The 72,089-nt window shown below is 36.5% G+C and overlaps 2 protein-coding genes across 2 annotated transcripts; both read right to left on the bottom strand.

Annotated features, from left to right (window-relative positions):
- Nucleotides 1-32,411: 32,411 nt before the first annotated feature.
- LOC115239053 (fatty acyl-CoA reductase 1-like) lies at nt 32,412-40,471 on the bottom strand. Its single transcript, XM_029813381.1, has 5 exons — nt 40,194-40,471; nt 39,042-39,316; nt 37,883-38,081; nt 34,803-35,030; nt 32,412-32,773 (listed from the first exon to the last, which is right to left on the bottom strand). Exons 1-5 carry the CDS (start codon nt 40,376-40,378, stop codon nt 32,455-32,457), a joined length of 1,206 nt encoding a protein of 401 aa, XP_029669241.1. The 5' UTR covers nt 40,379-40,471; the 3' UTR covers nt 32,412-32,454.
- Nucleotides 40,472-45,883: 5,412 nt separating this feature from the next.
- Nucleotides 45,884-48,356, bottom strand: LOC115239128. Its single transcript, XM_029813488.1, has 3 exons — nt 47,708-48,356; nt 46,838-47,119; nt 45,884-46,369 (listed from the first exon to the last, which is right to left on the bottom strand). Exons 1-3 carry the CDS (start codon nt 48,354-48,356, stop codon nt 45,924-45,926), a joined length of 1,377 nt encoding a protein of 458 aa, XP_029669348.1. The 3' UTR covers nt 45,884-45,923.
- Nucleotides 48,357-72,089: the final 23,733 nt, after the last annotated feature.

Raw genomic sequence — 72,089 nt, 5'->3', positions numbered from 1 at the left:
ATTGCCGCAGGAGATATTATGATTGTATTTCTGTTTTCGCTTTATGACAATTGTTAATTTACTCGTTGACTTTAAAAATCCTTCAATTAACATGCGATTTTTTACATATAAAAATTATAATTAGGATCAAAATGTAGTTTGCATTAGACAATCATCAAACAATTTTATAACTTTATGACAGACATCAATTTCTTGTAATATTACTACCATCGTTGAAAATCCGCTTGTTTGCCATTGTAATTTTGATTCTTGGATTTTTAAATAAGGTATCATTATACATATAGTAAAGTTCTTTCTGTAGCTACAACAATTATGGTGAACATATTTTACCTCATTCTGAATTACAAAGTGAATTATTCTTTTTCTTCTACTGTATTTACAATTTATATCTTTAGAAAATCGTGAATTTTCGCAAAGCCAGCGACTTAAAAGTTTATCCAGCAATTTTCTGAATACCAAATTCTCTTTCCCATTGATTATCCGTTTTATTTAGTTTTATTTTCTTGTTATTTCTGCAAGTTTTTTCTACTGTTGGTATTCGAAGATATTTTAATGTAAAGCGCATAACGGTATCCTCTTACTGAAATACTCCGCGAGAAAGATGTCTCTCCTTCAAAACATCGTATCAATCATTGATGTCTTAGAGAGGCCTCGGTTCAGCCGTCTTCGATCTCCGTTCACGGCACAAGTCGTAAGCTCGTAAATACCGAGATGCGCGAGAAGATGCTCGAGCGAGAGCACGGAGCAATTTTCGTCGTATCTTGCAATTTTCATGCAGCTGCAAATGGTTGTGTATGGCTCGCCCAGACGGCAAGGCACGCTTCGCAGCTGTTTGCCACTTGGGTGTGCCGCCTGACACGATGACCTCGTTAAAACGCCTTTTAATCTCGTATCTAGATCATCGGCGAGCATAGCTTGTGCGCAAAACTAAATTTTCCGATATATTTTCCTCTCCATAATAGATACATCGATACCGAACGTAGAAATTTTCAACTTTTAAGCAAAATAAACAAGTAAAAAAGAAAATTCGAGATAACGACAGAAACGAATATGTTTTTCCTCTTGCATAGAAATAAATTCAGATAAAATCATCTATTTAGTTTTAATGGCTGCGAAGGAATCTTGAATCCCTTATATTGTTCGTGACTATGATTTACACGTTTTTCTTCGCGTACGGCGCGAATATACATGGCTATTCACTTCAAGACAATTACCGCAGTTCCAATATGAAAACACGATACTCCACTAGCTCTGCCAAGAAATCTGATACCCATTTCTACCTATATGCAGTATAACAATTAAGCACATTAGTGTGACCACTGCAAATGCCATGGCGAAACTTCGCGGAAGGTATGCCGTCGTCAGAGTGGCCATCGTCGTCGCGGCATTAGTTGGCAGTCTTTGTGGCAGTAACTGTTTCTGGTTTACGCGAACATTCCACTCACGGCTCTAATCTGGGAGAGCGAGGATCATGAGGCCGACAGCGCGTTAATGCCCGCAGCTGAAAGGGATACGGATCACAGATTGCACCTCCCACGGCACTACACTATCGATAAACTGATATCGCGTAATGCAAATTTGGCATCGCATTCCGTTCTACCGCTATCTACAATTGTGACCTTCAGTATCATTTGTCTGTAATTTTAGAGTGCGATTATCTGGATCCGCGCTTTCTCTGGCTTGTGCTCTCGACAATTGCGTGACGTAAATTTTGTGTTTGATCGTTCGATTTTGAAAAATTCATCCGAGTAAAGATATTTTATTTTAATTAATAATAATTTAATTCAATTTAATTAATTTAATTATTAAACATAATTTATTTCAATTACTTTTTTTTTGTCTCGTGATATGTATTCTAGGATTTAAAATTTTATTTTATTTAAATTTTTATGATTGTTTATTATGAAAAAATTCAATATTAAATATAAAAGAAATTTTTTCTATAATATTTCCTGCAAAATGCGCAAAAGCACGTTGATACATTAAAAAATTAATTAATACATATTTTCACCAATATATAGCAGCAAATTGGATCTAATCATCGAGTAGTCACGTACTCGCGGATTTATCGAGATCACGGAGAATTATGCGGATAGTGAATAGCTTGTAATCTCGCAAGATTATGCCGATATCTCTATATAGAGAAACTGCGAGAACGACGATTCACACGGAGCGCAAGCTCAAGATCCAATTTTGACAAGCCGATGATTTGCTCCGAACATAATAAGCTTAACGTTGTTATGCAAATGTTACGCTACACAAGTTTGCAAACAATTAAGTATTCTCGCGCGGCGCGCACGAATCGCTTATGTATCTGCCGATTATGGCGTGATGTAATAAGTTTTATGTAACTTCGCTGCGTGTTTTTTTGACAAACAAATTACGGCTATTAAATATATTACAAATTACACTATTGCGAGGCTTGAATCGATGTTATACAATATATGTTCGATGCGATGATTACATGTTCTCGCTGTGCCTTAAAATAAATCAGGCAAGATATACAGAGCATTCTCACATGAAATTTCAATCGATTTTTATGTTATATTATTATGGTAAAATGCTTTTGATAATATCAACGCAAATTTAATTTTAAGTTTAATTATCAAACAAGTAATCCATATATTTCCATAATTTACACGTGAATAATTCATTTTACCATAATTAGTATAGATTATTATTATCATAATATTAATATATATAGATTACGAAAAGTAACCTGTGACGACTGCAAATTATGATAACTTTATATGAACAAGGAATGAGCTTCATCTTCGAATTTCCCTTTTCATAACATCGTTTGAGCTGCCTGTACTTTAAAATTTTAGAGAGAGGATAATAGAGGTTCTCGCTGAAAATGTATTTGCAAATTACTTATTCTTGCTTAATGTTCCAGCATGTTTTATATAATAATAATAAAGTGTGTGTGCAGTTGCTATCTCATTTCATCGGTTTATCTCAAAACGATGTAAAAGTATCGCTCACGCAAGGCTCATTAGCATTTAGAGTGGAGAGAGAGATTTATTCTCTAGCTGTGACTGCTGGATCACGACACGGCATGCATAGGATTATCTTCGAGAACCTGGACAATAGTGACCTAATCCATTTATAAAGGAAACGAGGTACTTTCGTGGGGGCGATCTCTCGAGCAGTCTCGTTTCTCTTGCGTCGCGCTTGTCTCGGAATTTTACGTTTCAGCGTTCGTTTTTGTGCCTTCGAGTCACGTAAGGGTAATGAGATATAACGACAAATCTTTTATCTCCGTGATCAGAGCTCGATATAATACCAGCGCGTTTATTTTCCGCGCCCAGACACGCGGTAAATCCGTTCCGCGCAATTGAATCATATGTTGTTAAAAAAATTGATAACCAAAAACGTATACAAATTACTGTCGTTAAACTTTACGATACATTAAGCAATTCGAGGTAACTTAGCCGATTTATAGTCGCGCGTATAAAATTGCAGGACCTTCTTTGACATTTCAATTCCGAATGTATTATCGCCATTCACTGGCAATTTAAAATTTCCACATGTAATTCGATTTCCACTAATTACTTGATACAGCGAAAATGCTCGCGTGAATAACCGTGAGCGAGCGTTTATTGCGGTTTCCAAAGTCAATATTAGCCGTAAGGCCATATAATTTTGCTAGCGAGATGATTGGCAATATCGTATAACGCTACGATACAATGTCTACACTACATATGCACTATCATATAATTCATATCTTGTTCTGATCATGAGAACAAAATATATTTGATTAATACTAAAAAGTGAAAGTACAACATGTATCTATTAGCGAAACAAACACAAATTTTGAGATAGGTATTCCGCAACATTTAAAAGTGTAAAAGCTTAATTATAATATTGTAATGCACATCTAGATTTTCGATAAAACTTATACAATAAAACTCAAAAACTATATAAGAATTTTGGCAATTGTTTGCATTTATTTTAGAGCTTTCTATGGCGATTCTTGTAGCAATGGATGTTACGATGGACGCGCATAACACGTCGAAATTATGCGCGCAAACGCAGCTGCTTTGTATTTGCGGCGCGCAACCGAGAGCCAGCGGCGATTATAACACAGGTCATGGAAATCCAAGCATTCTTGGTAAACGCCATATGTCGCCAGACTACCGACCGGTGGAGAGCACACGAGAAGTTACGACACCAGTTCAAAGCAGATTACCGTTAGTAGTCGATTTATATATGTGCTACTTGGCACCAAGCATCAATCTGCAAAGTTCTTCCTCTCTATCCCTGATTGCGCCCAAGCCGCCTAATTAAAGATTCATTAACCATGAATCCGAATATGTAAAAAAGAGGCTTCTCCTTTTTGATGAAAATTTAATTACCGTCTTGTCGATCCTTTCTAGGTCTGGCTAAGTGCCAATAGTCTACTTCATTTCTTATGTATTCTTGCGCAAGTAAACACAATAAAGATCTCGTTACTGCATATACAGCGTCGTAAAGTTATGAAAAATTTATATATACACAATGCTTGTGATAAAATTTTAAATTCTTGTTAATAAAAATATGAATATTAAATTATCTAGTTTTGATTAATCTTAAAATGGTCTTTCACGAAACAAAGTATAAAAATACTAAAGCAGGATACTTAATATAAAAAATTCAAAAATTTTGAAGAAAAAATTTTTTGAAAAAGCGTAAAAAATTATCGTTAAATTTTTTCGATATTCTAAAATATTTGTGTACAACTTGTAAAACATAACTGACGTAACTGAAAAATTATTCTCTTGAATTACTAATTATCGTGTCAAAAACCACAAATTCACCTAACTTATTTCATTATTTCGCGATTTCTTCAAGTTTATGTAAAAATATTTACATTTTCATGTTTTGCTTCGATCAATTTGATGGAGTTAAAAAAATCAACTTTTATGTGATATAACTGAACGAACGCTAGACATTTCTCATTATGTTTGATAATAATGTCATCATAAACCGCGGGCAAAAATCGCTCTCGAATACTGAAAAAAAAAATCCATCGATTCGAGATACAGACAAGCCAGACGGCGCGACACATTATACAGTCGCATTTTCTATAGAAAACCCTTACAGAGATTGTATTCGATGGAACGGCTCGTTAATCGTCGTTCACCGGGTGAGCCTTCTCTTTTTTTCACATTTCTTTGAAACGCAGTGCCATTCACGTTCCCGATATCGACATACGCCTGCTGGCTAAAAAAAAAAAAAGAAAAAGAAGATGTGGAACGTACATCCTGTACGGTCGACAATCGTAAAAAGAAAAGAGAGAAACGAGAGGACAGTCAAATGGGAGGTTTTTGCGTGGAGCGCGAAGGGCGTTTGATTTCGAAGAAGAAATCAATCGTGCCTGAAAGCGCGATAGTTTTCGGCGTGAAATCCAAGCTTCACCATATTGCGATTGCTGACAGCAATCTTTTTTTTAACCAGAATTGTATCTTTTATTTTATCTTTTATTTTACCCGAGTTCGATTGGTTGCATTGCGATATTGACGTTACAATAGAAACAGGGCTGTAGGTTACAAAAATTATTGTTTATCTTTACGGTTTAAATAGTAATTCAATTACAGCTATAATTCATTTCTATATTTTTCAAACTTTGTTTCAACTTTAGTTTTTAATTTTAAAAATCAATATTACACGGTTTGTCATCACTCTTTTATTTATTGAGATTGTAGTTCTGTCTATCACTGGCACAAATTTCTGTGTGTATAAAATTCATCGACTGGATGAACGCTTCTTCCGTCGTTGAAATAATTGGCGGCTTAGAGAATTGCTTCCGCGGCGAAGCGTGGTCTCGATAAGCTGGCACGTAGCTTCATAACTGCTTCCTGATGCTTCGAATGCATCGCGAGCCAGGAAATTGGTGGAGGTGGGTTTGGCGACACGGACAGGAAGCGAGAGAATCGAAAATATTGCCGCGCGTAACGAGCTGTACGTGCTCCGTGCTATCGCGTTCGACCGAAAATAAATTTGCGAAATCGAATCAAACGCCGAAAGAGACGCGTAATGGAATCTATTAGAGCGAATTTCGCCATCCGATTTCGTCCTGCGCTCACGGACATACTATAAACGTAACACGCATCCTCGTAAAACTTTAATGGTCCGATGGCGACGTTTATTGAAATAGATTTGCATGACATAAATCCCTTCGACTCGTCCATTGTCATGGAAATATCATTGTTTACTTAATAAAACGAAAACCTCTTTCGAGTATATTCAATATATATCTTCGTTAAATCTTTTACTGCCTTTTATATACTCTGAGATCCCACATGGTGATTACACGTCTACAATAACATGAGTGATAAGTCAATAATAATGTGATTTTTTGTTACACGATAAAACACGGTTGAAATTATAGATTTTATCATAATATATTTTACGTATATTGGTCGACATTTTGCACTATATACAACATTAAAAATTCTAATTTTACTTTATTCGTATACTCATAAATCTTTAACCGTATAAAAAAAAAAAAATCGTACTTTATAGAAATTGCCAAAAGCCGAAGGAGTCGGACGCTGAAAATACTGAGTTTTCCTATGGAAAACGGCGGAAACGACTCACGGTACAATACGTAAGAAGTCAAGAAAGAGAGACGAAAGAAGCCAAAGCGGAGAAAGACAAAGAGAAGTGACGAGATACGAGGACATGTTCGTCCGACGTCTTCCTTTAGTTTCCGGCCGCGAGAGAGAACAGAGAAAGAAAGACAGAGAGAGAGATAGAGAGAAAAGATGAAACTATTGTATAGCTTTGATGCAATTCGAAAGACTTATAACTGACGTTCAAAAGGGCAGTTCTAACATCCGTGTGATACCTGCTTGGCTGTCATCCAGCGCCCAGTCTTGTTAAACGAAGCGAATCTTTTGTCATGTCTGTTTCCCTCTCTGTCGCGTACCATATGGTCGTCCACATGACTGACCGTCCACCGTTTCGTAGCATTGACACCGGTTTGTTTTCCTACTGTCATCTTTCGTCCACGAACCGGAAACATCGTGGACGTGTGTGCACACACGTATACATATATACACACATAAACGCACGCTCTTGGTAGCCCTACTTCTCTCAGGAATCCCTACGCGCTCCGGAGCTGATCCGAAAGCAAATACTTCGAAGTACACGCTGAGAAGGCTCGGGAGACGGTCGCCGTTTGTCGAGATCGTCGATCTCTCGGAGACCATTCTCCCCTGTTTAGGAGAGGAACGCCGAGTAATTCTGTGTCGTCCATCCGTTTGTACCGGAAGCCCCGGGAATCTCCGACCGTCGGGGTCGGGACGCCGATAGAACCACCTTCCTCCACGTTCTATCGGCGTTTCCGTCCGGCGCTATTATAGATAAAAGCGGCTGCCGGTAAATTGTTGTTTCGATTGGACCGCGAGCACCTTCTGTTCCATTATTTTCGACGCTCCTCTACCGTCAGACCCGGCGGACTTCGAAGCACTTTATCTCGAATTTTTCCATTCCGCCCGTTTCTTTATCGTCGCGTTGGCACGATTGCGAGAAACGCGCCGTCGACTTTTCTCCCTGGGCATTCTTGTCTCACGTTACTCGTCGTTACTCGTTCTTACGAACAAACGGAGACGCCGCAAAGCGTGATAAATTGCGCAAAGAATTGCGATGAATATTACATGAATTAACCCGTTGCGCGCGTCGCGTCGAAAAATGTATTCCCCGCGTCGAAAAATCGTTAATAGTGTTTTCAAACGCTCCATGATTCAATGTTTTAGCATTTTGAAATAATTTTTCAGACGATTAAGTCTCCTTTCAAGATTCGTTAACGTCGATTTTACGACTTGTTGAAATAACTCGAGATTACTGCCGCTCGCAAATCGCTCGCGCGATTCCAGTCATCCTTGACAGAGAAGATATCACGGCCAATAAATCATCACGTCGTACTGTCGACGTTGCAAGCTGGCGAAATCGATGCTCGATCATTAACAAGATTTATACAGAAATCGACGCATTTTTTTTCTGCGTCCTGTCGAGCCCCACTCGGCCGCTGTATTCAGCGCAATCCTCGGTCCTTCCTCGTGAAAAATTAAAGATCCCGGCGCGCCGCCCTTTTTTCCCGAGCATTTATCAAGCCCACGGAGCCGTAGAAACTGCACGAGCTGCAGAACGTAATCTTGAACAATTCGAAGAATACCGGACGATTTCCTCGTCTCATTTTTGCCGCTTCAACATTTTCGTCCGCCCGTTGCTTTTCGACGCTACGATCGTCGTTATTATCTTTTTAAGCGCGTCCCGGATCAATCTAATTTCCAATTCTTAATGTTATCACTGAAAATTTTCGTCAATGGTGCATGCAACGCGCAGAGAGTAGATTAAAAGTATTTTCTCCATAGGATAAAAAAAGCGATGACTCTTTCTCTGTCATTGGTATACGGTTAGTTTAAAAAAATTAAATATCTCTTGACAATTGATTATCTCTTAAATTTTATTCTCATCTTTTCAGAGAAATTTATAATCTAATACAAATTTTAGAAAAATATAAAATCTTTTAATATCCGCATATTCTTTTAAGAGAGTATAAAGTACATATAATTCTGTGAAAAGATATAAAATTATAAATCTCTTACAAAGGAACTTTTAGCCACAGGTAATAAAATTCAAAGTAACACGCGGTGATTTTAGCATTCATGTATTAAAATAATTTCAAAATTAATTATAATGCGCCGTGCAATTATATATACGTATAATGTTAAAATTTCATTCAGATGACAAGTTACTATTGTAGCTTAATCTGTATGAGAAGAGTAAAGTTTAACTGTAATAAAATAATTTCATTTCGTCGACACGCGAGCTGTACTTTACCGACAAAATGCGGACGATGAAATTTACAAAAACCAAATGTACGCGACTCCTTTCTTAACGTAATTGCGCTCACAGAAATATCTAAAATACGTGTTTCATTTTCATTTGGAACATAATAAACACTAGTTTTAATTACCGGGATTTCGTGCGCTTAACGGCACCATTACGGCCGTACGCGGCGATTTTTTATGCTTTGTACTCATTCGCTTCCGACGTGAATACCCAGATAATTAATCACATTTAATACCGTTGATGATGAAAGAGGATTAGGGAAATCCTTAGAGCGCGGCTTGTTATGGCAGAAATAATGGAGCATCGTGCATCTCGATCGAGTGTCGGCTGTGTAATACGCAACTTTCCTTCACCTGGGAATATAGTTCACAGGAAGTTACGATAACCTTGATTCCACTGGGATATCAGGCTAATTTGCTTAGGCAAGGTGTTTAAGTATCTCTGATCTCAGAGTAATTTTCAATCAAAAGCTGATCGCCACGGGAGATGATAATCTCACGTAACACATATAACTCTTCGTTATGAGAGTGTAACTAAACGCGATAATTACTTCATATAGAATAGAAGACTATATGTATATATGAATACGAGATATAGAGGCAATAATACGCAATTGATCCGTTTTCAAAAATAAACTGTTCTCATTTTGTCGTTGTATGCGCGAACGCCTCAATTAACAATAATGTTCGCAATTTGTATTCCATCTTATCGTAATGTATACTACACTCGGCCGCTTTAAAAAGAGGGTTATCGCACCCCCATTATATCTTTGAAGAGTTATCAGAGAGTACGTTCTTTTCGAGAAGTTTTCGCGCTGGGTCCGCAAGTTGTTAAGGCAAAAGCCGTTATCACGCCGGGGTGATTACGGATCCTATGAAAGTCATAGGGAGCGCTCGGTCGAAACTTGGCACGCGGTTGACAGGTTTACGATGACTACCGGAAAACATGAAAACGGTAAATTACGGCTGGGAATTGCGATGCAGGCATGCCGCGCGCGTATTTTCCCGCCTCTTTCGCAAGCGAACTCAATAATCCGCTTGTATCGCGAACACGATGCCTTCGTCGAATGGTCATTTGCGGCGATTGTTGTAACTGATTGATTGCGCGCGCAATTTTCCATAAAACTCTCCTTTGTGAGATTACATTTACACTTTTAATTATGTGGCGTGAAAAATAAGGGAGGGAAAAATGACGTATTTCTCTTTTATTTTCTTCAATAACCGTAAAATTTTGCGGAAAATATCTATCTCTTGTTTAATATATTGATTTTGTACTTTTATTGTACATAGTTCGACTTTTAACTTCAAGGTTCGAGGTTTTTAAGGGTAGTAAAACATCGAGATAACTTATTGTGCTGCGCTTGATTAACTTTTCAACCATCGTCCCATTAATTTTCAAATCTGATTCCCAGTTATAGTAGTCTGTAATATTTATCCTTTCTGTTCGTGTGTATTTCATGTCATGGAGATCTCGATATAGTAGGAGTACAAGATGAAACAACCGCGAATCGTAGTCTTGAGTTATACTGGCGGAGCGTTAACACTCCAAAGTTCGTGCATGCCAATTGTCACAATTACTCGTACATGAAACAAACACATCGTCGGTTGCGTGGTTCACCATTGATTGCATAGCTTCGCCGATCGCATGTATATATTCTGATACGAAGGAACGTACACGCGCGGCTGCTGGGTTCAGTAAAACCGTCGGTTTGTTTCATGTTCCGAATTGACGTATATATCTTCTCTCACACCCAGTATCAGCAGCAGCAGCAGCAGCTGCAGTTCGACCGCGAGTCCGACTCGAGCACATACTTGAAACTATCAGCTCAACTGTCAAACTGGAATCGATAATGTAGTCGGCCACAATGGGTACCTGCCCAGAGCAACTCTTGCATACGACGAGGCAAAGAGATGGATTCGTAACTATCCGTAACTTTGCGGGGAGCTTGAGAATCGAAGAACTCGTGAGCGGGAGAGGCTTATGCTCCGCGAGCTTATAAGAGTGTTCCGAAGTATGTACACTAGCACATGAATTATGGACCAGGCGACGAGAGAGCCGTATCTTCGAGTTATGCAAAATCTGGTTTTCGATGCAGTTCACTCTTCGATGACACGCTCGCACGTACTGTCTCGGCCTATCTATATAAAAGTTGACACTCCGGCTTTCTCGAAGTAGCATTACGGGTTTCTTTACTTCGCTTATAGATATATTTACAAATCCATCAATTATGAACATTACGTTATAAATATAATAAATTATATAATTTAATTGTGTAACATAATTTGTTATTAAATAATATTACATAATCGCGTATTATAAAATATTATATGTTTCTATTATTGTGTCGTTATCTTCAATTCCATTGCATTTATTTTTTGCTGATATGCTATGTAAAAAAAATATGTGTATATGTGTAAATATGTGTATAGATATGTATATATGTATATATATACATGTATAGATATTTTTTTCTTTTTCTCTTTCTTTTTCTCTCTTTCTCAAACTGAATTAGTGAAAATATCACTGATTAAAGCAACGACAAAATTTCACCGAAGATCAGTATTTCATTAATCTTCAGTAAAAACACACACTCCTCCACTGCTCCTTTGTCTTATGTTTTTTTCTGATTATAGCAGTATAATTCACTATCAGAAAAATTAGTTGCTATTACTAATTCTTCTCAATGACTTTTCTGTTTGCAGCGCTACTATTATTACTGAAACCTCTGTATATATACCTATATATAATACGATGTGATATGTAAATCTACGACAGGACATGAGATAGCAAAACAAACAGAAATTCGACTTCTGCAAAAGTTTGCTATTCCTAAAGATATTATGAGTTTGTCGCGCATACTAAATCCACTAGAACATCGCGCGGTATCGAGAAGAATTTCGGGTCGTACTCGGAACGAAATCAGCTCAGGCGCACCAAACTAGAGTCTATAATATAGTCATTGATGGCATAACTTCGTCGTGCGAAAAGAGATCAGTAACAACTCGCAACTTCGCGGGAGAGCTTAAGAATTCGAGAAAGCCTGGGGCTTATAAGAGCCGCCTCGGCTCCGAAGTAAGTACTTTGATGCATGTATTATGCACCAGAAGACGTATACGAAATGTATCTTCGGGTTATGCAAAATTTGCTATACTTGGCATAGTCCTCTCACTCTCCTTCTTTCCCTCTTTACGCTCCTGTCCCCGCTTATTCCCGATGAAAACGCGCAGACGTCCTTCATTCGTATTTCAATAAAGATGCACGTTTTTATTCGGCACCGTATCTGATATCAGCAAGATAAAAATTTAAATTTTCTTATAAAGAATTGTACTAGAGAAACTGGAATCATGACGTATTCTTTGTTGTGTATCTCTTCTTGAATTGCGGATAAAAATCTTAGAAAGATAGTTTTGATAAACTATCATAATATAAAATGCAAAACAATGGACATATTGTGTATCATCTTTATACATATTTTAGTCTTGTAAATTGCATAAAAAATAAAAAATTATACAGAATAATAGAGAAATATAATGCAGAATTTATTGCATTTCTTAACACATTGCTTCTTCTTAACTATAGTGTGGGTATATGTATGAACAAGCATTAAATATATTATTAAATTTTATTATATTAAGTTTAATTTTTTTTACACTTTTAATTAATCCCACAAAAATTTACTTAAAATTTTAATTTCGTTTTTTAATAAATTTACTATCCAGGGAGAGAGAGAAAGAGAAAGAGAAAGAGAGAAAAAGAAAAAAAAAGAAGAAGAAAAGAGAGAAAGAGAGAGAATTATCCGACTTAAAAATGTTACATACTAAATGGATAATACAATAAGCATAATACACATATCATTTTTTAATGGAATAGTAATTATCTTCAGTTTTCTCTAATATATTGGTACCAATCATAGTATTTGATTGTTTTAGCCACTTCATAGCGTAGAATATACTCAGATCCCGATGAAATGTTAACACGATAGGATATGCATACCAAACCGTGCTCGAATCTCGACCGTTAACGAGACCGCTGAGTAGTAAATTGGAAACTACCGCGCACGAGTCGTTCTCACATATGTATAAATATATACATATATATATATATATATATATATACATGTATGTATATGTATATCAATCGTTTCGTGTACATAATTAATACGCACGATAGCCTGGCGTAGCCAGTTGTCTACATAATAATTCTAACTAGACACTGCACTTTGATCGATAGACATCGTGGATATTATAGGCAACGCAAACGTCACGGACACCAGAGACGTCATAGACGTCGGGTCACGTATCTAATGAGCAATCGTGGCTGCTAAGCGTTGCAATGCCGTCATTATCTAACCGGATTGTATAGTAATCTAGTAAATCTAGTCATAAAATTTACCTGTTTTCTCTTAGGATAAAGGTAGAAACACATTCTATTTCAGTTGTCTCAATTCAGACGAAGCCAATATACATTTTTGATTGTAGACATGATCGAATCCCTAATGAACTGATAATTTTGCTAATGACGCACGATCAGGAACTGTTTGTTGTACATATGTCTATTGACGCCTCTATTTGGAGAGAGAACAGTTTGATTAGCCGACAATAAACATGCTTGTCATGAATATATCAAGAAATGTGTGTATCACAGATATATCGTAACATATTAAATAAATTAAAGCGACGTATTAGATTGTATTCTCTTATTTATATTGATTAAATTATTCGATCGATTATATCACTTAGCCGATTTTCTAAATCGATTTATTGGCAGAATGGAATAAATCGTTAAATCAAATAAACCCAATTTGCAACTTAGATTCGATACAAGATACTCGTTGTTTCACCGCGATACGTGTAACAGAATCAATCGAAAAATGCACTTTTCGACGCTACCGTCTAATCGATATCGCCGGAAATGGGCGCGTTCCTGCACTATCCTGAAATCTATTCACGCGAAGGGATGCCCGACGATGGCGTACGGTTATTGCACCCATGCCTGCGAGCACTCGATGCAGAGACGAGTTTCTGGAAAGTTGGACAGGAGCGGCTAGTTGCACGTGCAGGCACGCGATCGAGCGGGAGATTTTTGCACGCGATCATACGCCGCGTCGGATGAATTCCCGAACGACACGACGGCCCTCCCAAGCCCATGGGATCTGGTACGTGCGTTAATGTGACCGTAACCATTGGTCGTCGCGGATAAAAGTATTACACGTAATGAAATCGTATCCGCGGGAATCGTAGGGACACGGCTACTACTGATACCGTTAACATCGAATCCTAAAGAGACGAGGCTTGTTTCAGGATTGAAAAAAAAAGCCGGTGAAAAGTTTAAAGCTCGACAAAATCGATCTGTAGTAAATGTTAATTCTCGAGAATTAAAATCAATAATTTTAAACATTTTTTACTTTCTGTTTAACAAATTCCTCCAAAAGTTTAAATTTTAATAATTAATACTTGATTAATAATTATTACTAAGTTGCTTTAGATTATATTTATATTAATATAAATGTAGCTTCTGGGGAAAATTTGATTTTTGTATTTTAATCGGAATACTAAATGTATTATCGATTGATATCCAAAATGTCTCGTTCGATTAATTTAATCAAAATTTAACTATTCATTTCCTAGCTATTTGTAGGATATTGATGGCTATAATTCATTAGAGCAGATGCAATATAGGCAAATGCATCATTGCAGTATAGAAGAGTCAATATCTCATAATGAAAGTATATATATCGAAGAGAGATGCATTTGTGTGTGTGTGTGTGTATGCTCACGATATTCACGCCGCGTTATTGCCTTGTTAGTCGATCTGCATCAGTTTTACTCGCTCGTTCTCACGCTAAACTGAATTATACTTTAAGCTACAAATTAAATTTCCGCTGAGAAAAGTCAAATGCAAATTACTTCGCGTGATAAAACCATGTATTACGTACCGACGCTTTTTTTCGGAAACACCTTGTACAGTTCATTCGACGGATAATTATAAACCAATTGCGCAAATTATGCAAAGATTAAAACCAGCTAGTTTCAAACGGTAAAATACGGAATGTATAATGGGTAGATAAATTACTACAATGTCCGCCTTTCAAAACGCGCGCAGTTTTCTCTGAACCGTAGAACAAGTCGATCGTCGAGAGCAATTACTGACCAGATATGCACGGTTATATACAAGCGAGTGATCGATAAGAGGGTGGTTTTCGTGATAAGAGTGAACCAGTCCTGTAGCCTCGGTGTGCTACCAATTGCGCACCTCCACCTTTAAACTGTAGTTAACGAAAAGGATCAAAGGCTCTGCTCTCGTTCGTCCACCGTGCAACTTTACTAGCTAGTTTTTGCTCCGAATAATCTTATTTCCCATGGTCCATATATCCGAGTGTTTTAATTCTTAGTAACGTATGTGAAATCCAAACGAAAACCATGAATATAAATAACGTACAAACGTTTTACTCGCATTTCAACAAATACCTGTTTAATGTGTGTGCCGTTCAATAATCAAAATAATCAATTCGTTAAATGAAGTGTTTCGCGTTACTTATTCATTCATCCGCAGTATGCCGTGCGTTTAATCGCGTGTCGTATCGGTAGCGCAGAACAAAATACTGCATTAATTAAAGTGTGCCGTAGTAATCAGCTGGTAGTAATTACCTGTCGGTGTGTCTCACATCACAACCCGAACCTGCCAATCCTTTCTCGAGTCTTCGGTCGAAATCGGATTGCGCGAGTCTCGCGAGTGTTGAACTATCCTCTTATCATAATTAAAAATATTTTTTATTCGTATCAATAGGAGCGACAACTTTGAATTCTCTACAGTCGCAACGATAGAAAAAATAGTGAAATGTAACATTGATTATTGAATATATTTATAAATTTCCAATTAATATATTGAAAACAAATTATTTCTGCTATCTGATAATACCTAACTAATTCTAATATCTCACGATGAAAAAATTATCTTGGGCATTTTATAAAATTTACGTTTCTTTAAAGGATGAATTGTTTAAACAGGCGAATCTTTGTACGAAAAAATGAGAGCCCTAGACAACTTTTATATCTTTTATATTAGCAGCGCCCATCTTTTTTTCATTTTTTTCCTATCTCATCGTAGGACTTCCTCTCGAATGTGAGACAAATCGCGAGTCGGTGATTTATCGACACTGCCGGACCACTCGAACGCTCGAGATCGCACCGACGGTAAATTAAGCGTTTCCACAGAGCTGTAGCCCGTAAATGGGTGACACTCGATTTGCTCGCGTAGCTTTTGGAGCCCAGCCGTAGATACGATCGAAGATACGACCCAAGATTCGGTTGAGGGTGTGTAATGCTATAGCTAACGAAGAAGCGTCGTGCTTTACGTGGAAGAATAAATGGTATAATAAATGGGTGTCCTTTGATATTAGTTGGAATAGATTATTAATTACAGGAAACATCTATATTTAATATTGTAATCTATCGTTCTTCTTTATAACGCTTAGAAGCACTAGCCTTGAAAAAAATTATAGATATTAAGAAATATTGAAACATCTACGTGCAATAAATTCTCATAAATGTTGTAAAATGATAAGGATATAAAATCGTGATGTATCGGATATTTGCACAAATTTATTTTATTTACTTAAGATTAAAAGATGCTTCAACAAATTATGTTTTTAACAATGCAAATGAGTGGCAAAACATTGTTCTTCACAGTAAGTTTCAATCGGACTTTAATAGAATTTTAACTAAGACTCAGTTACCAAGATATTTCGTATTCAAATTCGGAAACTTACGACAAAAGATGGTGTTCAACTGTATTTTTACTGCAGAAGTATCGTCGCGTGAAATTCACCAGACAATGCGATCTTAAAGTTTAAAAGGCAAACCTACAAAAACATACCTACCGTACCGCGACTCTATCGTCCAACTTATCTTTTATCATGAAACATGGATAAATAACTTCTTTTAAGGCGGTTTCCAATATTTCTTCTACGAACGAGCAATTTATTTCTGCAGGCAACAACCGGACGGCAATAGAGAACTGCTTGTACAAATCTGAGACGCGGTTCACCGCGCGAGTTTAACCGGTGGGCTCGAGCTTCTCCTCGTTGTTACAAGAATACGTAACGAGTGTGGTGCCTAGTATTAAACCGACCACGCGCATAACATTAATCCGTATTACGTTGTTTTACACGATCCCCGACGCTCAGCGGGAATAATGCAGGATTACGTTGTAAATAATTCCGCGCATTGTTACATGAATCACAACCACATAAGTGGGGGACCGTTCTCAATGCATTTTTATTGATGACGATTTATGGTTTAAATTACCAAAAGTATCTCAAATTTATTACACGACTTGCCTTAACGAGATAATGCCTGCAACGAGTTTATGTGCAATAAATTATGCAAAAGTTTTTTCAGTCATTAAAAAACTTCAAGTTTTTCATAAAAGAAACCTGTATTTTATTAATTCGCACAACACATATTGAAAATATTTCTAACAATTTTATTTGATATCTTTTAAAATCTTAAAAATCATAGTAAAATTTTTTAAAAATTTTTATGCATTATTCTTGAAATAAGCATTGTAATTAAGCATTGTATCTGCAGCAAATGTTTTAACAAATAAATGCCGGATACTGCCCATATTGTAAACTTAATGCCAAATGAGTCTCTTAATCTCGTCCTTTCTCATCCTTTGAACCCTCAGGCGAGAGCCGGTGCAGTGGCTATTATTTTCTTCAAATCGTAACAAATATAACGCGAGAGACTACGTACAGAAATCTCTTAATACCAGAACGAATCTTTCCTCGTGATACGACCGTTAAACATTTAAATGGATTTTCATAGTGGCTTTAGAACGGGACAAGGAACACGGTGAGTAGCGTAGAAGACAAGCTAATGCAAGGACGGGGGTGGAAACGGTTGGAGTTTCCGTAGTTTCGATATCTGCCTCCGCGAATGTTGCAGCGCTCAAATATTTATCGGACACGCCTTACATACCCAAACTAAAACTCCGGATTCCGGTAGTTACGACGTTATTAATGGGCCGCTACGCAATGCTCGTAAATTTTCGTGGAATTTAACGCCAATTCTCCCTTAAGCTATATCGGAGATCGCTACCAAAGTTGGCAACAAAATTATTTATATTACCCATCAACCGTTTTTTCCTTACACATTTTTCTCGACATATACAATCGTTATCTTTTTTGTGCTGAAAAATAATTTTAATCATTCTATTCCGACTAATTTTAGATCATGAATTTGAGCATAAGAACGGTGTAAGACCGGTACACACTTCTCTACAAACGCGCATAATTAATAAATCATGTGCTGCTTGTGATACTCGAAACACTGCGCTTTCGCCGTTCCTTCATCGATCCTGCTACAACGAGAACGATATAGAGTCTCTTATAAAGGTCGAAGACACCGGTCCCATCTACGTATAATGTAGCGTACAAGATTTATACGAAACACCGTACAGCTTGGTAGACTTATTCCATAAAACTTTTAATGTTCCGATAATGTGTGACGAAAAATTCATGTTGCAAGCAAACTCTGCAAAGTTTTAAATCTGCATTGAGAAGAATTCAAATTTAATTATGCAATTTTAGATATATACCATAATTAAAAGTAATAACAATTATGTAATCTTTTTTTAAATTATATTTTTATCTTATATTTTATCTAGACTTATATACCAAATATTTGTTTTAAACCACAAATAGCACGCGGTTTACTTTAGTTTTTAAATATTAACATAAACCGAAAAAAGTTTTAAAAATAAATAGATAAAATAATAAAATCCATAGTATAATAATATTACCTATCATTATTTGTCTTAATTATTTAATAATAATATTTTTTAGATTTTTTTATATATATAGATACTAGCATTTTTTAAACCAAGGTGCCTTAAAGATCCTAGATGGCCCGCTGCAACTGTACTAGCTTTACGCTTCGCTTATTCGCATATTCCCAAGCGTTCCCGAGCATACACCAACGTAAAAGCATCGAAGACGAGACGACATAGGTTAAGCTCTTTTCCTCTCGCAAATAAAAAGTCGCTCTTCCAAAAGACGAACGTGGTTGTAACCGCGGATCCGTGGTTTGCAGTGACGAGTTGAAAGGGGAATCCTTGAAAGCTTTGGCTTGCTCTTTGAGAGAACGGTTAATTTGCAAATACTATGCTGGAATATCCTTTCGCATTTATTTCGAGATGTATGATAATCGCTCGTTTACTCTAAAAAGCGAATGCATCATCATGGAATAGAGTTTAACCGAGATAATTGTTTTCCTGCATCTGCGCTTTCGTTGCATTTGTATGTGAAAATTTGTTATCTAATTCTTACCTACACCGTGTAATATTATCGAGAAATTTCAATAAATTGGATTATTAATTACGATCGATGTAAGTGCAATAAAAATTTCTTACACGCATGAATAATGCCTGTAATGGTTCTTACGTGCAAACCGTGCACATAAGAATCGCAAAGACGCTCCATATGCACGTTCTAAAGGAGAAACACTCAAAAGTTGAGCCATCGACGTTTACCATCGTTTTCCCTTCCTGTGTTTCCACACACTCTCTCACCCCCCCTCTGACACTACCAAAATCCATTAATAAAATGGAGCGAGCGAGGCGAAATGCGTCTGTACGTATAAACTGTACGTATTTATGTTTGTGTTCGTGTTTGTGTACGAGGCGAAGAGTAGGATGCTGAGCTGGAGAGGGGGTGGGGGGCTGCGGAGAGGGACACGGAAGAGGAGAGAGTGCAGGTAGACGCAGCGAGCCGCATAGCGCGAAACGGAGTATATAACGTGGATTGTGTAGATGCTCCCCATGTAGAGTATGCGCGCATAACACTTCGTATATACGTATATGCATATATGCGTTATACGCGTGGCGCGATTCGCGCTATCGTGTTCTCGGCTCGGCGCGCCGCGTCGGTCCTCTCGTACTCGCAATATCGAAAACAATGCGATTTTACTGCTACGAGCGCGCGAGCAAAATGCACACCCGTGGCTCTCCTCCTCCTCTTAGCGACTACACTCCAGGGGCGCCACTAAAAAACCGCATGCAGCTTTTTTTTACGCACGAATAAACCGCGCGTCTCGCTATTATCGTTACACGCGTGTTTCCGGGGCACGGTCGGGGAAATTTTCGGCGGAGACGGCCGCGATACGGCGCAAGTGCCTCATTAAACTTAAGCGTTTCGTCCACCAGTTTGCATATAGTCGAAAATGGCTCTTCTCGCATAGCGCAGTATTACGCGGATAACCGTCGATGTCTGTATATGTGCAATGTACGTATTAACTTTCCGCTTAAACTAAGCATAATTAGACGAGCAAGATCGGTTTAAGTATATATGTACGCGTGCTACTTTAAAATATTATATATGTTTTAATATCCATTAATATGTATATATCTGCGCGTATATAATGGTTTTCGATTTCATTATTTTAATGCGTTATTTGAAATGAAAAAAATTAATCCTAGGAAAATATGAAAAACGCGGATGAAAAAACAGATATATTGCGAAAAGTTTTCCATCCAAAATTTTACATTCGTCATAAGATATTAATTTATTAATTATAAACAATAGAGAATTACGTGTGTGATCGCTGCTTTGTCAGACAGATGTAAAAACAGTATTAGACGCAAAGACGTCTGTAGAGCGATCTTGTTTGGTTTCACAAAATTGTCTAATTCTGATTATACATTAAAGACGATTATCATTAACGTGACTCTATAAACTGCTATTAAGGAGAAGTCCTCTATATTTTGTCCTTACATTAGGAGAAAGACTAAAAACGCTAAAATGATAATGGTGATTTCTCGGAGAAGATTCTATAAACGATGTCTATCTGCTGTCTATCTGCCACGGTATCCGTCAATCGACCCCATAAATTCCTCAAAGTATTCAACGAAGCTTGAAATCTCCTTGGTAAGTGACAGCTGCTCGCTCGAGCCAAGCAACGTGGTCTCTTTCTATGCCTGATTTGGTTTAACTTCGATCGAGCAGATAAGATTGAAATATGACGTCGATAAAGCCGATATCTTGTTACATGTGTTGGCTGGTGTATCAAGTAAATTCGAAAACGTGGGAGGTGGATGCAAATCATTAGATTAAAATGCATCACCTTCGCGAAATCGAATCTGATCGAGAATGATCGAGAATCAATTCGCAATTTGTGATTTTGATAGCGATAATCACAATGCACGTTTAATTATTACGCATATCATTTTTCATCTATTATATATAGCGTGATAATAAAGACAAATGTAGACTAAAAATTAAAATGCACTTTACATTAAATAGGAAAATTCAGACAATTTACACGCGATATCTCGCTAATTTAGCCTTTTGCGTTTGTACCTTTGCTTCGTGCTCCGCCACGAAAATTTAACGCGCGTAGAACAAAGAGCGCTGTTATTCTGTGTTGAATGCAAAAAAGACATATTGCAGTTTATTTTTTTGCTCAACGCGCAACACTCGCCGTACGCGAAACATAGACATCCGTTACACGGACTACACGGACGACCGCGCGCGGTAATTTTTCTTCCGCCGATCGGCGGACGTTTAATGATTAAAAGACCATTTTACGTGACACAAGGAGTTTTTCTAATGGAAGTCACACAGTGACGAGCAATATCGTTACCATCACCGTCGCTGGGTTCGCGCCCGCGCCGAGAACGTAATTATTTCACCGGCGCTAACGGCATCAAATAATGAAAGCTCCATCGATATATTGCACGCCATTATATGTATATAACGTTAATAATTATTACATCAGATGGAATATTATAGTATTGCATATTATAAAATGATATACAATAGCACAAAAATTTATGGAGCGGCTCAACATTAAATATTGATATTCACAAGAGTGATAATATATGAATTTGTGCGAAATCACGAATATTCGATGAACAGATAAAGTCATCAGATTTGTTAACTACTAAATGTTACATCAGCTAATAATGATATATCGCTTCTTTGCAGTTGATATTTTGTTGATAGCTTGCACTAATCTGTATCACGCGTCATTAAACCTGAACTTTATGTTGACATCAGACGAAAAGTATTATATATAAAAATTCTAGAATCTAAGAAGATAAATCAAGTAGGAAATTTTTTATTTTATGCATTTGTGCGCTACAATTTCTGTTCAAAAATCTTTTCTATATCCGTCGCCAGACTTAAAAATAAAAATAACACAATATATTCTACCAATAAATGAGTACAATACATTTCTATCGAGTTCTTTGATTCTATCAATTTTCTCTTCTGACTAATTTCAAAATTGAAACCTCTGCGCATCAAGCAGACGACGATTCACGAGGATAATGTACATCCGGCATACTCCCGCTATTCAGATGCAAGGAAATCCGGTTCGTCAATAATCATCGCGAGAATGCAATATAGCAAATGGCGATGGCGTTTCTCGTGACCATCTCGTTAATCGTTGAGCGCGACTATAAAGCATTTTCGCTTTAACATTCTCGTTAAAACGCGCTCAATCCGCGCTCTCTCGGCCGAGCCCGACGGCGCCGGCACGTACCGAGATGGGCGAAACTAATTTCCGCTCGGAGATGAAACAGCCACCGTCGTTTAATTCGTGCCTTAGTGTCAATGGGGCCATTAACGCTTCATCGGGGTGGTGGATATTTCGCGCGCCGTTTATCCGAACGATACGCCGCCACCGCCCCGCGCGCAGTTGATTCTCGTTTTTTACGGATTCATTTCGTTTCATAACGCGCGATGTGCATCTCGTCACAAGGTCTGAATTTTGATACCGTAATGCCCCTCGTTCACGTCGAATGCGCCTCGTTACGCTGTCGGTTAATGATTCACGGCGCAAAACGCGGCTTCGAAATTCAAACACGTCCACAATACCGGCTTTGCAGTCTACGGGGATTACAATTGAATCATTATTCGCCGTGTATAATAGCAAAATTACTAATTTCAATTAAGTTTTTACCAAACCTTTGACTCAATTTATCGCCGTTAAATGAACCGATTGTGTGACTACGATATAGCTAATATACGATAATCAATTATTCTAATTTTTTATTCGCTGTTACTATTATGACTTATTATTGTTGAACAATTTAATTATCTCTCGAAATAGTTAGTACGAAATATCGGAGGATTAATACATAAAAAATATCATTATTTTAAAAGACACATCACGCAAAGAATCATAACGTAATACTATGATTTTGAATAATTATAAGTATTATACAATCAATCAATCTATTTCGATAAAAAGTCTCTGTCAATACAACGTCCCTATGCGAAGAGAGGATGATTATAATCTTTTAATCTAAGATACTTCAAGGATATGATGTTTTAACAAGCAAGGACATCGTTTATCCTATGCAGGAAGACGTCTTCGAACGAAAGCGCGGCTTTTCTCGGCTGGCGCACCGCATAAATGATACATAAACACTGGCATCGTAAGAGTGTACATAAGCGGCGCAAAGCGTGAAGGCAGTCTCTCTCCGTTCTACGTAACGAAGAAACGTCTACCGGAGCTGGGCAAACAGATGTGAAAATTGGAGCCGGGTGCTCTACCGCCACCGCCATCCCCTTCGCCTTGCATCCCCCACGGTCAATAAACACCGACGTCTCTTCTCCTTTTCTTTTCCGTATCATTCTCCTTCGGAAGTCGCGAATGATGGATCACCACCAAGTACGAGCTCTTCGCGTATTCACTGCAAATTCGCTATAAGCGGATTTAACTTTGTTGTGATTACGTTCGTTGCGCATATTTATTCACGAGAGATGTTCCGGTACGGTGCATCTTGCAATGCACTTTATTTATCGGGTTATTTGTTGCGCTATTTTCTCCGAGATAGAATTGCAAAATGCATTTACGTATTATCTACGAATATACAACGAAGCATCATTAATTCTGTATTATAATTTCCCGAGTTTCAAACTAATCTACGATATTTGCTTATCTATTAAATTCATCGTTTTTAAATTCGTCATTTTTACTATAATATTGCATCGCATAATAATGCATAATTTTTTTAGATATATGCGATTAATATCTGATCTAATATAATTTATAATGCACAAGTAATACACATAATCTATCTTAATATAAAAATAGTGTTATTACACATTTATTATAAACATCTTTAAATAAAGGAATATATCAAATTAAAACTGTTTTTTTTTCGTATTTCTACGATATCATCAATCAGAGTATTTCCAATACAAAGATTTCCCAATACATCCATATTTTTTAACATTTTTTCATTTATTCATGTCAAATCTCGGCGATGCGTTGATACCATGGAAATATCGTATCGATGAGATAGTAGTATGCGCATAAATATAAATATGCACTTTTTTATATATAAAGCAAGATATGTATGCTATATTCGTCGACGTTTTTATATTTTGCGTGATGCAGAGAGAACAAACGAAAAGCAATAGTGTGAAAAACAAAAGCCGTGGTGACTTTAATGTTGGAAATCGTATTGGCTTTTCGTAGTCGTTACGATTGCAAAAAAGAGCTATGTTATATCTGACATTCTATGAAGTGATGTAACGAAACATAAAAAAAACTTGCACGCATATTTTTAAAAACTTTGATAAAAATATGATACAGCACACATAAAATACTGCACACATATGTTAATAAAAGATTTAATATCTTACGTTATTTTAAATACTTGATTTCTGATGTTATTAATAAATTAATCTGGATGAAATTCACTGAGAGCTTGCGCGCGATGATCTTAAAGTTTTTTAGTCGCAATATGCAGTGTGCGAATTCTCCTCGAGTATAAATGACAGTTCCTATGATATTGCTTAAATGAGTTTCTAACTGTCTTTCTCGTTTACCGTATGACAGCGGGGTCGCTTCTAAAATAAAGCGGATATTGGGAAATGTCACAAAGCGATCGAATCACATACTTCGCTCTGCCGATAGTTCTTCTGTTGTACTACTTTGCAACGCTATTCGACCGCTACTTCCTTACAAGAAAATCACTAACATGTGCTTCTGTCTTGTGCCATTATTCTTATCATGGTGTCTCGTAATTTCAGATATTATACTTTCTTGATTATTTGTTCAATATTCAATTTTTATTATAAAATTTATAATGATAATAGAAAGTATTCTAAAATTATAGACAAAACGTGAAGAGAATTTCTATATAAAAATTATTTCTCAAAGTCAAATAATCTAAAAAATTTAGCAGAATCGTGTTGAACACACGATTAGCGATAGTATAATTGAAAAAAAAAGAAATTAGCACCTACTCGATATTTAAATTATGAGTTACGAGAAAATTTGTTCATTTTTAAGGTATAAATGAGTTTATTTATTTTAATTTGGAATTTAGAATTCTTGCGATTTCTGTTTTGCAATCTGTTTGTTAAGATTCTTATTGTTAATGCATCAACGATGAACTTCCCGCCATCCTAAAACCGCTCACGACTCACGTTGCTGTTAGGCGTCGTTCTGCGGTTTCTACGTCTCTTGGCAAGCTCTGTAAGGATAATACTGGATACAATAATGGCAATTATATGGCTCGGAGTGCCGGTAATTGCCAGACGTAACTCACGACTGCCACGACATTCGCCGCACGCACGAAGTTCGCGAGCGGGTTGAGGAAACTTGCCTCATAACGCGCTTACATAAGGTTGTCCTGAGCCGCGGGCGAGAAATGTAGGACAGAAATAAATTAATTCTCGTCAAATGTGGTACGCGGAGGACGTGAATTACTCGAAGCAGTAAAGTACATTAAATGTTTGCGGAAATGGCCGAAACAATGCCGAAAAGCCGAGTAATTTGCGATGTTAAAATATTCGACTGTTAATTGAGTAATAATAAGCGAATCTACGATTTACCTGTTTTTTTATATTATATATTTTAAATATTTATGCACAGGTATATAAAAAATAAAGAACGTACATCTTTAATGGCGTATGCGTTATTATCGCACAGCTTTTGTACTATTAAAATCTTTAATTTATCAAGATTTTTAATAAAATTTCATTACTCTCTCGATTCATAGAATGCGCTTGGAACAGATATATATCGCACATGATATTTGCAGTATTCTTTAATGATTTTAATGATTCTTAAAATGTTAAGAATAAATAGGTAGAACTGTACTCTGCGTGCAGCTAACAATAAGTAATGTAATCTTTGATATTTTGCAATCGAGCGATAGAGGAAATCATATATCTTGTTACGTATAGTTACATTATTGCTTATCATTTTACATTTTATTATACGTCGCTCTCAAACAAGAACCGCGTTCTTTATCGGTTGAAGATCTCCGAGGCATTTAGATGAAAGTTTCATTTACGCGATAATCTTGTCATCATCTGCAAAACTTTCACTCATATAATACTTTCTATCGAAAAGGTCTGTAAATATTCTTCAGATATTTGAGAATATTCCGGGTTACTTTCTATATTACGAATACTACGGCGGCGAATATAATAACGCTTCCACATCTTTAGTGATAAAACTATGTATGTCGGATTAAAATTTATTTCTCATATTAGGAAAAAGATAATTTGATTATTTGATTAACATGTGTTTCTCGCATTTTTTTCGCATATTCTTCCATTGTCGCTGGTCACACTAACGATAAATCTTATGTATGATTCATACTTAAACTGAGTTACAGTTGGATTTAAAAAAAAATCACGAGAAATTTATATATTAATAGGCATATTCTTCCATTGTCGCTGGTCACACTAACGATAAATCTTATGTATGATTCATACTTAAACTGAGATACAGCTGGATTTAAAAAAAAAAATCAAGAGAAATTTATAATACTCTATACGCGTGTGCAATGTTTAAATTTTATCTTGTAAATGGCAGACGAAAGGATAGTTTCTAGCTGATAATTTCGTCTATGTGCTTTGGATTGTTGGAAAATGTTCCGGTCCGGCTAAATGTCAGTGGATCTCACAATCAGATTATTCGACGCATGTACACAGTATATCAGCTGCTACTTAGGAAGTACCGGCAAACTTGCGCCCTGCGTTTACTCTGCTAAGATCGTGTATCCATCTACCGACACGGATATCCCTAGCTGGTTTAGCCGCGTGTGAGAAAGTCACGCAAATCGAGTGTCTTGGAAGTTCTTATCTCAGTGATCATAGTGTTTACATAGAAACTTTGATAGATCAGTTTTCACTTCGCTTGTGGAAAAAAGCTATGAGAGATATTTTCGGCTCAGTAAATCTTCCTAAAAATCCGTCAGAAAAAAAATATATTCATGTACAGTAAAAACACATTTTTTTTCTACAATATCGCAGAAAAGAATTTTTAATTAACAGTTAGTGATACACCTACATTGTTCAAGTGTCGGCGGGAGAAACTGTCGGAAGACCGCGAAAGAGGGAAAAAACACCGAAAAGCTTAGCTTAACGTGGCGTAGATGAAGCGTAATACGCTATCACAGCACGTTCATTTGAGAAAAGCACCTCCACTTAGAGAAACATTCACGGAATTTATCTGGATGAAATGTAATATTATTTCAATTCGGATATCTCTGACTATCATTATAAATCGAAGTATTAATTATATGATTAATGTGTTATAATAAATATATCATCCATTCGCATATTAATTATGAAAGCAATAACTGTTATTTAACAAACCGTTTGTTAACGTTACGAATATGATTTTCATATTTTTTTTGTTATTGCACATACAAACCGTAATAATAATCATTTATAAAATAAATATGTGTGTGTGTGTGTGTGTGAATACTTTGACGTATTAAAGCCGTCGATTTTTATAGCGAATCGTAATAATATCTCTCTCTTTTACTCTCCCTTAAGTCTACAGTAGAAATGATTTTATAAAAGAAAATGCTTTTGTCGTTTCTAATTTTTATTCTTTTTTGCTGTTACCTCATTCATGCTTAAGTATGGACAATAGTTGTTGCTTGTACGTAAATCATTTCTCCGCTACTCTTTTCCGCTGTTACTACGAGAATAAAATCATTTCTTCCTGTGTTCTTTTTACTGAATATCCCGTACAGTCGGCTATACCTTCACATTTTTCTCTCTCTCGCATACGCGCTTTGTCGTTCTTTGTTAGCGTCTTCGACGCGCATTTTTTTCGCATATTCTTCCATTGTCGCTGGTCACACTAACGATAAATCTTATGTATGATTCATACTTAAACTGAGTTACAGTTGGATTTAAAAAAAAATCACGAGAAATTTATATATTAATAGTCTATCAAAATTTTGGGTTATTAAAGTTTGCGCAAGAGATTGTTCAAAGAGCGAAGAGAGGGAATCGTACGCTGATAATGGCAACGAAATTACTGCGCTCCAGATTATATCTATGCTCTTTAATCTGCTAGATTGGAAGATACTAAGGATGGTCGGAGTACGCTTGTAAAGGAAAAGCCGTGCAACAACAACGGCGGGTTGTATCGCAACCTGTTCGTATCCTTATTCCAATTAACCGCCACATAAATTCTACAACCTTCTAACAATGTTCTTTCGCTGTGGACAAAGAAAATATTCAGATAGCTTTTCAGCAATTGAAAAATGTTATTTCTACTTAAATTATTCAATACACCCTTTCTGTGTATCCTTTTATAATTACAAAGCAATTAATACAATTTCTATCAAATTATTTTGCGATTCCAAATCATTACAATTATTACTTTATCGATTTATTCTATAATTGATAAAAAATGTTGATACTATAATTTTTATTTCTTTTTATCCCAAAAGAATTTATCAAATATATTAATATTAGAAATCTCGAAACATCAAGCCAAGCAAAACAAACCAAGAAATGTTTACACTGAAAAGAGGATTCTTTTCTCATGATATCAAAGCGAATGCGAATTTCTTTACTAAGAAAATCTTCATCCATTTTTATGTTCCGTGCTGCAAAAATGGTCAGATTGTTGGGGAGTGTTACCAGAAGATCCACGACTTTGGATCACTGTGTGTCCGCAGCGGCAACAAAACGTATGTGGCATTCGTTACGGACGGTCGTTCCGGCTGCGCATTATATGTTTCCGCGATAAAACTCCTCGAATAGCCGGATAGTCGTCGTTTTTGTACTCTTTAAGAAGTACAACAGTAGGGATAGCTTCGTAGTGAAGAAGATGTGTGCCAAGGGCCGAGAAAACTGGATCGTAGGGAACTAGTCTCGATGGTACGCGGTTTCCGTCGTCGCCGCGATTCTGCGACAAGTCTTTTCCATCCCCCATTCGAGAATTTTATTTTATCGCGGACGGTTAAGTCGCGTCGTGGTGCGAGCTACAAATATCACCATTAATTGGACGAGAATAGGAAAATAATGCCGCGACGCTGATCTATGCCGGACCTACGTTTTCCTTATTCCACTTGATCCTGAAACCATACACGACCATTGTATCCACCCATCGTGGTCGAGCTCTCGAGCCCCGACATTACCAAGGAAATAGAATGGCTGCAATTAATCTCGTGCGGTACAATCGGACCAAGAAGATGCGCTTTACGTTTATTACTGCAATATCTCTCGCGCTGATGACGTTTGCCGTTCAAACGCACATCTATCATGTAACATATCCGCCACATAACCATCATTATGCACTCCTTGTATATAGTTTGTTTATAATAAATTGTCGCTTGCGGTTTCCTGATTTAATTTCGATTAATCGATAGGAAGAGAGAATCGTTGTCAGTGAAATAACTCTATGCTTTATGCAACATAAAAATTTGTGTATACTTATATAATAAAATATCGTGAACACAAAACAATTTGCATTTGTGTTTGTCAAAAATTCTTATATGTATGCTCTTTAATTTTTCTATGCGTATAAGTAATGATATCGGAAGAAATATCGTAAATATGCATATATGAATTACTATGCAACGGATGAGAAAAAGCTGGAAAATCATCAAATATTGTATTATATTGCGCGTAAAAATTATTTTGCTATTAGTACGGTCATACATTATGACGAAGAAGAATAGAACCATTGTGTGGCCCCAGAACTTCCGTTTATTCCAGTCTCGCTTCATTACGTGCGCACGCCGTAAGAAATACGGCTTTTCAGTTTTCGGCGAAATTTCCGGTGAAATTCGAGCGCGTGGATGGTGCAGAAACACATCGGATAACTGCCGCTTGAGAGTTTCAACTACTTCAGCAAGCAAGAAAGATATCTGTTCAAGCTCGCGCAGCAGGTGAAGGCGAAATAAGATCGAGAAAGGAGGAGGAACTCTCCCAGCAACAGCTGTTAGAAAACTTTACAGACCTTTGGGGTAAATAATCTTGAAATAGTGAGGGGGCACTAGCGGAAGGGAGAAAGGGAGAGAAAATCTTGTTTCTCAAAACTGTCAAGTTATGATAATTCTTGCAGTTTGATTGATCGCATGAATGCGACTAGAGACGATAACAGATAATTACTAGAAAGTTTAGAAACACTAATAAATTGTATACTATTCATTAACCGATTATAATTCGTAAAGCGATTAGAAAATACAATGGAAAGAATGAGATTTAAGTCCATAAAATATTCAGATATATAGAGATTATCTAATAAAATATAAAATAAATGATATAGTTAGAAAACACAGACTGTTTTAATACTAAATTTTAGAATAAAAATAAAAGTGAAAAACAGGTACATGGATATAGATACATATCAGTATATGTGTTATCAATTTATATCGTGATATTTTTCTCATTTGCCTATCAACGTTGTCGCAAACACCTTGTTTTTATTTATAGTTATTATAAAGTAAATAAAAATTGTTTTTCTGTTTATATCTCTTTGCAGTTGTGAATTTTCGCGAAACAACGCTATGGAAATAGGAAAAGTTGAACGAATTTACAAAGACCGCTTTGATGTTCTTTTCGTTGAATGTATTATTCCATTGTTCTAGGCATAAGTCACGCCGGCATAAGTCACTTTTACAGAGAAGCAATCATGTACATATTTACTCGGATATATACGTCTTATTCATATCTCTATTAGAGTTAAATTAAATATGTATACCTGCTTTGTTCCTTTCACTTTATCTCTCTCTTTCTTTCTCTTCTTTACTATTTTTTGCATTACTTTGCTTTTTTATCTAATAGTCTCCCCTTTAACTTCTTTTTTTAGCTTCTCAATCCACAGCTCAGCTTCTCACCGACAGCGAGAAACTTCGTTTCGCGGAATAGACGTTCCCAATTATTATTATGAAGGCACAGTTCCACCCACCACGTCCAATTATATCCCGCGAAACTAATCCGCAACTTTCTTTGCTAAATTTCGCGCTCGCAACTCGTAATAGGATTTTGAAAGCATAACTCGGCTCAAGCTCCTACGAGCTAGTCACGCGAACGAAATTTTTGCTGACAACGAAAAGCGGAAAGAATCGGATGACGTACATTATGTAGTGATGGGAATATTCCGCGATAGACGATCATTGCTCCAACTGTGTTATTACTACAGAAATGAGGAAAGAATTTATACGATAATTTGCATGTGAATTTAAAAATAAGAAAACTTAAATTATTTTAAATTATTAGAGATTTTTTCAATGTGTTAATATAAATTTCACACATTTATGTGAATCAAGTGCAGACAGAATATATAATAAAAGCGAAGAAAAAATAGTTTTAAAGCTACATCTTTTACATACATAATATAAAATATTATAATATACGCAATTTCATTACGTTCATACATCACACACACATTCACATTTGCCTAATAACAATTTATTATATATATGTATATATAAGATATGCATCCTTCTATCCAAAACTGCTTACACAATAATTGTTACAAAATAATTATGTACGCAAATAGAGTAGAAATCTTTACATGTGTTCTTTTTTTTCTTAGAGTTGCTTTAAAAATAAGCATCGAAATATTATCATCATGCTGCATTTTCGCGCCTGCGGCTTCAAAACAAAACGATCCTTATATCGTACATCGAGAAGTTTTCGCATTTCTTTCTTGTTCTCAGAATATACAAAATCTGCAAATAATATTCCCCATTTTTCCTGTATCTTTCTCGATGCAATGAGTGCAAGTCAGCGCGGCGGTATTACATAAGAGAGAACGTGCCCAGAAATATGCCTTCGTTGATACTGCTGTACGCGCGAAGGCGAGTGGATTGTGGCGCCTGAAAACTTTCACTCAAATAGTATTTTCTCATATAGACGCCTCGCATGACTGTCACGAATATTTGCAAAGCGTTACGTACGATTTTAACCAGGTAGACTTCTAAAACTATGGACTTCATAAATAGTCGAGATATTATTAATTTTTTTATGCCAGAAAAAAAATCTTAAATATGAATGATTTGTAAAATGAATAGATATCGTACTATTAATATCATGTTGACACAAACTATTAATAGACTGAATGAAACTACATGTAACAAAAATACAGAAAATAAAACTAAGGTTTAAGAATGCAAATTTAATTTAATGTAATTTTAAACCGTGCAGTATATAGGTAATTGTGTGTGCAGACATATTTATTAATCTTATTAATTTTAAATATAGACGTTTCATAGACATTGTGTTCTTTGCATTAGAAATTTTTGCAAATTAAAAGCCTGCCTGTATATATAAAAATATTCTGTATATATAAAAATCTCTTAATTATTTATGTAAATATTAAAATTTTATTCATGTGACAGCAATGTACGTGAGCCAATATATGCAACGACGAATATTACGGGCGCGTATAACAAGAACAGATGAATAATCCTAATGATTTTAAGATTGTCCTCGTGCACGCAGGACTTCTGGGTGGCGGCTGCAGCGCAGAGGAGATAAGCCTCGATGTCAACTTCCGCTGTGACCGGAAATACATCTCGATCTGTCGCCGCGAGACGTTGCTGCAGCAGGTACACGCGATTTCTTTTCACTGACCACGGTCTCGATGAAATTGGCTTCAGGGATTGAAGTGCATTACGAACTCTCTCGTACTCTGCGAAAATCCTAGGAAGCAGTAAAGGTTTTTATCTCCATGAAACCGATTGTTTTTTTTTCTTTTTCTTATCGTTAATGCTTGTCTCGCCTGATCTCGAACACTCGACTATGTGTCTTTTTTTCATTCCCTCCATAATGTAATATTGTTTAGATAAAATTATATTTGTTTTTTATGTATATAGACTCTATACATACAGTAAAACGAATGGGATATACTCAAGATTGATGTTCGAGTAGCCAATTCAATCGCAATTGAAAAAAAATATCGTAAAATACCATTAAGCGCGAGCGGGATAATAAAAAACTTTCTTCGTTCGTCGCAAACTATATAATTTCCAATCCAACTTATTACGAAAGAATCGTGGCAAACTTGATGGGAGAGCTGCCTTTCAAGGAAGAAAGTCCGAGCTAAGTTAGCGCGCAAGATTTATTCCGTACGCATCTGAGAGAGCAAATGAAAAAAATCAGAAGAGTATTTGACAGATTGAATCCAGAAAGCAAAAATATTTTCGTTCGCATATCAATCTGCGAAAGGAATCGATTTCTATAACGGCCGTATTTTTTTCTTTCTTTCCTTGTCCTTTCTATTGTGCATATAAAAAATAGATAGTAACAATTACAAAACTATATAGTTGAGATTTTATCGGTGAAAAAACTCTCCTGAAAAAGTACGTCAGAAAGTTAATTGATCGTCACCGTTTGTCATTGAGAAGTCCATTGAAAATAATTACGAAAGTGTGCTGGTCTTGCAAAGTAAATAGTAAGTCGATACGCCCGAATACCTTCCAAGAGCACGTAAAAAGCGATTTCGATGGGACATTCTGTCAAGATTTCCCGAAAGTTTTCTCGTCGCGAATGCGGCATCAAACCTCATTTCTCAAAGCAATCAGGCATCGAGCAACTTTCGCGATCGAGGAAACGAGTTTTTCCATTCGAGACGCGATTTTCCTTCTCTCGGCGTTCATTCGCGCGCGAGCGAGAGCCGGTAAACTTGTTTATGTCGCTTGCGCCTAAAATTTCAGTTCCAGATAACTTTTACTTTTACGAATTGCGACGCGTTAAGCGAATGTGTGAACGACAACGCAGAAAGTTGAAGAGACCGAATATAAGCGTTCGCGATCGCGATCAAACTTGCACGCGGGTCTTCTCATCGAAACTTACTCGCAAACGTGAAAGTAGTTATCAGCGTAGTTCGAAATTTCATGTATGAGCGGCTTTAACCGTTTCTTAATGCTCGCGAATGGAGCGAGGAATTATCCCCAAAATGCATCGAGGTTTAATACTAGCTGCGATCGTTCCGTGATCTCTCGAATTTATAGTCGTCGCGATATTATGCGCTGAAAGTAGAACGTATATTCAATTGCAGATATCGCACGAAAACGTTGCTATAAATAATATTCTAATATTTCCTATAAATAGCATAGATGGAGTCGTATGAAGTTAACGTTTCTCATCAAATGGTTGCGAAAATAGCGCACAATCTCTACTTAAGGCTGCATATTTTAACGTGATGTATAAGCTATCCATGAATTATAAATTGTGCCGTAATATAGCGTTATGCTCTCTTAAAAAATGACTTAATGCCTTTAATAGTGTTGCGTTTTCTGCACAAGTTAATATCGCGAGCAAATTTAATATTACCAGCTGTTGCAGAAGCGCTATGCGAAGCCAACTTTAAACTTAGACAATACTCCGGTATAAGAGTAGCTTACTCGTAGCCTCTCGATTAAGTATCTAATATAAGAAGCACGTAATACAAGACTAATAGTGCAATATTAAACAAATATAATTAGTAAATTACGTAATTAGTACGTCTTATTTATATAAAATAACAATAAATTGTAAAGCAGCGAATAAAATAAAACGCGAAAAAAAATCTTAACATTTTTCACATTTTTATAGCAAAATTAATAATAGTGGCCAAAATATAAGGCTGCGTTAAATTTTCCGCGAGACTACGCAGCAACGGCGACGTTGACGAAACTATGACGATAAATTCGTGACTCGTGAAATTTCGCGATAAATTTCGCGCTCGTACCTCTGTTTTCTGCCGCACAGACCGAGCACTACGTCGCAGAGTACGGATGGTAGCCATTCGAGGAGCAGCACCAAAATCCAGTACAGCGGCCCGATGGATGTCATTCCGCGAATTCCGAAAGTCGGGTAGGGAAATCTCCAGCTGGCCCGTCGGTTATTTTTAATCAGGTCCTCCCACGTGCAGCCCAACGTCACCGCGTTATAGACCACCGGCTTCGAAGCGTTGGACCTGGGTGAAAACGAAAGCAAGAGTGCACGATACCGGATACTTTCCAATCATTTAACATCGTACGATAATTAACTGCTTCATTTGCGATTAAGTGTAGCAAATGTTTTTTCCATATAGAATGATATGCAACAATATATTTACGTAAGTTAAATATGAATATACATATATGCATCTGCATTATTAATTTTACAAGTCATCCAGTTTACATTTATAGAGTGCTGTTGTATATATGTAAATGCTACCATGCATATATTTTCCAATAAGTTTTGTAAGCAAACGTAAGCGATAAATCCGATACTCTGATAAATCCGAATAATCAAAAATCGAACAGTGAAAAAATGCATTATATTGCAAAATTCGATCTGTTATTGGATTTTGTTCATATGTGCGTGTGCATCGCTAATCACTTTAAGTTTAGATTTGTTAAACAACTTAATGAGAATTTATACGGATAGCAAGACTATAACGCACTTCCATTTTCCTTATGCAAGACTATTTTTAACGATTATAATTAATTACATCTCTGACTAGTGTAATTCAAATACGAATAGGACAATCGCTAAAGACGAAAGAAAAAGCATGAAAGGCAGATGTAGCGCCGCTTCTCTTTTGTAAAGCGAATGGAATTAACTTATTCGCAGTTCAGTCGTTTGGAAATATCACAAGACAAAGCCAAAAGATGCACCTAGTTGAAACTACTATCAAATGTAAGACTTCTGAAAAAACTCTGGAAAAACATAGCTATGAGTTTTATCCGATTGGTTTTTTATCGGCTGACTGAAATAAAGTTTGCAATTTAAGGAGCTTATCTTGAATCTCACTGTGCTCGCCGTCTAATTAAAACCTCGTATGAAGCGAATAAAGAAGAAGTCTTATCGACAAGATGCATCGCGATTGTAATCGAAATGCTTTCTCTCGCGAGCCAACATTTTCGTCATGATATTGCTTTCAATGTTCGTTTCATTTACCTTTCATTTGCGTTGAACTTGTTTTCTTGTCAATGTGTCTTACATGAAAATCTATCTATATTTTTGGTTTGATAAACTGATTTAATATAATTTAATTTATCTTCCTTCCAAGCATGGAGCACAATTTAACTATCGATTATCCGCTTGCGCGCGCACAATCTCTATTAATCGTTTCCTTCGAGTAAAAAACATATCTTTCTATCATACTTTTTACAAAAGCCGAAAATATAACACCGAAAAGATCCAAAAGTTTAGAAATAAACAGGAATTCTAAAGAATCCTAGTCAGCACATAACTCTAAAGGAATTCTAAAGCTCTTAGTCAGCACTTAAAACTCAGTAATAAATTCAAACTCTCATTTGTTTAATCATTGTTTAAAATAAAATGCTGTCTATCACAGTATTTTAACGCGCTGTAATAGCGTACACTAAAATAAATAGTGTAAAATATAATATAGATTTATATATAATATAGATATGTGTTATAAACTCAACTTGAAATAATAAATAAAATTAAAAAACGATAATACATTATACAATATATCTTCAATACAATAAGATACCTTTTTAAATAGATTAGATAATATAGTTTGTTTAAAAGAACTAATTGTTTTGTTTTATTAAGATAAAAAATAAATTTAATATTATCAAACTATTAACTGACTTAGACCTCAAAGTAATTTAACTTTTTAAGATAAGAAACTTATAATATATTATCAAAACAGAAGTAACAATGCTTTTAGCAAATTGCAGGATGAATTTCGAACAAAAACTGAAAGGAACGAATTCCGTTTTAGACAATTGAAGCGGAAGCATCGGATGCGAGCAAAACAGTAATAACCGCGGAAACAGCGCGCACATGTAAAACGTGTTTGTTCGTATCCAATTTCGCATTGGAAAACTAGATAAGCCGTGTCTACAACAAATTTCAATTGCGATATGTTAAAAACTGCAACGGATTGCGAGAAAGGTTTTATCCCTTTTTTTATTAACAATTCTATTTCATTTTTTTTTTATATAAAACTAACCGTTTTTCACGGAGATCAATCTATAAATCGAGTATTAATCTATCGTACATGAGATTTTATACGGATTTTCGTATCAGATCAAGCTCTTTAATTTTTATTGATTTTGCATTTTCTACTTCTGATAAAAATGGATGGGTGGGTAGAATTGTCGACACTAATAATAGCAATACTACTTTTCTGTATAACAATTTTTCATTCGTATTTGATATCATTTTACTGATATTTTACTATAGAAACGAAAAAGTATAGTAATAAAAATCTTCTTTTAGCAACAAGATCTCATTAAGAGAAACGCAAGTATCGATAATTATTTCCCCGAGTAAAAACCTTTACATGTTTTCAGAGTAAAAGGAAATACACAGGTTGCACAACTATGAGAAAATAGAACGATATCGCTATATTCTGTTTCATGTCTCGTAATTAGACGATGTTGATTATTGCTGTTCCGTAAGATTGCATAACACCGTACACGTGCGTACTGTTAGTAAATGGTGACTTTCTCCTCTTAATTAAACATTAAACGAACGTAATATTTAAGCACCTCTTGATAGCTCTTACGTAAATGAATATTTTAATGCATTTCCAGTGCAGAAATTTATTTATTACTTTAAAACAAACAGCAAGTTAACTTTGATTAATGCAAGAATAAAAGAGAGAAAGTTTGCAGCAATAAGAATCTTAAATATTTTAAATTTTGATTGTTAAATTAATGCTTCCTCTTTAAAGATTATTAAATGTAATTATTTTTAATAAAATAATTAAAACTTTTAATATTTAAGTATAATCACACAAAAAAAAGAGAGGAATTATTAAAATATTTTTATATCAATTTATGATTTATATCTTTTTTGACGTACATGCCGACTTCCCACGCGGCCGCGATCATCGTGTTCACCGCTATGTCCATCGGAATAATCTCAGCCTGGAACGACGAGTTGCCGTACGCAAAACCTGCGCCAACCATAAGGGCAGTGGGTCCTTTAAGAATCTCGACAAAGCCAGGCTTAGGTTCTTTATATGCCGGTCCGACAAAGGGAAAGCGCACTAGGGCAACTGGTAATTCGGGAATCTTCTCGTTTTGCAGATTTTCGGTTATATCGCCGCGATGCCTGAAAATGCTGGACGCTACGACGATGCTCTTGAGCTTCGGTAATTTCTGACAATATTCCAAGACAACTTCGTGCGGTCCGCCGGCATGAAAGGCCACGGTAACTTCCTTCAACGAGGCTTTGTCCTTGTCGCTTAGGCCGAGCTCCTCGTAAAGCAGATTGCCGTCCAACATTTTCACGCGCGAGATCGCGCCCGGCATCTCCTGCTTCAGTCGCTCGTACCTGCCGGACGATAATAACACTGGTGACGCAAATCGGCTTTAGTATTTACTGCCAGGCCGCGCTATCAAAATAGAGATGCACCACGGCGTGAAAAAAGCGCACGGAATGGACGCCGTTAAAAATGTAAAGCAGTGGTTCAGTGATACGCAGTCTTGAATTACGCAACGCATCCTTAGGTTTATCTCCCGAGCGTATAGATACAATCAACATATTAATCAACACGAGAGAAATTAAAATGCGCGATCTTGAGAAAAATTAATTATGTATGGATGATGTAATTATTATAAATGACAGTAATTGATATTAATCATCATGAAAAAGGAATAATACCATAAATGTTATCTCATTTCATTTCGAAACGTTTGGCATATTAAATTTAGTTTATCTCATACACGTAACTTTCCTGCTGTGTGTTTGGATGGACAAAAACGCAAATACAGCATAATACCTTGACGTTCCAAACTACGCTGCAGAGATTTATGCAATCAGATTTATGCGCCGTAACTATTTTAAACGGAGCTGTAGAAGGAGTCGCAAATAAGATGTGGAAAATCCGGCAAGCAACCGCAACCGAGAGCGATTTCAGCCAAACATAATAGCGTCGAAGTAGTTGCACCTTAAACATTCGAGCTGTGCTCATCCATTTATGCCGGTCCGACAAAGGGAAAGCGCACTAGGGCAACTGGTAATTCGGGAATCTTCTCGTTTTGCAGATTTTCGGTTATATCGCCGCGATGCCTGAAAATGCTGGACGCTACGACGATGCTCTTGAGCTTCGGTAATTTCTGACAATATTCCAAGACAACTTCGTGCGGTCCGCCGGCATGAAAGGCCACGGTAACTTCCTTCAACGAGGCTTTGTCCTTGTCGCTTAGGCCGAGCTCCTCGTAAAGCAGATTGCCGTCCAACATTTTCACGCGCGAGATCGCGCCCGGCATCTCCTGCTTCAGTCGCTCGTACCTGCCGGACGATAATAACACTGGTGACGCAAATCGGCTTTAGTATTTACTGCCAGGCCGCGCTATCAAAATAGAGATGCACCACGGCGTGAAAAAAGCGCACGGAATGGACGCCGTTAAAAATGTAAAGCAGTGGTTCAGTGATACGCAGTCTTGAATTACGCAACGCATCCTTAGGTTTATCTCCCGAGCGTATAGATACAATCAACATATTAATCAACACGAGAGAAATTAAAATGCGCGATCTTGAGAAAAATTAATTATGTATGGATGATGTAATTATTATAAATGACAGTAATTGATATTAATCATCATGAAAAAGGAATAATACCATAAATGTTATCTCATTTCATTTCGAAACGTTTGGCATATTAAATTTAGTTTATCTCATACACGTAACTTTTTTTATGTACCATTTTTTTCCAGGCATCCAGGCTCCAACATTTTTTTTTTAAGTTTGATATGTTCAACGCTGCAGAGATTTATGCAATCAGATTTATGCGCCGTAACTATTTTAAACGGAGCTGTAGAAGGAGTCGCAAATAAGACGTGGAAAATCCGGCAAGCAACCGCAACCGAGAGCAATTTCAGCCAAACATAATAGCGTCGAAGTAGTTGCACCTTAAACATTCGAGCTGTGCTCATCACCGGGTGCAAAGAGAGAGAGAGAGAGAGAGAGACAGAGAGACAGAGAGAGAGAGAAGGAGAAAAGGAAAAAGAAGTGCCTTTTTCGGTTCGACGTCCTCGAGAATAAATTCGACGCACGCCCTCGAGCGGAATCGCGGGTCACAATTTAATGCTCACAAAGGCGATATCGAGCGACCGGCGCGATTTACAGGCACGAGGTGAACGCGATGGGTATAAACCGTCGTTCGTACCCGGGTGACGCGAACAGCTTCTTCAACCGGTCCTCGACGGTGAGACCGTTCCGGGATCTGAGAACGACGCACACCGTGACGTTCGGCAAGCATCGCAGGATCTTCTCCAGCAGAACACGTCCTAATTCGCTGGTGACTCCCGTGAGAAGCACCGCGCGATTCGCGTACCATTCGCACAGAGACATTCTGAATGACTGGGGCCCGTTGGAAAAGGAAACCGCTCCGGCACCACGGCGAGCGCGTGGCGCTCTCGAATAATATACCACCTGGTAATAGTATTGCAAAAGAGAGAGGATAGGAATTTACGCTTCGACCTGACATATAATTTCCAAGCCAGGCGAGCATGAATCGGAGATTATTATGATGATCAAGATATTCTTCATAACATCGTGCATAATAAAACAGGTTTATATAGTGTTCATCAATAATACATACGATAAATTATCATAAATAACAAATCAAAAAGAAATATTTTAGACGTATAAAAAATCAGAATGTCTCGTGTTTGAGGAACTAGACGGATCAACTATTCAAAAATTAATGAATCTAATACATTACGAAATTTATGAATTTGACATTGGTTACACACACGCACACACACACACACAAAGCACTTTTAGCTTTTTAAAATATAAAATCAATAATTAATTTGTGAGTTAAGATTTGCCTTGTAGAATATAATTTAATCTCAAAATTGTAAATATTATCTTATATTAAACTAACCTTTTTATGATTGTACTATAAACATTTTACAGTGACTGTACATAAAAATTCACGGAAATAAAAATTTAAATTCTACAAGGGCAAATCTTTACTTTATCTCATAAATTAATCATTAATTTTATATTTTATAAGACTAGAAGTGTGCTTTTTGCGCAATGTCAAATATAGTGACAAAGTTAAAAATCGTATAATTGATATCGTTTCCTCTCTACAAATTTAAAAAAAGTTAATTTAATTAATTTAAATTATATATATTTATAAATTATATTCACATATAAACCTCAATCTTCAACATATCTGAAACATTGATGTATAAAGCTTGGCTAGACTATGGCAATTAGATTTGATGAAACGTGTCTTCATTGTTGCAAGTGGTTTGATGGACCGGGACAAAGGGATCGAATTGGCAAGATGGCACAAGGACGCCTTATCGAGGTCGCTAGTATCCCGATGTAAATGAGCGCAACGTTTATCGTAGCAAAGTTTACCAGGATTGCCGATTACGTGAATCTTAAATTAGCATAGAATCCGTGGCCTCGATTGTGGTTTATTGCATTAGAAGTAAAAGGAAGTCTCACGCTATACATATAATCTTTTATTTTTACTTTACGAACAAGTGATAAAAATATCTATTGTTTCAACACGCGCCTGTTTGTCATATTTCGATCCGTAACAAATAATAATTAATACATTAATATATCAACCAATATTATTAATCATAAAAAGCAAGACATTTCTATTGAATGTTTTTACATTTTTCAAGCAGATATTTTCAGAAGGACGCATTACCCATTCATCCATTACAATTACTCGTAATAAGAAGAAAAATCGCGCTAATCTTTCAAAGTAACATTTTATTTTAAAGATGTATGTGTCATATGTCAAAACATTGACAAAAGCATGAAAATTTCGTAAACTGTTCTACTATTTCCTCTGAGTATCTGTGCAAAATCTGAGCACAATTCTTTTAACGGTTTGGAAATTATTTAAGTTTAAAATGAGTATTGATTCTTATGGAAAATCGCGTATTGTAGCACTTATTGACAAATTTGACACGGAAAAAACATTGCCAACAAAATAAAAATTTTCACATATATTAAGAAAACTCTAATAAATATTTGTGCAAAACTTGATTTACATCCACTTACTCATTTAAAAGTTATATACTAAAAATTGTAGAAAAATGTTATCTGTCTATGTGTCTCTTTCTGCAAATTACTCGTTTTTTTTTGTTTCTTGCAATTGATTTCATGTATATTCACGATCAAAAGTTTTTGTCATAAATTAGGAAAAATATTAATTACAACTATTTTCTTTTACGAAGACATTATAAAAACCATATTATTTTGTGATACTTTAATTCTTTTTATAATCCGAATTTATCTATTTGATTTTTCAAACAGTATAAACGTGAGAAACGTTTTTTTTTAATTTTTACTGTTTTTTGCTACTATTGTATAGCCGAAACATCCTTAAATGTTGGATACGTTTGTTTTGTGAAAATATCTATTTAAGTGAAGGCATTTATGACATTGACGATATGAAATGACGTGCTCCACTAACGCGATTCGTAATTGATGTTACGATGGTCAATTGGCGCAAATAGCTGCGACTCGGGAAATATTCGGGTTTTCGACACGTCCGGTTATTCAACGCGCGATTTCCCTGTAACGCTGCGCTGCACCCCCGGCCTCTCGTTTCTTTCTCCTCCCCCTCCCCCTCTCCCAATGCACCATTTCCATGTATGAATATGTGCATTTGTTTTGTCCCGGCGCATGTTTCGTTTCATACATGCCCGCGCATGCCATTGTTTTCAACGTCCGAGCTCGAATCCGCGCCGGTCGGCACGCTGTTTACGAATGAAAAATCCAGTCAATTTAGAACAAACCGTAATTTTACACGCAGATGAAAACTCGCGAGATGCAGGATTTTCAGCGATGATGATACCGAATGTCATAAAAACTGGTCAATAACGTTATTATACGTAATGATACCGTTTGCGTGCAAAGCGCAAAGTCTCGCGCGTCAATTACTTTCTGATGAGTTAGCAGGTCATGCGATATTATCTATGCTGAAGTTCCATTATATCTGTCGTACGCATTATTATTAGACATAATGACAATAGTATATACTAATAACAAGAAAAATATACAATAACAGAAGCATCAAGATACAACATCTTGACATAATGTCAATCGATTTTATAATAAAAAGATCAATGTCTTTTTTTTATATTTCCACGTATATAATAATTATCATCTCTACTTCTACAAAAATTTATCAGTTTTTTTCAGATTTCAAGACGACAGATCTTTTAATGATGCATAAAGTGCAAGATAATAAGCACTTAAGTAGGTTTCTTAGAAGTCTGATATGTGTGACTCACACTTATGTTTGTAATTGCGCGTAAGTTAAATACTATACACGATTTTATAGGTAAAATGTGTTGACCGAAAAAGGTACACAACCATAACGTCTGGTTTGCGTGAGTGCACGATGATAGAACCGGTTTAGCGCGTTGTTGTATAACGAATCGAGATAGAATGAAAGTGCTCGCGATATCGCGATCTTTGGGATTGGCACGGCCGAGTTATGTAAACCTGCGGCAGTTTGTTTCTCCTAATCCTTCGCACACATTTTGTCTTGCAGGAAACGGGCAATATAACGGGAAAAATAAGATCGATAACGCGAGCACTACGTTAACTGTTTGCTTTCGTTTCGACCAATGCAATCGTATTTTCTCCATTACGTTCCGCTCTACGCACACGTCAAACTTTCTCATTTATACAATTTACATACGTAAAGGCAATCACTTTTATTAGAATGCGCAGTCATCGTTTCTTCTCGTCCAATACATTGAAATCAACAATTATATCTCGATGATCATACCTTGATAAATGATATTATAAAATCGAAGAAATAAGGGAAACCGCGCCGTGTTTTATGCATTTATGTATTACAGCGAGCGGGGAGTTCCTTTGGCGAAAAAATGTGGCCCCGCTATTCGAACGCGTCGATGAATAAAACAGTATTGCCAGACTTTTTTTCGTTTGATCTGCCTATATTTTTTTTTATCGCTCAACTTGGACGCGTTCCACGCACATGTTCCGCACGTACGGATTTCTCCGCGTCGACGATATTTTTTCACGTTATAGGATTTTACAGTAACGGAAACGGTGAAGTAGGTAGCACGTAACGCGTGTCACTCATCTCGTTCTCTGGATACATATACCGCAAAACTTGGATTGTGCACGTTACACACACACACACGATAGAGCAGCATGCAAAGCACGCTAGCTCCAGGAACATGTTGCTTAACTGTTGGTTAATTAATGCGACATAAATTAATTCACAAGGTTATCTAATAAACCAATGGATTTATTTTCATTGAAATTGGCAAATGACACAACGTCCACGTGCAACAGAATGCGGTAAAATAAAATTACGTAACATTAACATTTATGTCATAGCAGATATCGCTGTTTACTATTTGGTTTTGACGGAATTTTAAAGATTTATGTCATATTTGGATATACACGTGTTCGATAATTTGATATTAATATTTCTTTATTGTTCCATGTAAAACCACGGAATAATATAAAAAATAAATAAATAAATTTCGTGGAAATAACTTTCCTTTCCAGAATTTGCGGAAATGGCACATTACTCATGCCAGAAGTGTTAATGCAAAGGATAATTGCTGTTCCATGACTTTTAACATCTTTAAGAATTCTCATCTTTCTTAATGCAAAGGATAATTGCTGTTCCATGACTTTTAACATCTTTAAGAATTCTCGTCTTTCTTTATTTCTCTCTCTCTCTCTCTCTCTTTGTCTCTCTCACTCGCTCCCAAATATTTCCGAGTGTTTAGCCTCTTAGTCTCGTCCGAACTTACTTTACCGTTATGCTAAGCACAGGATACGGCGTACTCGAGAGCATTGTTTTTCCCTTAGCCTGGCAAATAACCGTTAAGAGGAGCCGTTTGTGATAGCGAAATACACGGAAACGCGCTATTACGCGGGCAAGATTAAAATTTGAGTTGTTACGGATACAAATTTCTACGTTGTGGCGCATCCTAAGTAGTCGGATATTTCTAAAAGGTAATATCCGCGCAGTTCATAATACTGATATAGATTATCATGCACATTGTTACTAAACGACTATATTAGTAGCGTCCATGTGTTAATTCGGTAATAGGAACTACACATAACATTGTTGACGAGCTTCTCTCTCGTAAATTACGCACTAATTTCATTAAATAAGACAGCGATCGCAATATTGCAAATTGTTTGTACTAACCAAAGTGCATTATCGTTTGAATTACCGATATGATAACGTTATTATTAATTTTCTAGAAACTATTTAATTAGCGCGAAAATTCTATGTTATATAAATACACAAAATTCAATGATTAAATAAAGCTTGCATCCAATGTATAGTTAAAACTAATTAATTAATCTTTCAATGTTAATGTTTTTCAGAAATTACCGAGAAGCGAGATAGATATTTATTGCAATTACTACGTAATCTAAATTTATGTATTTTACATTTATACATTTATATATTATATACTCCTGTTATACATACATCGTACCTAAAAATATTTTATCATGTATCAAAATGTGTTATTTATTTATGATTATCGGTTATGTGTACAATATTGCTGTTATAATTTCTTAAGATTAATATAATTAATATAACTTATTTATAGATGTAAATGTAATAAACCTTGATTGAAAGTTTAACCATTTTTTATATATTGTAAAAAATGTTGCAATATACAAGTATAGTATATCTGTGTGTGTGTTGATGAGATTACGCATTCTTGAACAATAATTCATTGACACAACCGGATTCACATAATAATATATCACGTACTACAGAACGTAAAAGGTTTTTAAAATGTTTTTTCGTTTTTTGTTTTTTTTTTAGAATGACGTTATAACAAAAAAAATTGATTAACTTAAAAGACTGAATTAAAATAAGGAGAAAGAATTTCGTAGGAGTTTACATGAGACTGCACATCAACATTATTAAAATTAATAAAAAGTTGATTCTGTAGCCACATACAAAGCTATTTCCGGCGGATCTGGTAATAGTTTGAACGATCTTGGTAAACAGACTTTCCGTTTTTGCTATTTTCGATTCGCGCACGCCACCCTTCAGCACTCTGTCAATGTCCGGATTGTAAACGCACCGTTTCATTTCCGGATTATAAACGTAACCGAGTCGGCAGATGCAAGCGTAATGACCGGGCAGATTCAGGCAACTCTCGTTGTTCAACATGCAATTGTGTGTGCCGCGAACGCATTCGTTCACATCGACACACAGCCCGAATCTAGAGGACCACTCGTGCCCAGGCTGATGGCATTCGCAGCTCACGTTTATCTGATTTGCTCTCAGCGCGTGGAAGTCGCTATTCTCGTACCGGTTTAGCGTGCACCTTCGATGCGCTGCAAACAAAATACGGTGTCTCTGAGAGGGGAAAGACCCCGAGGGCGGTTAATTGCACACGTGGCGCACGGAATGCAAACGAGCATGTGAAACTCGGCCTGTGGTAAGGCTTATAAAGCACCGGTTTGCCGCGTTTGTCGTAAGACAAAGCGAGAATTTCGTCTGTCGAGTTACATGCTTTCGAAACAAATTTCACGATAACACGTTTCTGATTTATCAACATACATTATAATTGTATATTTAAATAATAATATCATCTGTAACGAGTCGACAGTCTTATAAAGTTAGAATACGATTGACATTAATTATTTGTTTTTAATGGTACATCCATCGTGCAATGGCAGCGTTTTTATCGACGTATCGAGGCGATACGATCACTGCATGTTACATGAAATTAACTATCAGCCACCGTGATAAAATATATAAATAAGGGGTTTGGGGCGTGACACATATCCACGACTACGCACTTGATTGATTCTCGGCATAGCAAGGATTTTGTCGCGACTGGAAACAGTCTTTCAGGTACCGGATGTGCTTCATGGGGCAACAATGGTCCGGACAGAAACTATACAGAGCGCAGGCGTACGGTTTCGTGTCGTCCGCTCGTGGATCCTTGTTATGAATGCCGTATTCATCCAGGCAGTTCGCGTGATTGTCGCAGGGCTCACCAAAGGTAGCTAAGTCCGATACGCCTAACATCGTGTACCAGCACATATAGTAGCTGACAGTAGTACGCCATTGGAAGCGTTCTAAAAAAATAGTATTCGACTATCTTCTCGCATGCGTATAAGGTAATTAGATATTATTAACTTGTCATTAAATTAATTAATTTACATCGGAATCAAACGATTATTTTCCTGATATTACAGACTGAGCGTATATTTTTTTGCATGGAAAAATTATTCATAATTGTTGAACCGTGTTTGTGGCACATATATGTCAAGTAAAAATTTAGAGAATTTTTCCGCGTATTTCTCTGTGTGATTTAATTTAAAAAAATAAAAATATGATTTATTGCAAATTTAAAAACGCTTATATGTATATCCCAATTATGATATTTACAGCGAAATCTCTTAATTAGCGGGATTACTTTAACTGCCTATGAAATCTCATGCGCATTAAATTAACGTGAAATATATGCTCTCTCGACCTGTAGCGTTAAGGATCGGATTATATACATTAATAGCTGGCCTCATCTCAAGCGAGTAAATGATACGATCAAATCTGTCGCACAGTTTGATTATTCGACCGGAAGACGATTTAGACGCTAGCATATGTAAATCAAGTTTAATGTCCCGGCGTGATTAGGGATGTTCACGGCAAATCGATGCACTTGCCGATTGGACCCTGAAATGGAACCATAGTGAGATTGTCTCGCCTTTGGGCTATCTGGCAGTCGCTTTGAGCGGCCAGGATCTGCTCGGTATTGTTCGCCGAGTTCCATTTCTGCTCTCTCATGATCGTAACGGTGTCATCCTCGCGCCTGAGGGCCGTGAGTTTAATAATCCTTTCGAGATATTTCAGACACTCGACAAAACTCGCGTCGCAGTGTTTACGCACCTCCCAATGCAGGGATCTCAAACCTGGTCTCGGGAACTCCTCATACGGCCTGTTAGTGGCCTCTTCCACGCTCTTGTAATACCGACGATCGTAGTCGTGAAACTTGTGGGCGCGTATGAAATAAGCCACGTCGCGAATCACTCGGTTCTTGTCTAACCTGGAATCCGGCACGTCCGTCGACTCCGGATCCACGTCGGGCACATCGCTCACCCGTATGTTGTGATCCATAACCTGCTCGGTCAAAGGTACTTTTGGCATGTCTACCTTGTCCTCATCTTCCGCTGTCGTTTCGGAATCAGCAACGGTGGATTCCATGATAGATTCGATTGTCGGTGGTGATAGCTTAGTGGTGGTTATTGTTAGCGGTACACGAGAAACGATGAGAGAAATATAGATGAGATGTAGTACGTATTTTTCGAACTCCATCTTGAATTTTTCTTTTTTGCAAAAAGTTTTTGTTTTATCACAAAGGCGGAATTCCACGTGAAATTTCTTTTCATAGCTTTTTAACTTATATAATCCTACTTATACATATATGTGTATATAATATCCCCTTCTTTTTTAGCGGATTTATTTTCCCCAGTTTTTCTGTCAATTTATAATAAATCTTAAAAAGAGAAGAATATTTCATACCCCAGATTTATAATAAGTATATTTTTTGCGAATAAATCTTGGCTGAACTGACATTTTCTTTTCTTATACGTTACACGAAATATATCAGACGGATGGCACGAGAAGCGCGATGCAACCTATTACCTGACGCGCAGATGCGCGTTTAAATTACTTGAATCGCGAGGAAGCCGCTGTCGCGTATCCGTCTCCTTGCTGACGCTGAAAAGGCAAAATGAGAAGAAAGGGGAAGCGCGGGAAGAAGAACGAGAGTACACGGAAAAAGTTATATTAAGCCGTATCCACTGCGCTCGGGCGTTATTCATCTCCCAGCATCGTCCACCGACTTACGGTTTACCTGCGGGTTCTCGCCAGTGTGGGTAAGTACCCTGTTATATTTCATTCAGCCGCGGCTTTATTCGACCGGGTGACTCTGCGACCTCCCCTCAGTGTCTTAGCGCGGGCTTACGGAAACTTCGTAAAGACTTCGTACAGCAACGCGTAATAAGAGGCACCTTCGCGAAACGAGGTGAATCAACTTAGCCGGCTCCCTCGAGAGCGACTACTTTAACCCTTCAAGAGTGCTATCGACTTTATTTCGTAAAATGTGTTTTATAGTATACGGATGCTGATAGAAATCGTCTAAATAAAGTTAACTCCTCGGAATTTATCGTATATTGGATTATATATATTGTTACTAGAAGAGAAAGAGTTAGCTAAGATTATTTTTCACATACACATTTCAATTTTCAACCATATATAAAAATCGAAATATTTTATATAATCAATTGTATTTAGAGCTTTGATTTGATAAAAGATCGAATTTTAAATATATATTTATTTACATTTTCAAGTAAATATCTACGCTCCATAAAAAGGTGTCAGTGCCACACTATTGAGCTTCATCTTCCAATGAAGCTTGTAAATACATAAGCGTAAATTCGCGCGCGAACAGCCGTGGGTGAATAACTCTCATCGAATTTTGTATCTGGAAGTCCAGCGATCCTGAGAGATTCCGCGTGGAAGAAAAAGAGACTGCGGACTGGCGCAGCCCCTAACTTCTCGCTCATCGTGTATTCCAGTCAGCACTTTCGAAAGACAGAGTAACGTTCAATCAGACGGCGAAACTGGGTCAACATTTGCTCGGTGATCTGAGAAAACGGCGAAATACGCGCACGGGAACCCCGACGGGTGAGTAAGAAACGTCCGTCGCCCCCGCAGAATTTCATTTGATGCAAGAGCGATTCGAAAGTTTTGCCTCACTCTATTCACCGAATGCCCCATCGTGCCGAAGGGCTGCCGTTTATCTTGGATAATGGAGAGCAAAAAGGCTCGGAGGGGTGCTTCGCGATGGTGCTTATTAATTCCTTGGCGGAGCTGACTGCGGAACTACTTGGGGCGAGTTACAACGATTGGCTTCATATTCTCGATCGCGATTCGTTTGCGCCCCGATTATTATCACGGCGTGAAAATTAAAAGAGAAACTTCGCGGATTCGTGAGAAAGACATCTTTTTGTAACAAAAAGATAAATGTCAGAAAAGAAAATTAATTTCACGACACATTTGTCGCAACATCCCGCAGTTTATTTTATCGAGACAAGCATTAGTTTGAAAATTTAATTTTGCTGATTTGTTCTTTTACTCTATAAAATTGTGAATTATAATAGAAGCTAATGTATGCTTGGCATGCGTGACATCGCATTTTGATTAATGCATATCACTGTTCTGTGAAGGGTACGTTTCGCGAAAAAAATCCTCGCAAAATTCGTTGAAAGTTTCGTATACTGGTGCATGTATTTCACAGGGAACAAGCACCGGTATATACAAATAGCGAAGCTGGGAAAAATACAAGTGGATCATATTTGCGTGGCGTTTCGGAGAAACGGTGAAATCCGACGTGTATAGCTTTTGGTGCAACAATGGCGAATGGCATTGGCCGATATGGCATGACCACCAATATCGTACCAAAACTTCTGCAATTTCATCAATACACTAAAATGATAAACCATAATAGAGCGATGTGTGTGATTGCATCCGTCCGAAAGCCGCTGTGCACAATTGAAAATACAATCTGAAAAGACGGATTTATTGAAAATCGGAGATTCTTAAGGGCTTAAAGAAACGTTGACTGTAACGTATTTTTTGTAAAAATTCTTCCTTTCTTTATCTGCCACAATTTTATCGAACGGATTATTACAAGAAAGCAGAATTTTTATAGAATATTTCGCTGGCCAACACAAATATCATGATCAAATTGTGCTGAATATTCATTGATCGATTAATTATATTAATTTCTTGAGATGTAGTCTCGTCTTGAATACAGAAATTAATTGGTATTGTACTAAGAACGTTGGCGGAATAAAAGAGGCGTATTGCAAATCATGAGTAGCCGAGCAACAATTGTGTAACTTCTTTTCGTTTAAGTAATATCAAAACTTTGCTCGCGATTGTGTGAACACACGTGCGCAAGGCGATGCGGGAGAAACGTAACTCAAAATAAGCGCGAGTAAACATTTGCTCGGCGAAAGTAGAAAAGTACACGCTACCGTTCGCGATTCCAACCTGCCGCGGTATTGATTCGACTGAGAAGACGACCGATTGGAAACTGCGCTGTACCATTGATCCATTTTGATTTGCGAAACGATAAACCATAATGGAGAAACTCGTTTGTCGCGCACACGCTCGAGATTACATATCCGGAATATCCGCGCTTTGCTGGAATATTTCAAAGACTTTCATACATTTCTACAGATATATAATAAAGACTCGTTTTTTATTTAGACCAGCGGAAGCTCTTAACTCCGCTGCGCGAATCCTTTCTCTTGTGCTCTCTCTCTACGTCTCTCTTTTAAAATAAATTTACAGAGCGTTAAAAAAAATGACGGTATAAAACAAAAGTGTTTGTAATATAAGTATAGAAAAATCAAATATCGTAACTATACTTTTTTCAAACGTGCAAAAGAAAATATCATTTTTGAATTTGCAGTTTCTCTCTTTTTATAGCTATTTTAATTTCTAAAAAAAAAATATTGAACGCAATATGTATACATACATGTAAAAATATTAAACGCATATATATACCTATATATGTATCATATATATCATAGAAAATAAAAATTAATTTCTGATGTAAGAAATTGAAAAATTTAGAGTTTACATTTTGTACGTTGAAAATTTAATTACATTTTTCTTTTTTATAGTCATTAAGCAATTTCAAGACATATTATTATTCTAATGAGACTTTCGCGTAACTTCGCTCTTGCAAACTTTTTTACACTCCTTCTGTGCAAGCATGTTGAAAAATTTTAAAACAGTTTTCGTATGAACCTTGTATAAACTTAGAAACACGAAATTAGAAGGAATTTTCATTAAGGAAATGAGAGATTTTCACTACTCTATGCGTCGCATTATGTAACGTAACTATACACATATGCTTCGCTGATGATATAAAATTCGTCAAAAAATTCAGGCGTTTTTAATATTACAACTTTCTGATCAAGTTGAATTCGCTTTAAAGGAGGCTATATAGTCAGCATACGTCGAAACTTTTCAAACATTCAAATGATTGGACGCGAGGAAACCAGTGTGAAGTATTGCAATGCGAACATACGTGATACAGTAGATATATCACGAACATGAATATATGTGCATCTTGTGCATATCAATTTATAACTCCGCTGTAGTAAAAATGTAGCTTCAAAATAATTAAAAAAAAATTTATTTACTTGCGAGCTTGAAATTTCAACCCAAATTTCTGTGATTTTTCATCGCTTAAAATGCAAAAACTGTCGATCGTATCGGATATCGTCGAGATAAATTCTTCGTGATTTGAACTCAGCATTTCCTATCAGGAGAAAGCGTGCGACTTCCATGTGTATGCAATTATTCACAAGATGCCGCATTCTACAGCTATAGAACCGCGTATATAACTTGTTCTCGACACAACCGCCTTTCACGAGCATATCATATGACGTTCACTCATTCTCTGTCTCTTTCGCTCTCTACGGTTACGTAACAGCACGTCGCAGTTTCTCGATAAAGTCGACTAGCAATCCCAGATTGATTAACAGTACAATCATCTCGCGGTAAATGCTATATCTATCTCGCTTATGTACTTGTAATTTCTTCCCGCAGCCACCCGCGTGGAAGTTTGTAGACTTTACCTTATGTTAGATACTGGAGAGTAAAGCCGCGAGCTTCCTAAACTTTGTTAGATAATACAACGTTAATTAACTTCTCGTTTACCTATCCGACCGCTTAATGAAGCTGAACGTTCCATATCGTTATCGTATATCTTCGATGTCTGCTATTTGCTGTAGTACAACAACGAGAGTCGAGTACTTTCTCCAAAACATTTTTCATTCTTATAATAAAATTTTTTCTTTCAAATAAAATTTGCTGTAATAATATAAGAGCTTTTATGAGAGAAATTTCCGATATTAATAATTACCACGATAATAGTGATGATGACGATAATGGAACTATCAAATTACCCGAAGAGGATTACTAAGAGGTAATGATATCGGATTTCGTTATGCAAGAGGGCACTCGACAAATTCATAAAAGCCATTCGAGACGGTGCTGGCGCACGCGTATGAACGTCTCGAAGGTCTCTCTGACTCTAAAAATCCGTGAGGAAGAATGGAGCGATTACGTGAAGCCTGGCTTATCGGCTATGCTCGTCTACCTTTCGCGCGAAAGTGGTTCGAATTAAGTACCTAAAGGGATGCTGGCTTTTAAACGAGATCCTCCTCTTAAAGCGTGGCTGACGTTCTTTCGACTTGCGGAGAAGGAGGGAGGAACTTGAGGCACGGTTCAGGAAAGAGGGATAAGGGCAAATGGTTAAGTAAAAAAAGTAGAATCCGCGGAAAGTTTAATTGCTTTCGAATATCGATGAGTGTTGTGCGGCACATCGTCTAATTTGGAAGTCAATCGCTAGGCGCGTTTTCCCATTGCGCGCCTCGCCCCCGTCTCGTCTTCTCGCGCGCGATCTTATTTACTCTCTCTTCTCTAAGTGAGGGAAACTCGCGATAGTCGGGCATTAGCGTGATCGAATATCCGCAAACTACCACCCGGGCGCATCGCCGCGATTGAACGGTATAGGAAGAAGTAGAACGAGGCCGAACGGCGACGACGATCGAAGCCATTATCGGGAAAAGTTATCGCTCGTCGAACAATCCTCGGGCCATGCATTCGCGCTGCACTTATCGTTTTACGAACAGGATCTCGGCGTTATGTACCAACATCACATGCTCATGTCTTTTTAAAACAGTTTAACGGTGTCGCTGAACTAACGATGGCTCAGCGATAATCTATATAATTATCGCCGTTCTGCCAAATATTTTAAACCGTTTTATGCAATGAAAAGCCTTTTGATTTTAATCATGTGGGATAATCTTTACTCCCGATGAATCGAGATATTTGATAAAAGCAAAATCTGGTATCGCAATTTACAAGATAAAATGTAAGATGAAATATAAAAAATGTCCGATCATCGAATAGTAATGCCAAATGTAAATTAAATTGTAAGTAATAAAAAAAATATATAAATGATTTTTCTCCAAAAACTTCTAAATTACTTTTATCGCAAACTCACTTTAATTAACGAATCTTTTGTATATTATCAGTCGTAGAAAAAAAAAAATAGATAGATAATGAATCAAAGGCTGGATAATGAACACCAAATAAAAAAATAAATAAATAAATAAAAGACGTTTCTTTAAGCGAGAGATATTACGGACAACATCTATAAACATTAAAATTATCAACGCGAAACTGCGAGGCTAAATTTTTATTATCATCATGATGAGCCTTTTACTAGTCGATAATCATATTAAAATGCTAACAAATTTTATATTTTAAATTATTTCTTTTTTATTTTCAACGATGCATAAAAATTTCTCTCAGGGTACATGTTTGTTTATACGTTATAATTCTTCCTCTGTCGCAAAGCGTAATATCATATAACGATATTAAGAGAATAAAGTATGTTCGCTCGTATATATTAATAAATGGTATACATTTTCAAAGGATGAGCATCATAACATGACTGTTGACCCGCTTTTGCCGTATCGCTCGCGAGACTAATCGCGTCAAGCCGATAAAATACGATTAATACGAGCAACAAAGGCGAGTCGAATCTTCCGATGAAAATCACATCGCGAATATCGTGCATATCGCAAATTCGCACATGATACGCGCACGATTACGCGAGGGTGATTGCGCGCACGTGTTCGGCTGCGCGTGGAATTCTTTATTCTCGCCTCGATACGGTCGTGCATGACTTCTATGGGATGTCGCGTCGCCGTGATATTTTGTCGGATATTAATGGAAGCCGGTTTGATAAATGAGCTGGTCGTGGGAGACACGCGAAAAGATGGGAAAGACTCTCCAAATTTCCTTCTCTTTCTTTCTTTCTCTCTCTCCCTTTTTCTCTCTGTCTCTCATTTTGTGAGCAACCGTCTCCGGGCTTTAAAGAGAAAGAGTCAGACTATACGGCGTATATAGGGTGCCTATGATTAGCAGCGCTTTTTCCTTCAATGATAGATAATTTATATATTTTTCAAGATACATTCTAATATTAAATATATTCAATAAGTTTGAATATGTCATAAAAATAAATTAAAAATTTGCATGAATATTAGTAGAAATTCAACGGAATATTGTTATAAAAAAATTGATAAATCCGCATATTTGCCAAACGTAGTATTTTATTTCATGTTCCGCAATAGCGTTGCGCATTTCTCCTAATAGTTCCATGACACTCGATAGAAGACACGCATACAGCTTCACGTTCGCTATCTTTAATTTTTAATCATGATAATCTCTCTCACGAGACTCGATTTTTTAAAAGCGCGACGCGTTCCGCACCATCGGGCAAAATGGCAATGCGAAAGATATTTACTTAAAAAAGATCACAGGTTTATGCGTTTGACATTGCGATTACGTAACAAAGTTTTCGCATAAGCGTGTGCACGGTACGATGAGCTAACTCTTAATGCTGGGCACGTTGCGAGCTGCGTGCGCAAAAAGGATTAAGCTCCGACTGCTGCAAGGCTTTATTAGCTCCGTTATATGTGTAACGCTCACCTGCAAGTGCAATAGACGGATTGGTTTGCAATACCGACAACGTGTGTTCATTGGCCTCAGCCGCAATTACAACCTGCCAATCAGCCGGACAAATGTATTCGCCGGCTTAACTGCATTTAGAGACGCGGTCATGAGTATTGTTATATATTAGCCCGCGGCATTTGCTGAACAATGTATAGTTCTTCGATCTCGAGAGAGTTGTAACATTATTTCCAGTTTGAAAAATATCGTTGTTTATGACAATGGGTCATAAAATTTTATATCTCAATGTCCATTTATTAAGCCATCTTTAATCATTTGTCCCATCCATGCTTATAACATAGTACTATATATATGTTTATAATATATTTGTTTATATAACTTAAGAGTTTGAGTGAAATTATTGTATAGTTTAATTCCAATTTAGATATAGACGCTGAATATACATTCGATTAAAGATGTGGAGTGAATTATTAGAAACTGAATGAATCGTTGATAATGCAGCAAGCAAATAGAGAATCGGCGACTTAATTATCAAAAATTGCTCCTCCACTGCTAACGGTAATAACATTAATATAAACATTAATATAAACTGCGGCACATCGTAATTGCGATATACTTGCAAAATCTCGACAACTTAAATTACTGCATGTCGAGTACACAGAAAAAAAAGCATAGCTGTAAGCACAATTTACGCAAAAAAGTCAACATGTTCATAAATTTTTCAACGATATATCAACGTATAACCAATTATGTAAACGTCGCAATATGTCATTTACATAAATCTCGATTTCATTGGTCATTTTTTATAGTCTCGTTAAATCACACGGTTATCAACGTCAATCTTAACATACATATATTAATTTAAAAAATATAAATAAAATATTCCTATATTTTCGCCATTATCCATTTCGCAGTTACTCGGCTGTTATATTAATTAAAAGATCTGTATGTATTCCACCACTCACGTTAATGTCGAATTGCTCGCTATTTCCAACGGTGGATTCTCAACGTTAATTATTAGCTCGCGATGTTTCGAATAATCTACCTTGTAGAGGAATTACTGTGCATATTAATCTCGGATGTGACTCGATTTTCGAATGGATTAAAACGATCCGCCGTAATAATAAATTGTAAAGTCTCTTTAATTTTGTCGACAACCAGAGAATTACTTTAATAAAAAGATACCACACTCTTTTCTTCAGAAATTTACTGTGGAATGTTTAATAAGCATTATCGCTAATAAATCGCGACATAGGTACGAATAATCGCCATTAATACAATATATTATTGTCATGCAAACAACAGATACAGTTTGTCGTATCAGGAGATCTTGAAATTGTTAGGCGTACAGTATTCCGCGGATATTAATCGGAGTTGGGGAATTAATTTCTCTTCTATTACGAACGGTCGGAAAACTTGATTAGTATTCCCCGAGAGCGGCGCCGACACCGCTGACGGCGGGTTTCTACGAATAGTTGGAAATCGAAGGTATAGGGTCACATTTGCCATACTATCTAGCAAGTCGTTCATCGGGCCATAGAGATTCCTTCTCTACACCCCTTCATTCGTTATATGTCGAGTAAATGAGACGAATAATTTTGCAAAACTGCCTCTATATATTCAGACAAGTAAATTATACCTGAAACGGCACGGTGTTAAATTTGTCTATTTATTACAGAAATTAAACGCGGAAGAATAGAATTTCAATAATTCTAAACCATTGAGCATCCACTGGCGAGAGAAACGGAGTTATGTACTTTAGTCGAGATATATATTCTATCACCATAACTTGAAGCAAATTTACATTCTAAAGAGACTATATATAATATAGACATTGTAAAGAGGCTATATATTACAATAAGAATAATAAATCGTATAAATAGATATTAAATATACGTTAAAATTAATATTGTTATTGAAAAAGAAAAAAATATATATTTTAAATCAACTCTTGAGATGAGATATTTCTTCTTTAACTCCGTTGGCGAGCTCTCAAAATTCCCGAATAACGGCAAGCAACGAACCGGTCGAGTTCGCGATGGTCGAACGAAGAAAGCTCTTTCCTCTTGATCGAGGATCGCGACGTGAGACTGCCGCCAATAATTCCGCGCCGTTTTTCCTTTTCTAGGCGAGAGCATCAATCGCAACGAAATAAATCGCGAAAAGTTGAAGCGGCTTCTCGGTCTCTATGTGTGGCACGAACGTTTCGCGTTGGTCCGAGTCAAACTTCTTCGCGGCTATCAACCCGATAGGATTTTCGCAGTCGCGTCGTGTCCTGCGCCCCAGGGACTGCCTCCTTCGAATCAAACTTCGACGCCCGAGACGCCATTAGTACTCAACGAGTCTGCAAGTTTTCTCGCTCCATCGGCGTAGTCGAGGTAAAGAAACGAGGAAAGACTGCCTCTTGTGTGGCCTTCCCTCCTATTCTTTTCAGGGTTTTTCGGGAACTAAAGAGATCGTCCCGCGGTATGTGCGTCCTCCCATTCCTTGCTGCTTGAGTTTCTTAAGACCGTGGTACAATTCCAGGCGGTGTTTTACGTGTTAACACAGAATCGAGAATTCTATTCGATACGATCTTAGAATGATTCGGTTTTTTAAAAAAATCCAACTCCGATAATGAAAAAATTGATACAAAATTGATAAGGAACCCTTCTTCTTCGTTTGTATTTATAAAATAGAAGCTTGCGTTTAATTTCATTTTGAATCGTACGAGTGTTAAAAATCGATTTAAAGATAGACACTATATGATAGAATTAAATAACTTAACGCGCAATTTTTATTTTTGTTGTCAAATTTCTTTCAAATGCGTTAAAGAAAGCATTAGAAGCTCCGAGATACGATTATTCCAGAGCGCAAGCATCTTCCAACGTATTCGCGGTCGATCGACAGACATCCCCTCGAACGTTTCCTCTTCCCGTTTCTCGACGCGAACATCGCTGCGATATCCACCAGCGTGTTATCAATCAATCGGTCGACATCCTCGTACCAGTTCGAGTTTGCGGGCCGGCATTCAAGGATCATCGGGCGTCTGTGATTCCTTGGAGTGCGCGGCTACCCTCTCTCATCAAACGCTGTCAGCATCCTCCGCCTCGGACTTCTCCGTTCAAGCATCACGAATGGGTGTAACTGCCGATTGTGTCCTGAATAGGCTTTCCCGCCAATCGAATTTGCCATACCTCTTGGCAACCGGCGTTGCTGTCGCTGATGAAGAAAGGGAAGCAGCGTACGAGCTGGCTGATGAAATTGAACGCGGCAGGCACCCTTGGAACGCCTGACATGAGTGAACGGGGATGAAGCGTGGGTGAGATAGTCGAGGTGTTATCCGAGGAGCGAATACGAAATACGTGGAGAAGGAAAGCGAGGTGACAAAGGTAGACGGAGGAGAAGATGTAAATGGCACGCTTCATTAACGTGAGTTACCGTCGCATCCATTATTCGCGGTAACCGGGCTGACAAGCGCGATTCCGCTCTGTCCAGGGTATTACCGTATGGAAGCAGGACAGAAATCTCGCGCGCGTTTACTCCTCACGAAGGGAGGAAAAGGACCGACTGCAGCCAAATTGGTACGAGCTCTTCCGCCGTCGCCGAAGTCGCCCGTACGCTGCGGGTGTCGTCCCGGAAAACGTTCCGCGTGGAAGCGGCGCATAATCGCGCGATTCCGGAGTAATGGAACCGGAAGAGAACCGCGCAGGCAGAAAGAGAGGACGAGAGATCGCGCGAGCGAGCGCGAAGACGCACATGAGACCGTTTCGCATACCCGGCCGGATTCCACGTCTTGGTGATTAAGATTTTCATTAGTCTTGTTATCCGACGAGTGTGCCGTATGGCGTCGACAGAGCAGATATTGTCGCAGCTTCAATATGCCTGTTGCCAAATGGAAATCGTAATGCTATAGAGAGATGGTTACGACATGCACGCGGATCGATTGATCAACCGGAATTAAAGTTATGTTTATCGAGGATTTTTTCATGATGAGAAAAAGTCAGCAGTTCGCGCGAACAATCGGACAGATTTAATCATTACGGAAAACATAAAAAAATCGTTTATACATCCTCCATTGTCTTCAATTATCTATTATTCTCCACTGCAATTTTTTGCTTGTTATCTTGTTGTCTATTATTTCAATATATTTTATGAAAAATAACGAATATATATAATCTTGCTCTCTCTCTCTCTCTCTCTTTCTTTGATATATAGTGATAGAATATTTTATTTATTCCATTATCTTTGCAATTATGTATTCAGTAAGCGAGCGTGACTCGCTTTGTAATTTATATCAATGCCGAAAACGTAACCGTGATACAGCACGAGTATTAACCAGCTCGGTTGAGTTTCCAGCGTTTCATGGCAATATATACATTGTTACGTGGCTATATTTAATAAAGACTCGCGAGCGCACGAGCGCCGTTGTATTCGTAACTTCAAAGTTCCTATGATTAAGATTTTCATTAATCTTGTTATTCATCGGTGTGACACGTATCGTGCCTCGCGTGCATTAGCTTGATACAATGCTTGTGACATCAAACAGACGCGATCTTTCATACCGTACATAACTCTTGCGAGCTGTAACGTCATATTACTTCATCCTATAACGTCAACTTAGACTAGATCATATTGACGTAATATATATGTGTAAAATAAAAAAAAAACAAAAACGAATATATTATATATGTATAAACCCGAAAAAATATAGACGCCGATGTACAAAATATTTTCGCGCCAAAAATGCTACGCAATCTTATTTAACGGCTAGAAAATGCTGCTGTCAAGGTATAGCCTAATCTTGATTTTCTCGATTTTTTTCTTAACGTTTTTTCGTTATTTGACGAGAACGACAAAGTTCTATGTACATTTGTCAATGTATCTCTAGATTCTTATCTCTAGAAATGTTAGATAGAACATTGTCATTCTGGTGCCAATTTGTCAGTTTCGTCGCTATCAATATTTCTCCGATAAGAATAAGTGATATAATGCTGCTCGTAAATAAGTGAATCGTGCCTGATGCGCGAGAACTTGTGGGAAAAATTGCATAAAGACATAAATTGAGGAGTTATTACCTGATTTCTCGTACGACGAAATATTTTACGAAGACGACGAATTGCTATTAGAACATTGATCAACATAAGATTTTTCTCCGATCCTATCGCACTTTAGAGTTATACAGGTCCGCACTTTTTCCCGCCCGAAAATATCTACCGAGATAAGAGGCCGGGGGACGAAGTTCGGGATCGTAAATCAGAAAACGGGGCGGTCAGTCGTGGCACAGAGCTTCATCTCGTGCATGAGCGTGATTTATGCGGTCACTAAATGCGTGTATGTGTATGTATATGTGTGTGCGTTGTATGTGTTGTGTGTGGTTGTGGCTGCACTACGGTCTCGAGCCGCCTTAGAAGTGGTTTCAGTGTGCCTGGTTACGTTATACATGTATGCCACGGATCAAATCGACGAAATTAGCAGCTCTCCACTACACAAATGAAAATTCCTATGAAATAAAGAGAATATCTCAAAAATTAATATTAACATTTGCGCGATGTGATTTAACTTTTTTTTTTTGCATATTACTAAACAGCAAAGTTTTTAAAATTAATTATTAAAATTACTTTTAAAGAGTAAGTTTCTCTGCTGAAAATAGCATTAATAATATATAGAAATAAAATATGGAATAAATTATAGAAAGTATAGCAATTACGCTGAAAATTTCTAACTTTAAAACCAGCTGGTTTCAAGCGCTGAAATAAATTTGTATTTTTCAATTTTTTCTTTCTATTTTATACAGGGAGAATCCATTAAATAATCGTGAAAATAATAGTTTCTGAATGAACTCGAATCTGCAGCGCCGAGAGAAAAGGGCACAAAATGAAATTCTGATGTAATCGGTAGTGTGGAAGATCATAATGGAATTATATTACGGAACTATTAAACCGAAAGAGTACCGTCAATATCGAACAGAACGGAAAATGGACGTTCTCGATCAAATATTCCATATTTTAATCTCGGCCGATTTACTTCCTTTCATCAACCTCATTCAGTCACCGCTATATTTTTCAATAGTATTCTTCGCCCAAAATAATCCGAATTTTATTATTAAGCAATCTAATTATAATAACAACAATGTTTTACGATATATCTGTCTTTTAACGTCAATACTTTATTAAATACATATGCACATTTACGCAAATATATGCGCATCGTATGTATATTTGCTATATTGTTCTGATGACGCTCGATAGGATTAAATAATGCACGATTGAATAAATTTCATGAGATGAAAATTATTGTTCAACGTGGATTTTGTTAAATTAACGTTTGTACAATATCTCGAAATGCTAATAAGGTACAATCCAGCTGCGCATGCAGTCATCATTCTTATTTTAATTCTTTCGTTTATAGAGGTATTACCCCTGCATTTCATCGCGCAATAAACTCTTGAACCAAATTACCATATCGTTCGAAGACGACCTTATTATTTCCAAGATTAATAACGCGTCGCGACCTGAGAACGGGCGCTATTATCGTTGTAATTAAACGAAACTGCGTCGTCGCGGCAATGTGTCGGCTATGAATGCCAAATGAATGCGTGAAATAAGAACCGTGCTCTCCTACAACGACGGAGTACTCATTCATCCCTTGATATCGCCACCCCTTTTCTCGTGACTCGTACCCCGAGCTAATAGAATTCATTGGATTATGCATCGGAGGGCACTTAAATATAAGTGGTTAAGCGAATTACTATGCGCTACCCCTGGGCGATTCGAGCCCCTTCCTCCTCCTATCCCTCGCAATACCGCACGAATATTATTATGCTAATCTATAACGTTGAAACTTTTATGGCAGTCACGATCGCGTAAACACTGCCGGCCGTTACTGCTCTCCATGGCGTCAAGTTCGCGGAAACTTTAATTAGATCGCGAATTAGCGTGCGCGGTTTATTCGATTTCACAAGTATCCTCCTACCCGAGCTTGAAACGTTATACATCGTTGATAGAACGGCTGAAGATGTGTTATCAGTGAGTAGGTTGCGCTTCCTTATGTTACAAATTGATTAAAGTTATCAGTTCTTATCTTTAATTAAATCTTACTAAAAATAATTTTTATGTTCCCGTTGTGAATAAACTTCTCTTTAAGGTATAAAGCTGTTGCGGAACTTCTAATCGCAAATGTTACATGATGGGTATGTTTCCTTTGCGGACGTGTAATTATTCGGGGACGAAGAAAAGAGGAATTCGGAATGAAAAGGTCGGTGATTAGAGGCACGACAACGGAAACGAGAGATTCTTTCTACGACAAACTTTTCTGCATTCGTCGTCTTGCTTGTCTTTTCAATTTCTGGGATCAAGATGAGGTTTGTAGTATGTTTAATAATTTGAGCATCAACTCACTATTTTTTCATTACTGTCCACATTTTCTGTAAAATATTTGTTAATTACTTTAAGATTCCGCGAAAATTGTTCTTCGTCGATAAGTGACAAGGATTTGAAATAAACTTTAAATTAATTTTATTCTCGTAAAGAAATTATATCTCGTTAATTATACAATACATAGGCAAAAATATCTTGCAGATTCTTAAATTCGTATTAATATTTATTTTGTTTTTGCAATATATTGAAAAAAATATACCTAATTATACATCGTCGTGCTGTTTATTTTAGTAAAAAACGAGTTTAATTTAATCGTAAAATATTGCGTGCAGACTAATACAAAAAAATTCATCGGTAATTCTCGTAAAGTTCAAGAAGGGGGAGAAGGTTGGCTATATAAATAGAAAATTTCTAGAACCGAGATGAAGCAACTCGTTATACCGCCGATAAAATTTACGATGGACGGGAAAAAATAACCGCAAAAAAATAAATACTATAGTAAGTACAGTGAAATAAAGAACCCCCAGGAACTACGAAAGTTTAAAAATCCTGTGTTTTGCACGAGCTTGCTGATTCCAGATTTCAAACTGTAATATTATATTTTGAAATTCTCCTAGGAAAAGAATTGCGGCAGAAATTTCCGGCGAAGTTTACACATGCAAAAATTGTATCATAAGAAACTGAAAATCTTCCTTTGTGTGTGTGTATGTATGTGTGTATATATTATGTCAGTAACTTTCACAGTAAATTCACGTACATATATCGTTAAAATATCGATCACATAATTATCCCTTACGAGAGGAAAAGTTTTCAATTCCCATACAAATTTTTTTTCGATCCGAAAGGAACTTGATCGGATGAGATTGAAGCGAGATTCGATGCGACGCAAAAAGTGAGAAGTGCAAGAGTTTGTTGATAATTACGCAATGCGGTCTCTGAGCAAGTACTAATGCGCCACCGAATACATAATAAAACGCGAAAGTTCCACTTTCCCGATGAAAGCACCAAAGTCCAATAACGACTCCAGTTGCATTCGTCTCTAGATTCCGTTCGAAGCGTAACGCTCGAAAGTGTTTCGCGGGTTGGGCCAACGCAATAAAACTTTCCAAATCTCTTGAGGGTTTCGAGGACGATGTAACGTTCCGCGCAGCCTGCTCGAAGCATGTAGAGAGCTCATGAATATTTAATTCCCGGTAGTGGCGAATCGAATGTTAACAGTGTGCGAAAACCGACAGCAGAGAGGACAGGGACGAATAGAGAAATGCAGGGGATGTAGATACGGACGAGAATCGAGATCGTTGCTTACACAGCACTCTATATAGTCGATATCTAAATAGTTGCTGCAGCGACCGTCTGTTACATGCCGGAGATCTCATTCCAACAATTAATGCAAGGAAAATCACGACGCCGCTGTCTCAATAAAACGCGAATTATTTTGCTCTTTCTTTCATCTCGAATTGTAAAAAGCAATTAACCTGGAGAAACGTAATCCAATCTGCCTCAATTCTAATTCTGATATATAGAGCTCACATTAAGCCATATGTAAATGTAAAAAAAAAAGATTTAAAGATTGCTAATTTTTTTATTTATTCGATTGTTTTCACAATTTTATAGAAAATAAAAGAAAAAATATTACGGTTTAAAATATTATATTTTTTGCTACATTTAATTTTTCATTATTATTGCATCTTTTTGTTCATCTTAACATGGAAAATTTCAAGTTTATGAGTAACTATAACTTATAATAATACAATCCAGAAATAACTGCTTTTCACACAGACTACATATAATCACTAGTAGTCTAATTAAGACGTTGTTCTCGCTTACATTGCATACATCCCATCACATCAATCGCAAGCACGCATTGCAATCACTAGTTGGAGATCAACAAAATTAATCAATAGCATCAAACATTTGTCTTCATAATGTAACCATATCGAATGCCGTATTTGCAAGCGGTTTCCTCATTACAATGAATAATCATTCTCACAAATTTTAAAACTTTCATAAAACTGAGTCCACAAAACTGTTATCTACTTTCTTTCCTAAAGCTTAATTTATGACAACACTTTTAACATTAATCATTTATAATTTAGAAACTAATTGCACCTATTAATATATTTAATTAAGAAAAGGGCCAAATTTAAATTGATTATAATCTATTATTAAAATTTAATGTGACAGGTTTTTAAGACAGTCTACATGTTGCTTTTGGCTGCGTGATAAAAACAATCATCGAGTTCGGTTAGAGCAAATTTGATTTCCACCCACGCCTCTCTTTGACGCGTCGCATCTCCGTCGAGATTGACCCGAATTACGTCAACAAACTTCTGAGGGAAACTTGCGACACGTTAGAGAATGCAGGATATGACATAATCGACTACAACGGCATACACATCTTAACTTTCGGCATACTGTGCTCTTAAACTATTACATTGCAATAAAAATGCATAGACGTTTTAGAGAATTTCTTATTTCTATTTTTATAATTCAGATAATGTGCTGATTGTGCTTAGCTCGCATTAAGATAAGTCAATAAATAATTTTTTATTTATTTTTTAAATATTCTCTCGCCAACTTTTTTTGTCTTACGAAATATTCTCGAATGAAAACCTCTTCAGACGACCTATAATTTGCAATAAAATTTAAGACAGAATTCTATTTATAAATTTTATGTATCACATAATACAAGAAACATTTCAACATATACAAATCCATTGACGTATAGTATGGACTACGCTCAGGAAAATATGATCGGCGAAAAGAGAGATAGCGATTGGTAGAGATCAAGCTCTGTCTCTTTCTATTCAATAGCTTTAAAGAGAGCAATTGATCTCTATTTCGTTCCATCTTTGTTTAATTCTACCGGACACTTTTCAAAAGGCTTCCATGTAGGAATCTTGTAGTCCATACTATATGCCGATGTACAAATCAAAATATTCAAATATATATATACATTAAAACATGTGTGACGCATAAAATTATAAATAGAATTCGATCTTAAATTTTATCGCAAATTATAGACCGTCTAGAGAACCCTTTACACAAGAATTCAAAGAGCACTCTCTCTTCTCTTGTCAAAAGGTAAACTATAATTTTGAGGCAGATAGCAAATTGTTAAACTTACTTGACGCACATCAGCTTATGTCACGCACATATGCGAGAGTGCAATAATTAGGTCTCTCTGCATTATTGTATTACGTAATAGACCAAGCAAGTCATCATGTGCGTCACCTTATTTCTGTCAGTCACATGGATTCGCAAACAATTAATGTGGTTACATGTACATGGGAGGCAAACGCGGAACGGTGAATTAATGTTTCGGTTTGCCGACGAGGACACGAAATTGCGGCACAGCGAGCTTTCGAATGTAGCGCATAGTTCTGCTAAGAACTAATTAACGAACAATTAAAATTAATTTCACGGCCGGGTGAACCAGAATTATTCGCGCGATTGGCGGTCGTCTCGGCGTAACTACAAGTCAGAGGAAACCGGGTAACCACGAGAAAAGAGATAATTTCGTGCATAAATTAGATAGAAATGTAAAAGTTTGTGATACGCACTTACGCCGCGAGTGATCCATTGCAGCAGCTTGTAATGCGCTTTGAAATTTATCCGTTCTTTGGCTGTACCATCGGGCTTCTAAAATATACCTGTTTTTTACATTGTCTAATATACTGTTTGCAAATTTAAATCTTTAAATATGAATAAAGTTTTAATTATACAAAAATTTATTAAATATATATTTATAATCATAATCAAGTTAATACGATTTTTTGAGATACTCTGTAGAAAGAAATAGAGAGAGAAATATACAAAATCTTAAAAAAAAATTTGATCTGAGAAATTATCATTATTTTCCTTTAAAAAAAAATAATGCTTTTAAATAGTCATGATTGCCTTCAGAAAAAAATTGATAATTATCGGTATAAGAATCATTTATATTGGCAAAATGGGATTCCATATCCATAAATCAATATTTTACGCATCAAAAAAGAGTGTTTTTTTTTGCACACGACTAAATGATGTTGCTAGAAAGAAGACGAGAGAGAGAGAGAGAAAGAGAGAGAGAGATTAATATATTTTGAGAAATTGCTGAGATTACGGACACGCGGCGTCAGCTTCTTCGGCAATGTCTTATGAGCGAGAAGGAAAAGAAGTCGCCCGGTATGTTCGACCATTTCTGGAACGCTCCGAGCGGCAATGTCTCCGGGTTATGTTCCGCGGTACACGGAAAGAAGCTTATCCCGGAGATGCATATCCGAGATGCAGCGCGTCTCGGGCACTTAACATATAAAATGGTATCTGTTTTTCAACTTTCACGCGATAAGCTCTGAATTATGGGCGTGAATACGAAACAGCCGGTCGATTATAAGGCAATTTTTTTTCAACAATCCCAAGAACGTTACTGCTTTCTCCGTCGACATCTTCGTTTCTTGCAAAATCAAGTGCTATCGACATTTTTGACAAAAGCCAGAATAAACAAATTACTTATTCACGTAAAATTGATATTGTCAAGAACTCGAGAAATTTTTATATTGATGGAAAAAGAGATCCTATAGTTTAAAAAATATAAATTGACAGTAAAATTTTCGCCGTCTGGAGAAAACAGTTTTGATGTTACGGATTATCGAGCAGCGCATAAATGATTTGTCTCATTTCCTGAAAGTACACGCAGCCGTATCGGCAACCACCTTAATCCACAGTCCCAAATCTAGTAATGGCCATCTGCGTTGTAACCTTGCCACGTGATCGTGTCTGCTTTTAGTCTGCTATTAGTCTGAAATAGCCATTAATTATCTCTCATGAAATAGTACGATCCAGCAACTGGACTTTTTGACAAAAGCCAGAATAAACAAATTACTTATTCACGTAAAATTGATATTGTCAAGAACTCGAGAAATTTTTATATTGATGGAAAAAGAGATCCTATAGTTTAAAAAATATAAATTGACAGTAAAATTTTCGCCGTCTGGAGAAAACAGTTTTGATGTTACGGATTATCGAGCAGCGCATAAATGATTTGTCTCATTTCCTGAAAGTACACGCAGCCGTATCGGCAACCACCTTAATCCACAGTCCCAAATCTAGTAATGGCCATCTGCGTTGTAACCTTGCCACGTGATCGTGTTACTCTGCTATTAGTCTGAAATAGCCATTAATTATCTCTCATGAAATAGTACGATCCAGCAACTGGACTGACCTCCCCTCGAGCAATACATCGTCGGGAAATACATCCAGGTATTTGACCATTTCGAATAATTAAATGAGTTACTACGCTGGTCACGTACTTCTCGGTTTATCTAATTCTGCGATTCGTTTGTAGGTACGGCGGAATGCTAAATGTTTGACAGGTCGCGAAATCCGCCGGCAGATCATTCAAAAAGCTTCTGGCAGAGACAACTTCGTCATAAAATTAACTTTCAATTATTAGCATTCATATTTGAATTTCAGCAAATGTAAAAACGGAAAACGTTTATTTACGTCGTTGTTAATATTACTATTAAAAGTAAGCAAAAAAAAATGCAATTATAAATTTTTATTAATACTTTATACGAATGTCGTGCAAATGTGTATGTGTGTGTATGTGTGCGGAAAAATTAATTTAAAACCACCGGAATTTCAATGATTAAGTATAAAATTAAACTGAAAACTGCATCATTAATGGAACAATTATTGTTATGACGCGATAGTATTTCTCTACAATATATAATATGCATTAAATTTCGCGGATATGTGGATCAAAAAGAAAGTTTTTTTTTTTTACTGTTCTACAAACAGCTGAGAAATTATTAACAAATAAAATAAATAGTTTTTACATATCTTGCTTGTATATATGAAATATAAACATTTGATAAAATTTTTGTATATATGAAATATAAACATTCGATAGAATATATGTGCCGATATTGCATGAGAAATCATAAAAATACCTTTTCAACATAAAACAGAGAGAGCAGTCAATTTTCAAATAACCCGATAAATAGCTTTTATTGTGCGATTTACACAATAACTAATACCAATTTTACACATGAATCTTTTAGAAAAAAAATTCACGCCATTCGCGAAATTTTATTAAATGTAAAAGTACTGGCAATAATATTGGGTACTATTGAGTGCAAAATTCTGCTCACTTCGATTTTATTTGTCAGTCGCAGCAGATGTTAATTCAATTACGTAACAATTGTTACATGTGTATTTAATTGAATTTCGTATACAGTCTGATATTGTACTTGACGAATGCCATTCAACAATCATTTCTGATAACAAACATGATTACAAAATTATATATATATATATATATATATATATATATACTGTGATAATTAAATTTATTATACTTCAAATACCGCAATGGCTTTGCAATGTGCGCGGTACAATATTGGATTAATACATTAGTTGAATATACATTATTATCAAAAATAAAAGATGTTAACAGTGCCGATCAGAATTTACTAACATCGCACAAAAGTACTGATAATAATATTATAAATAATTATAAAAATAATTTCTGCGCCGAGCAATTTATATTAAAAGAAGCATTAAACGTTAATGTAAAAATTCTATTAGCCAGTTCGAGTGTTCTTAGTATCATCCGAGCTTCGAAATAATTACAAATTGCAATTACCTGTGCAAATCTGTGCAAAACGTGTAAATTTAATTGCTACATAATAAAACACTTCTATTGTCATCAATTGGCTCTTTGAACGTCAAGTATTTACACGTTGCGTCATTAATCTCCATCCAGAAATTGATGCTTAATTTAAAATTTGTTTAAAGCTAGTATTTACATTTACATACATATAAAGAGAAATTTTAGATGACAAATGAATAAACATGTATATTTGTTTATATCCCATTTTGTTAAAGAATATTTTCATTACAAATTATGATCAATATTCTTTACAAGTTCATATTGCACTTATATTGCAATCCTATTATATTTACAAGATTTTCATGTATTCACAGATTCAGACATTTTATATGCTATCTGCATGGTTGCAGCTGTCAGTAATGTGGATAGAATCGATCGCAGAAACAGTACCTCGAAACCGACAAATAGACTAGCGCGGTGAAGGGTACTTTGACTATGGCCGCAAACTTTCGCCATAAGTTAGCTCTTAAAACTGTTTCTTGAGATTCTGTCGGAAAATTCAAGACAAGAAATCGCCATGCCGATTTTATCGATCACTTTGTCGGAAGAAGTTACGCCCGAATTCTACATACATTGTCTTTGAATAAGATGATAAAGTTAATAAATTATTATTTAAATTTGGTTTTTATTATTATTAAAAATTATATTCTAGTTATCAAACGTATAGGATATTTTTAAGTATGACAAAATTATATTCTTTAAGCTAAGTTAATATATCTCTAAGCTATGGGGCTTGCGTGTTTGTAAAAAAAAAAAATACAGAATTTTTGAAAGTGAACCAGGGTAGACTTCATGTACCGAATGTCATTATCATTAGAAATCCCCATTTGATGTTCGAGGTACACGAGTTTTTGGCCGTATGTCAGATAAATGCGGATTGACAGAGAAATGGTGGTGGAAAAATCCACGGGGAACGCGGATTCACGTATCTCAGCATGTGCGAGCACAGCGTATTTTCTTTCACATTTAAGTCACGCCACGTGGTTATATCGGTCTCGAAGGAATCGAAGTTCGCCGGAACGGAAGATTTCCAATCCGTGACAGACGCTGGCTCGTCTTCGATATTATCGTTACGCATAGTCGGAAGTTAATAAGAAAGGCAGTGGGAGATATATATACATATAAATGTTCATAAAAAATTATTGGATTTTTTTTGGTACTATCATAATCGCATCTTGAAAGATAATAATGCGACGACGCTGGAGCGGCACGCACTATTATCTGCTTGCTTCAAAATTCTTGCTCCGCGAGCACGTGATTTATTAAGAATTGTTTCTTTTTGTCAAAATGTCGAATTAATATTTATATACAATAACTAATAATAATAATAAATGTTCAAAGTATAATATTTTGCGACAACGTCAACCGTCGGTTTTTTTTCTTCTTTCTCTGCCTTTTTTCCTTTTTTTCTGTCGCTCGCTATCTTTCTCGCGCGATTTATTTTATCGCTGGCGTTAAGAAGCTTGCAACGTTTACGGCGGATTCTTTGCAACGTAAGAATTCTATCTCTTTGTAAAACGCCTGAAGATTCCAGCGCGGAAACGAAAAACCAACGGCTATACCCATTGAAATCTTGATTTTTTCGATGAAAAATCTAGACATCGAGAAATTATCCCCGCATTTTCGGAATACAGTAAAACGTTGTGCGTTTATCTTCATCATCGTCTTGCATCATTGATAATTATATGCGCTTGTCTCGCACATTATTATTTTGAATTGCAATTTTCTGTTGTGTGATTTCCAAACCAATATTCAATAAAAAATTTTAAATAACTTTTGTTTATTTAATTATAAATCCATACAATTCCATACCTAAACCTTTAAAATCGATGACATAGTTTTCGAGATATCAAACTGTTAAGAATTATATAGGCCACCCTATATATTCGAAAATTTTTATGTGAATCTAGCAATGATGAAAGATAGATTATATTATATATTGTATTTTTGCATGATTATTGTAGAATATATATTCTAAAGAAAGTCACGATAGAACGTTTAATTATCGAAACGTTTAAGATTCATCATTGTTAGTGTCAGTTTGTTTCGGTAAAAGATTTCTAACAAGTCAACTATCAATTATAATTATCGAAGACGTTTCAGAGCAATTCTAGACTTCATAGACTCAGAGCTGCAACAACATGCCACTTTAAATTTTAAGTGGCCACATTAAATTTAAAGTCGGTCTTAAATTTAGATTCGACCAATCGTTGTTTTCGATCCAACACTGTAAGTTACGCGTTAGACCCTACTTAAACTTTAAGTAAGGAAACTTCGACTCGAGGTCTCAGACGTGATCAATTTTCTATAATATCCATTTTCTCAAGAGATGGCGGAGACAGAAAAATCTTAATGTGCCTTGTTACGAATTATTTATCGTTAACAATGTAAAAAAAAACACAAAATATTATTCTCCGCGTTCTATATTTTTGTTATTTTTTTTGAAAACTACAAAAATAAACAAAT

This window comes from Formica exsecta, unplaced genomic scaffold (assembly GCF_003651465.1).
Source record: "Formica exsecta isolate Colony F162 unplaced genomic scaffold, ASM365146v1 scaffold116, whole genome shotgun sequence".
Taxonomy (NCBI): Eukaryota; Metazoa; Arthropoda; class Insecta; order Hymenoptera; family Formicidae; genus Formica; species Formica exsecta.
Note: the sequence above shows the minus strand (reverse complement) of the source record. Positions and strands in the feature narration are given on the sequence as shown.

Coding starts and splice junctions, on each gene's coding strand:
- LOC115239053 (XM_029813381.1), bottom strand. CDS start 40,378: ATGTCTCTGTGCGAATGGTACGCGAATCGCGCGGTGCTTCTCACGGGA. Junction 38,082..39,041: donor CGAGAAGATTCCCGAATTAC/CAGTTGCCCTAG, acceptor TTCCCGAATTAC/CAGTTGCCCTAGTGCGCTTT. Junction 35,031..37,882: donor GCCGCGTGGGAAGTCGGCAT/GTACGTCAAAAA, acceptor GTTTTCACCCAG/GTCCAACGCTTCGAAGCCGG.
- LOC115239128 (XM_029813488.1), bottom strand. CDS start 48,356: ATGGAGTTCGAAAAATACGTACTACATCTCATCTATATTTCTCTCATC. Junction 47,120..47,707: donor TCCATTTCAGGGTCCAATCG/GCAAGTGCATCG, acceptor CTATTTTTTTAG/AACGCTTCCAATGGCGTACT. Junction 46,370..46,837: donor CTATGCCGAGAATCAATCAA/GTGCGTAGTCGT, acceptor TTTTGTTTGCAG/CGCATCGAAGGTGCACGCTA.